The sequence below is a fragment of the Musa acuminata genome, chromosome BXJ3-8 (assembly GCF_036884655.1).
Source record: "Musa acuminata AAA Group cultivar baxijiao chromosome BXJ3-8, Cavendish_Baxijiao_AAA, whole genome shotgun sequence".
Lineage (NCBI taxonomy): Eukaryota > Viridiplantae > Streptophyta > Magnoliopsida > Zingiberales > Musaceae > Musa > Musa acuminata.
The window spans coordinates 20,409,265-20,481,353 of record NC_088356.1 but is presented as its reverse complement, the minus strand read 5'-3'; the positions used below and the strand labels follow the sequence as shown (position 1 = coordinate 20,481,353).

Genomic DNA, 72,089 nt, shown 5'->3' with positions numbered 1-72,089 from the left:
TACATAACACAAAAACATCCTAAGCAAATTTTCAACCGCGAACGTCGAGTCTTGTTCCGGCGAGCTTTCCGACGAATTCCTTCCGACGGACTCCCTGCAAGCTCCCAATCTTTGTGATGACTTTAACGAGTAGCCGAACCTTCTTGGTGATCTCCGCGAGCCTCCGACGATTTCTTCGGCAAACTTCCGACACGTTCCCGATTTCTTCTCGGTTGGTTCCGGCAGCATCTCCGATGATTCTTCGGTCTCTTAAACGCCCATCGAGCTCGACTCCGGTATCCTTGCTTTATGTTTTCTGGTTATCGTAGTTAATCCTGCACACTTAACTCAATAATATGGATTAGATCAATTAACCCACCAATTGATTATATCATCAAAATCCGAGATTCAACAATCTCCCCCTTTTTGATGATGACAATCAATTGATGACGGAGTTAAACATAACTCCCCCTATCTATATGCCATATTATGAGAAGATAAAAAACACTTGAATTCCATCCCATTGGATTCAAGCATAACCCGATAAGTTCTAATCGTAGAGCTTATCGTTATCCTCATTAAACAATAGTAAGTACGAACCTTCGATGAAAATGATAAGGGACGAATTTTGCTACGACAGAAGATAAAGATTTTCAATATAAATTTCATGATATCAATCTTGTGATATTTTCAAGGATTTGCAAGTCATATAAGACATTCATATCACACAAGTTTTTGTAATTCATATTAGTCATGTTATCGTTCTGGTGTAAGTCATCACTTCTCCCCCTTTGTCATCAACAAAAAGAGACAAGCCAGCTAATTGATGATCATAGAAAAAGGTTTAGCATTTATCAAAGTTCATCATTCAAATTTGCCAGAAATAGTTTATCCAAAAGACATCATCATCTATGCAGATTAAGACAGTAGTTATCTAAAAGGAAAGATCAGTTATCGTTCAATCGATGACAAACTTGAACTTGTTGTTAAAAGCAAACAGAACAAAATAAAAAGATACATCAATTTAATTCTTAGGAGGTAATCCACAGTGCTGATACATGATATCTATTTTTTCATTCATCTGTCGTAGTGTCTTCAAAATTTCAACTTGTTGATTCTGAATTTGTTCTTGCTGTGATTTGATCTGAGATAGCTCCGCCATAATGATATCTTCAGAGGAGGAAACAGGAGCTGAAGGTGCTGCGCCAAAGGGACTAGGAGGAGGAGATTCATTTCCCATAAGAATTGGTGTTTCGGGTTGTTCTATTGGTGTAGGAATTGGATCGGTCCTTCTAGGCTGCCTAACCCATATGCCATTGCTAAAAGTGCACCTAAGTCTTTTCAGCAGGTTTTTATTTATTATGTTATATCGATCATTTTGAATAGATTCTTCGTCGGGTGGAATGCAAATGTCATAGGCATGAAGAATTCTAGTGATTAACCTCCCATATGGCAATATAGTATCTTTAGTCATAATATCCTGCATGTGTTGGCGAATTAAGTACCCAAAACAATTATGCTGACCGGTCATAATCCAATACATGGTTCCTATCTCTATTTGACTTACTTCGTCAAGATGAAATTGTTTGGGGAATATGATGCTTGTGATAATGTGATGAAGAATTTTAGAGTTGAAAGGCATTAAGTGTTCACAGCTCTTGGGTAAGAAGTCAAGGTTTGGATTTGCAAAAATTATTTTTACGGCTTCGGCATAGGTTGCTCCTATTTTTTTGACGTCCCATTTACCTTTAAAATAGCATCCCCTATCTTTTTCAGTTATGCCAATTTGCTCACAAATGGTGCTGTCAAATATTCTAATGGGTGTTCCTAGAATGTAAGTGCTTAGGCTATCATTGTCCTCATATAGGTTGGCATAGAATAATCTCACTAACCGTGGATAGATTGGTTCCTCTATTTGTAGTAGAGGTAGAGCTTCTAGGTGTGCAAACCACCTAATGGGATCTAAGTCCTCTAGTTCATCCAAATCAACGTATTTTCCCTTATGGACACATCGTGTTTCAAATTTTGAAAAGCTAAGGGCTACCTCTTTTGATCTAAAAAGGTCATGGTTATATGAATCTCCTTCAATCCTTATTCCTTTTGATCTCTTAGGAGCCATGTTCTAGACAAGATGATGATGAAATTGTGAAAAATAAGCAAGAGAAAGAGAAAAGAAAAGAGGGATTTCAAGTGTTACCTTGTGGAGATTATGTTGAGAGATGGAAAGCTTGGACCACCAAGAATCCTTCTCCAATGTTTCTAAGAGTTAGAATGAGGGTTAGAGGGAATGAGAGAGGGTTTTTGAGAGGTTTTTCTTCGGGTTGGGGGCGGTGTCACCGCCGGCCCTAACCCCTCGGGTTAAAAGGGTTACTCGGTCGGTGTCACCGCCTGGCGCCCGAATTGAAGATTTTTCTTCCTTTCTTTTGTTTAGCTTCTTCCCTCAAGATCATAAGTTATACTTTAATGGATCATTTTGAATTGAAGAAGAAGGAAGAATTCAAATTCATAATCGAAGGGAAAAGAATGAGTCCTTTTTGTGAAGTTCATTTTAGGGACAATTTAGCATGCCTAATTCCCTTCGGATGAATTCAAATTGGTCTTCATTCAAAGCTTTTGTAAATATATTTGCTAATTGATACTTTGTGTCAATGAATTCTAGAACAACATCATTGTTAAGGACATGATCGCGTATGAAATGATGCCTAACGTCGATGTGCTTAGTTCTAGAGTGCTGAATTGGATTTTTAGTAAGGCATATGGCACTAGTATTATCGCATTTTATGGGAATATTTTCAAAGTGAATTCCATAGTCTTCTAATGTATTTTTCATCCAAATTACTTGTGCACAACATGCACTTGCAGCAATGTATTCGGCTTCCGCCGTAGATAGTGCAACTGAATTTTGTTTCTTGGAAGTCCAAGAAACAAGTGCATGTCCTAAAAATTGGCATGTTCCGGATGTACTTTTTCTATCTATCCTGCATCCGCCAAAATCGGCATCTGCATAAGCTATTAGATCGAATTTTTCAGATTTTGGATACCACAATCCTAAATTTGGAGTTCCTTTAAGATACCTAAATATTCTTTTAACACTCTTAAGATGAGATAATTTAGGATTAGATTGAAACCTGGCGCAAAGTCCTACACTAAACATAATATCCGGTCTAGTCGCGGTGAGGTAGAGTAGACTACCTATCATTCCCCTATATGTTTTTTGATCGAAATTTTCACCACTTTCATCCATATCTAACTTAGTCGTAGTACTCATAGGGGTGTTTATTGCTTTTGAATTATCCATGTTAAATCGTTTTAACAATTCTAATGTATATTTAGATTGGTTAAGAAATATACCATCACTAAGTTGTTTGATTTGTAATCCCAAAAAGAAGGTTAATTCACCCATTAAACTCATTTCAAATTCAAGACTTATACATTTGGCAAATGATTCACATAGTGATTCATCCGAAGAGCCAAAAATAATATCGTCAACATAAATTTGCACAATAAGAAAATTATTTTTAAAATGTTTAATAAACAATGTAGTATCAACCTTGCCTTTAGTAAAATTATTTAAAATAAGAAAGGAACTAAGCCTTTCATACCAAGCTGTAGGAGCTTGTTTCAAGCCATAGAGGGCCTTAGTCAATTTGAATACATGATTAGGAAGAAGAGAATTTTCAAATCCGGGAGGTTGTTTGACATATACTTCTTCGGAAATAAAACCATTCAAGAAAGCACTTTTAACATCCATTTGAAATAGTTTAAAATTATTACTACTAGCATAGGCAAGGAGCATCCTTATGGCTTCTAATCGAGCCACGGGAGCGAAGGTTTCTTCGTAATCGATACCTTCTTCTTGGTTGAAACCTTTGGCCACTAATCTAGCCTTGTTTCTAACCACGATACCATTTTCGTCTTGCTTGCTTCTAAAGACCCACTTAGTACCTATGACTAAGTGGTCACTTGGTCTAGGAACAAGCTTCCATACCTCATTCCTCTCAAATTGGTTCAATTCTTCTTGCATTGCAATGACCCAAAAATCATCTTTTAAGGCTTCGTCAATGCATTTAGGTTCAATTTGAGAAAGGAAAGCGGCGTTAGCATAGAAATTTTTGAAAGAAGAACGAGTTTGAACCCCTTTTGATGTATCTCCTATAATTTGCTCTTTTGGATGAGCATCTACATACTTCCATTCTTTTGGTAAAGAAATTTCGGAAGAAGATGCATTCAAATGGCTATTTTGAGGAGAGGGTTCATTTAAATTCAAATTATCAAAACCAAGATCATCATCAAAATTATTTTTCTTTAAATCGGAAATTTCATTAAAAATTACATGAATAGACTCTTCTATTACTAAGGTTCTTTTATTAAAAATCCGAAAAGCCTTAGAAACAGAAGAGTAGCCAAGAAAGATGCCTTCATCGGATTTAGCATCAAATTTACCTAAGGCATCCTTTTCATTTAAAATAAAGCATTTACAACCGAAAACTTTAAAATAAGAAATATTTGGTTTTTTGTTATTCCATAATTCATAGGGAGTTTTTGATAGAGATGGTCTTATTAGAACCCTATTCATGATGTAGCAAGCCGTATTTACGGCTTCGGTCCAAAAATATTTGGGTAAACTATGTTCATTTAACATAGTTCTTGCCATTTCTTGTAGGTTTCTATTTTTTCTTTCAACTACACCATTTTGTTGAGGATTTCTTGGAGTTGAGAAGTTGTGATTGTATCCATTAACTTCGCAAAAATTTTGAAAGTCATGGTTTTGAAATTCACCACCGTGATCACTCCGAATTGATGAAATCATGAAGCCTTTTTCGTTTTGAGTGAGTTTACAAAATTTAGAGAAACACTTGAAGCAATCACTTTTGTGAGCTAAGAAATAGGTCCAAGTGTATCTAGAGTAGTCATCCATAATCACAAAAGCATATTTGCTTCCACCTAGACTTGTTGTATCAATTGGTCCAAATAAGTCCAAATGGATCAATTGTAATGGTCTAGTGGTGCTAATTTGATTTTTTGGTTTGAAGCTTGTTTTTATTTGTTTGCCTAGTTGACATGCATCGCATACTTTGTCTTTAATAAACTTTATATTTGGAATTCCTCGTACTAATTCTTGAGATGAGATCTTAGATATTGTTTTCATGCTTGCATGGCCTAATCTCCTATGCCAAAGCCAAGCATCATCATTTACGACGGAGAAACACATTTCATTACTTAGTTCATCAAGATTGATGGTATAGACATTATTTTGTTTTAAAGTAATCATAGTCATGTTATGATTTGGTTTTTCAATAATGCACATATTTGATTCAAATCTAACGATATAACCTTTATCGCATAGTTGAGTAATACTCAAGAGATTATGTTTCAATCCATCAACTAGTAAGACATCATCAATGGAAAAATTAAATTTGTTACCAATAGTTCCCTTGCCAATGATTTTGCCTTTGTTGTTGTCTCCGAAGGTAACGTACCCTTCTTCTTTGCTAGTGAGCATAGAGAAATGAGATGGATCTCCAGTCATATGTCTTGAGCATCCACTATCGAGATACCATCTCTTGCTCCTAGCTTGTGGGTTTGTCTACAAAAGAGGATGATTTTTAGGTACCCATTTGATTTTGGGTGCCTCAAAAATTGACCCACTAACTTTGTTATTTATTATTGAATCCTTTATAGTTCCTTTAGGAACTCATATTAATTTTTGTGAACTAATTTTCCTAAATGGGCATTTGTAGGCAATATGTCCGGATTTGCAACAAAAGTTACATTTCATATAAGAGAAAATATGTAATGTAGGTCCTTTTATGAAAGTGGTAGGATTTTGATGTAATCTTTTTACAAATCCAATTCCATTTCTATTTGCGATGTGACCCTTGTGTGCAAGGATCATATCTAATCCTTTGCTACCGACCTTAAACTTGTTTAAGGTTTCCTTAAGAAGCAAATTTTCATTTTTTATTGCTTCTAAATGCTCACACTTAGAGCATGGAGGAGTTTGAAGACTATCAAACTTATCTTGTAGCAAAGCATGCTCTTTCTTTAAGATACTTAACTTCTTGCTAATAGTTCTACATTCATCAAATAATTCATGAAAAGCGATAGAGAGTTCTTCAAAAGATAAATCTTCATTAAATAAATCACATACCTCTTCTCCTAAAGCCATTAGCGCGTAATGAGCAACTTGCTCGGTGTTGGACTCCTCTTCTTCGGACGCGCTTGAATCATCCCATGTTGCCTTGAACGCCTTCTTCTTTGATGTCCTCTTTTTGGCTTGAGGACAATCGTTCTTGTAGTGTCCCGGTTTTTTGCATTCATAGCAAATCACTTGGTCCTTCTTTTGTTCAAATTTATGTTTTATATTATTTTTAAATTTGTTTTTTCTTAAATATTTTTTAAATTTTTGAGTCAAAAGTGCAATGTCATTGTCACTGTCATCATCACTTGATGTTCCTTTCAAGTGGTCTTCTTGTGATTTGAGTGCCATATCCTTCCTGTTCTTGGGAAGGGGGTTCTCGAGCTCGTCATGAGCTTGACATGTCATTTCGTAGGTCATTAGAGACCCAATGAGTTCTTCAAGAGGGAATGCTTTAAGGTATTTGGCCTCTTGAATGGCCGTAACTTTTGGATCCCAACTTTTAGGGAGGGATCTTAAGATTTTAGTTACTAGTTCAAAGTTAGTAAAATCTTTACCAAGAGCTTTGAGTCCATTGATGACATCCGTAAATCGGGTGTACATGTCTCCGATGGACTCACTTGGTTTCATTCGGAAAAGTTCGTAAGAGTGCACAAGGATGTTGATTTTGGACTCTTTCACTCGGCTAGTGCCTTCATAAGTGACCTCAAGAGTTCTCCAAATATCAAAAGCCGAATCACACATTGAAACACGATTAAATTCGTTCTTGTCTAATGCACAAAACAAGGCATTCATAGCCTTTGCATTTAAAGCAAAAACCTTCTTCTCCGATTCATTCCATTCGCTCATCGGAAGAGAAGATTTTTGAAATCCATTCTCGACAATAGACCAAAGCTCAAAGTCCATAGAAATGAGGAAGATCCTCATGCGAGTCTTCCAATATGTGTAATCCGACCCATTAAACAAAGGTGGCCGTGCAATAGAATGGCCCTCTTGCATGCCGGAGTAAGCCATCTCTCTTGGGTATTAAACCAAATATGAGAGATAACCTCGCTCTGATACCACTTGTTAGGATTGGAGCGGCACTAAGAGGGGGGGGTGAATTAGTGCAGCGGATTAAAACTTCGGTTTTAGAAAAATCTTTCGTACGATAAGAACGGAACTTGAAAAGTTTAACTTGAAAGCGTATTCTTAAAGTTGCGTAGCAAGGGTAATAAGAAACTAAATCAGTAAGAAGATTTGCAGTAATGTAAATGACAATAATGAAATGCAAACCAGAGATTACGTCGATTTTAGAGTGGTTCGGTCAAATGACCTACTCCACTTGCGAGGCCCCTCTTCGATGAGGCTCCCACCTTCCACTAGCAAATCTCTTGAAATGGAAGGGTAAACACCCCTCTTACAACCTTTTACAAGCAGCTCAACCTCTTACAAATTTTCAATAAGAAAGAAGGAGGAGAACTCTCTAGCAAATTGAAAACAAGACTTTCTAAGACTTTTCTCTCAATCAAATGCTTCTCAAAAGTTGTAACCTCAGCTGAGATTTGAGGGGTATTTATAGGCCTCAAGAGGATTCAAATTTGGGCTCCAAAATTTGAATTCTCTTTAGGTTCCCGAATGCTGGAGGTGCCACCGCCCAGCTAGGCGGTGCCACCGCCCAGCTAGGCGGTGCCACCGCCCAGCGCTCGGGTGCTGGGCGGTGCAACCGCCCAGCCAAGGAGGTGTCACCACCCAGCTCTCGGGTGCTGGGCGGTTTCACCGCCCAGCCAGGCGGTGCCACCGCCTGGCTCTCCGATTCATTGGTTTGGCTTAATTTTAGCCCAAACCAAATCTGACTTTGGGCCCAGTTGGCCCCTAACCAGGATATAGGATTATCTCTTAATCCTAATCCTTATTACAAATGAACTACATAACACAAAAACATCCTAAGCAAATTTTGAACCGCGAACATCGAGTCTTGTTCCGGCGAGCTTTCCGACGAATTCGTTCCGATGGACTCCCTGCAAGCTCCCAATCTTTGTGATGACTTTAACGAGTAGCCGAACCTTCTTGGTGATCTCCGCGAGCCTCCGACAATTTCTTCGGCGAACTTCCGACACGTTCCCGATTTCTTCTCGGTTGGTTCCGGCAGCATCTCCGATGATTCTTCGGTCTCTTAAACGTCCATCGAGCTCGACTCCGGTATCCTTGCTTTATGTTTTCTGGTTATCGTAGTTAATCCTGCACACTTAACTCAATAATATGGATTAGATCAATTAACCCACCAATTGATTATATCATCAAAATCCGAGATTCAACATGGTCTTCTATTGTTCGAAGTGCCAAGTCCTTCCTGTTCTTTGGAAGGTTGTTCTCATGTTCGTTTTGTGCATTATGCGTCATTTCATATGTCATCAATGAACCAAAAAGTTCTTCAAGTGAAAAACCGTTAAGATCTTTTGCCTCTTGTATTGTGGTTACTTTCGGATCCCAACTCTTTGGAAGGGATCTTAATATCTTGTTAACAAGTTCAAAATTAGAAAAATATTTGCTAAGAGATTTTAAGTCATTGATGACATCTGTAAAATAGGTGTACATGTCAACAATGGTTTCGCTTGGCTTCATTCGAAAAAGTTCAAAATCATGCATCAAAATGTTTATCTTAGAGTCTTTTACTCTACTAGTGTCTTCGTGTGTGATTTCAAGAGTGTGCCAAATATCAAAAATTATTTCACACATCGAAACCCGATTGAATTCATTTTTGTCTAAGGTGCAAAACAAGGCATTCATAGCCTTTGCATTTAAAGAGAAAGACTTCTTCTCCAACTCATTCCACTTGTTCATTGGAAGAGAAGACTTTTGTAAACCAAATTCGACTATATGCCATAAATCGAGATTCAACAAAAGCAAGAAAACTCTCATTCGAGGTTTTTAATAAGTGTAGTCCATCCCATTGAATATAGGAGGACGAATGAGAGAAAAGCCCTCTTGAAAATAAAATAGAGTCATTTCTCTTGGATGTTAAACCAAACGAGAAAAACCTAGCTCTGATACCAACTGTTAGGAATGAGTCGGCATTAAGAGGGGGGAGGGAAGGGGGGGTGAATTAGTGCAGTAGTAAAAATTACATTGGTTTGAAAATCTCGTTGCGATTAAACCCGTTTCAGAAGATGTTAACTTGAAAGCATACGGAAGAGTATAGTAGATGTAAAGCAAGTAAAGAAGGGCAATTTTCAATAAATGTAAATTGCAAGAAGTAAATGCAAACCGAGTTATAGTGGTTCGGTCGTCGTGACCTACATCCACTCCACCGATTCCTCTTCCGTCGAGACCACCGACATCTACTAACGATCTTCCTTTAATAGACAAAGATCAATCTCATTCTTACAACTCTATTCTCCTTTTGCAAGCTCTGAAGAGAACCTTTATATCCGTTTTTTACAAAGCTTCCCTCACACTCTCCATTAGAATGGTCTCTAAACTTTAGGAGGAGGGACTCTATACTTTACATGGGTTTTCAACTATAGAAACATAGAGTTTTTATTCACTGGCCGATTGGGCAATAGGCTGCAGGAGAGGACGATGCACCGAAGAATCGGACGAAGCGTCGAGGGACCAATGACATGCCGGACAACTTGGTTAATTGCTTAGGATTAATTGTCTCAATCGAAGTTTTGTTTTAAGTGTGCAGGATTAACTACGATGAAAGTAAGACATGCAGCAGGAGTTGCGCCAGAGTCAAGACAATGATCACGTTGGGAGTTCGAGAGTTCGACGGAAGTTCGGACAATCGTCGGAGGTTCTACGGGAACAAATCTGAGAAGTCCATAAGCTTGCCAAAGAAGCTCGTCGGAACTCGCCAAGTGAATCGTCGCAAGTCCAGGAGTTTGCCGGAAGTCCGCAGGAGCATCACCGAGGGTTCATCGGATGATCGACGGAAGTTCGCCGGAAGCTCGCCGGAAGAAGCGATTGACGCACCGGAGCAAGTTGCAGAAAATGTCTTAGGAAAAATTGTATTTAGCACATTGATTAAGTTGGACATGGGAGGTGATCCCATTAACTTAATCTTGGGGCAATTGGGCCCCTGAAAAACCCAAATTGGGCCGAATGGATCAACCCATTCGGACCCTGATTTCTGCCAGGCGGTTGAACCGACCAAGGCAGGAGGTTGCACCGCCTGGGCTCAGTCTCCGAGCGAGACTAGGAGGTGCAACCGCCCCAGCCAGGCGGTGGCGTCGCCTGGGGCTCAGTCTCCGAGCGAGACTGGGTAGTGCAACCTCCCTTGACAGGAGGTGGCACCGCCTGAGCTCAGTCTTCGAGCTCTGCCAGGCGGTGCAACCGCCTCAGTCAGGAGGTGCAACCGCCTGAGCTCGGTCTTCGAGCTCTGTCAGGAGGTGCAACTGCCCCTGACAGGAGGTAGCACCGCCTAGAGGCTCAGTCTTCGAGCTCTGCCAGGCGGTGCAACCGCTCCAGTCAGGAGGTGCAACCGCTTGATCCCGGAATTTCGGGAATTGATAGTTTTGAGCTCCAAATTTGAACTGGGTTGGGGCCTATAAATACCCCACCCATTCAGCACTAAGAAAGTATAGAATACACACCGAAATCTTGATCTTTTTCTGTGATTCTTAGAGCTCAAAATTGTTGTAAAGGCCAAAAGTTCTTCTCCCTCTTTTCTTCCAAATTCTGAGTTGTAAAGAGAGGAGAGAAAATTCTGTAAGGGTTGTCTCCTAAGCCTGTCAAAAGGAGTGAAACTGTAAAAGGGTGGTTGGCTTTCGCCTATTGAAGGAAGGCCTCTAGTTGACGTCGGTGACCTCGTCGGTGGAGGAAGCCAAAAGTGGAGTAGGTCAAGATTGACCGAACCACTCTAAATCTCGGTTTGCATTTACTTTGAGCATATTATCTTTACTGCAAACCTCCTCTGAAGCTTACTGCTTTCTGCGCATATACGATCGGGTTTCAAGCCTTTCACTTTTCGAATCAGCGTTTAGACAAAAATCTATTTTTTCGTACGATCATCATATTTCAGATTGCGTTTACGTTTTGAGCTCTACCATAACTACAAATTGCCTTTATACTCTTGCTTAAACTGCATCTTGCCTAATCAAATGATTTACGAATCAGCATTTAGACGTAAATCAGTTTCTTTGTATGAACGTCGTATTTCAATTTGCGCCTATATTCTAGTTTTCATCATAGCTGCAAACTGCCTTCATAGATTGACTTTAACATCATCTTGCTTAGAATCGACTTTCACACAGAAATCGTTTTTATCATTCGAATGTAGTTTTGTTTTAATCGCAGAAAGTTTTCCGCTGCACTAATTCACCCCCCCCCCCTCTTAGTGCTCTTGATCCTAACAATTGGTATCAGAGCGGGGTTAACTTTCAAACGGATAAAAACCTAAGAGAGATGGCATACGCCGGAAACCAAGAGGGTCATTCTATTACACGTCCACCTATGTTCAATAGGACGGACTACACTTATTGGAAAACTCGAATGAGAGTTTTCTTGATTTCTATGAATTTTGATTTATGGAATATCATTGAAAATGGTTTTCAACTTCCCTCTAAACCGATGAACGAATGGTCGGATTTGGAGAAGAAGTATTTTTCTTTAAACGCAAAGGCTATGAATGCCTTATTTTGTGCTTTGGACAAAAAGGAGTTCAATCGGATTTCTACGTGTGAAACGGCTCTTGATATTTGGCGAACACTTGAAATCACGCACGAGGGAACTAGTAGAGTCAAAGACTCGAAAGTTAATATTTTATTGCATGACTTTGAGCTTTTTCGAATGCAACCAAGCGAGACTATAGGCGACATGTACACCCGTTTCACGGATGTCATCAATAGTTTAAGAGCTCTTGGAAAATGTTTTTCGGATTTTGAACTCGTAAACAAGATTTTGCGTTCGCTTTCTAAGAAGTGGGATTCAAAAGTAACTGCAATACAATAAGCTAAAAACCTAAACAACTTACCACTTGAAGAGCTAATTAGTTCGTTGATGACATATGAAATGGTGCACAATGCACATGATGAACATGTTGAACACAATCACCTTCCAAAGAACAGGAAGGATTTGGAACTCCGGACAAATGAATACCATTTGAGCGATGACTCAAGTGATGAGAACAATGATGAACTTGAACTTCGAACACTAAATCTTAATAAGTTTATTAAATAAAAATCTAAAATAGACAATGAACTTGAACGAAAGAAAAGACCAAAGAAAAGGAAGGCAACCAAGGATGATTCAAGAACTTCCAAAGGTGAAACGACAAATTGGGCTTTGATGGGCTTCGACTACATACATGGTAAGTAACTCAACTCTCTTGAATTATTTTGAAATTACTTGAAGTTTTTCATGAGTGCTTAATTTAGATAGTAGGAATAGGAAATAAAAAATTATTTTTCAAAAATTATATCATGTTTTTCTTTTTAGTATCTTTGAAGAATTAAAAATTTGATCATGAAAAGTATATTGCTAAGGTTTCGTGCATGTTCTGAAATGGTGAATGATGTATGCAACATTATGGATGATAGTTATATGATATGTGATAATGCTTTTGATGATTTTATGTCATGCATGAGCTTTTGAAGTAAATGATTGGAAACTCTCATTTTGGATTAACTTGTTTTTGGTTTAATCATTTTTATGACGAATTAAGATGACATTCTCATGACATATTAAGATGACATAGTGCATTTACATCTATGTATGAATTTCTTGATAGTCTTTTGATGATAGATGTGATATCATGATGTTTTATTTTTGATGTGTTTGGTCTTGACGGCTTTATGACGAAACTTATGTTTCGATTTTAAATGATGATACATGTTTTCACAAAAAGACTTGAACACCCTCACATGAAATCAATTGTAATGAATTTTATATCCTATTGAGATTAATGAATTTATTTTACCAATCTTGTGAATCTCATGAAAATAAACATGATGAATATTATGAAAATAGATGAGTATATCATGCATTTGGTCTTAATGATTTCTCTTGAACATACTTTTTGAAATCATATTTGATAATAAATATCAAGATATAAAAAGGATGTTATCATGGAATCATGCTTGATAATTTATTTTACGAAATTTACCTTTCTATCTTGAAGGTTGACATTTTTTTTTCAAGCAAAGGCATGCTCATAAGAAGCAAATCACATGAATAGAAATTTATAAAAATGAAATGTAATCCTTTATCTTATTGAATTTTCAAAAATCTATGCTTGTCATATATGAATTTATTGAATGTAATTTCGAAGATGATCTCAGATTCGACAAATGCGTGATTCATATTTACGACATAAGATACATTTTAAATATGAATCATGCTTCAATCATGTTAAATGCTTCAATCATATTCTATCTCTAGAGTTCTCGATTTTGATGAAATACAAGTGATAAATTCATTTATGATATCTTGTAAATCACTTGAATTATGAATGAGTTTTTTATGATGTATTAAAAGAATCACTTAAAAAGAAAATGCTTTTCCCATCTTATCGAGATTAATGATTTCATGATATTGTGTGAATCTCGAAATTGATTTTGATGAAATAGTAATAACGTTATTCATGTTATGAATCTCAAAAATGATAATATGCTTCATGTGATAATATGAATACATGAAACAATTATGATATGATTTTTATACAATTTCATGTATTCATAAAATATTTATCTCATCATCCAATAACTCCTCTTGATATTCCTTATGAGATGAAATGAAATAATGCATGAAATACAAATGAAGAGTTAATGATCATGCATAATAGGATGTAATGAATTCTAACATTTAGATACCATCGTTTGAATATCTATGATCATGTTGCCAAAATGATATATCATGAATGTTTAAATATCATGTTTGATATGCTCATAATGATGATTGATTTTTCGGTATCGTGCATAAAAAATGAAATGTAATGTTAATGAATTTGTGCATTGAAACTATAATGATGCACAAATAAGAATGATTACTTACCTTTGTCATGATTTAGAAATTGATGTAAAATGTTTTTCCCTTCTTTTGGCCAATGACACAGGGGGAGAAAGAGTTGCTAATGCGCATATCTCAAAGAGAAAATTGCTAGCTTGCGTGTCTTAAAATGTTAAAAAAAATTTGCTAGCTTGTATATTGTAAACCGGCTATCGTACTATCATGATGATGAGCATGTCTTATCTTCATGATTGTATTTGAAAAACTATGGCAAAAATATGTCCGAATGATTGAACTTGTTAAAATTAATTTTCGGACTTTCTTGATTGAATGATCAAATCACTCGACTGCCATGATGATTTTACACAATTACATGCCCTAATAATAGGTTGGAAATTATGTGCTTTGGATACAAAAATTTTCATGATAATAAGCATGTTTTGTCCTCATGATTGTATTTGAAAATCAATAGCACAACCTTGTCCGAATGCATGAAAGTGTTAATTTTATTTTCGGATTCTCTTAACTATTGGTATCCTAACAATTGGATTTTTGAATTATCCTCTTCCAGACTTAATAAGCATATGTCATATCAAGTTTAATTCATATCATTGATTTTTGACATATGGAATCAACTAGCAAATACATCTCTCATACACTTATCATGTGAACAATATTTTGTTTTGAGAAATGGATTTGATGAAATGATTCCTGCTTATAAATTCCTTCTTGAAAAAGGAAGTCATTTTTACGTATAAGGATTTGATACATATCTTGATACTTGTAAAAATGAAGCGTGCTTTAATATCTTATCGATTTTAACTTCATTCGAGTAAGCTCAGAAATAGCTTTCCTCCTTCATGCAAAAAGAAAATAACAAATAAAATGGAAGAAGTTTTCAAAGCTATCTCCATGTCATGTTTTCCTTGAAATGTTTGAATATTTGGTATCTTATCACTCTTTGTTGAAAAATGACATGAACCTGCTTATGGCATCGCACTTATATTTAAAATTTGCTTATATCGTTCTCCTTTTTGTTGACGACAAAGGGGGAGAAATATATGAATTGATGCTATGAACACTGATGCTATGATTGCCAAAATTGCATTATGCCATGTTTGCATCATGTGTTAAGATGTCAAGAACTTGTATCGTAATTTTACGCGTTGATATCTTACCATGTGATGAAATGCTACAATTGATAAACACTTGTAATGTTTGCGTTATGATATCAAAAGCTTACATCGCAGTTTTACATGTTGATATTTGATAATAGCAAACTTTCATGATGATAAAACTTGATATTATGTTTTTCATGCAATGAGTTGAACCAATATCACAAACGCTTGATTGTGGTACTTCTCCTTTTTGTTGATGACAAAGGGGGAGAAGTATGATGTTTTGCATAAGTTTATGCATAAGTTCATGATGACGAGTTTCAAGTATTCATGATGAATATTGCAATGACTTGAATTCCGTTTGAATTCAAGGTTCTATCAATATGGCATATTGATAGGGGGAGTTTGTTTAAACTCCGGGAGTTAAGTTTAACTCCGTCATCAAGTGGTTGTCATCATCAAAAAGGGGGAGATTGTTGAATCTCGTATTTTGATGATGAAACTACTTGATATATGTTTATGATTTAATCTGCATTTTGAGTGACGCAGGATGCTTCGATCAGGGTGAGACAATTAAAGCTGGAAAATCATGTTGTGCCGAAGGAACATGTCAGAAGATTGGACGTCGGGCCGGTGGATCGGTCGACGTATCGACAGAAGGCTTCGGGCCGTGGACTCGGACATCAGGCCAAGAAGAGCGGGTATTGTGCCAAGGATATCGGAGTTGCGGAGTCAACTGGTCTATTGGGCAATAGGCTGCAGGAGAGGACGATGCACCGAAGAATCGGACGAAGCGTCGAGGGACCAATGACATGCCGGACAACTTGGTTAATTGCTTAGGATTAATTGTCTCGATCGAAGTTTTGTTTTAAGTTTGTAGGATTAACTACGATGAAAGTAAGACATGCAGCAGGAGTTGCGCCGGAGTCAAGACAATGATCACGCTGGGAGTTCGAGAGTTCGACGGAAGTTCGGACAATCGTCGGAGGTTCTACGGGAACAAATCTGAGAAGTCCATAAGCTGGCCAAAGAAGCTCGTCGGAACTCGCCAAGTGAATCGTCGCAAGTCCAGGAGTTTGCCGGAAGTCCGCAGGAGCATCACCGAGGGTTTATCGGATGATCGACGGAAGTTCGCCGGAAGCTCGCCGGAAGAAGCGATTGACGCACCGGAGCAAGTTGCAGTAAATGTCTTAGGAAAAATCGTAGTTAGCACATTGATTAAGTTGGAAATGGGAGGTGATCCCATTAACTTAATCTTGGGGCAATTGGGCCCCTGAAAAATCCAAATTGGGCCGAATGGATCAACCCATTCGGACCCTGATTTCTACCAGGCGGTTCAACCGCCCAAGGCAGGAGGTTGCACCGCCTGGGCTCAGTCTATGAGCGAGAATGGGAGGTGCAACCGCCCCAGCCAGGCGGTGGTACCGCCTGCGGCTCAGTCTCCGAGCGAGACTGGGCGGTGCAACCTCCCCTGACAGGAGGTGGCACTGCTTGAGCTCAGTCTTCGAGCTCTGCCAGGCGGTGCAACCGCCTCAGTCAGGAGGTGTAACCGCATGAGCTCGGTCTTCGAGCTCTGTCAGGAGGTGCAACCGCCCTTTACAGGAGGTAGCATCGCCCAGAGGCTCAGTCTTCGAGCTCTGCCAGGCGGTGCAACCGCTCCAGTCAGGAGGTGCAAACGCCTAATCCCGGAATTCCAGGAATTGACAGTTTTGAGCTCCAAATTTGAACTGGGTTGGGGCCTATAAATACCCCACCCATTCAGCACTAAGAAAGCACAGAATACACACCGAAATCTTGATCTTTTTCTATGATTCTTAGAGCTCAAAATTGTTGTAAAGGCCAAAAGTTCTTCTCCCTCTTTTCTTCCAAATTCTGAGTTGTAAAGAGAGGAGAGAAAATTCTGTAAGGGTTGTCTTCTAAGCCCGTCAAAAGGAGTGAAACTGTAAAAGGGTAGTTGGCCTTCGCCTATTGAAGGAAGGCCTCTAGTTGACGTCGGTGACCTCGTCGGTGGAGGAAGCCAAAAGTGGAGTAGGTCAAGATTGACCGAACCACTCTAAATCTCGGTTTGCATTTACTTTGAGTATATTATCTTTACTACAAATCTCCTCTGAAGCTTACTGCTTTCTGCGCATATACGATCGGATTTCAAGCCTTTCACTTTCCGAATCAGCGTTTAGACATAAATCTATTTTTTCGTACGATCATCATATTTCAGATTGCGTTTACGTTTTGAGCTTTACCATAAATGCAAACTGCCTTTATACTCTTGCTTAAACTGCATCTTGCCTAATCAAGTGATTTACGAATCAGCATTTAGACATAAATCAGCTTCTTCGTATTAACATCGTATTTCAGTTTGCGCCTATATTCTGGTTTTCATCATAGCTGCAAACTACCTTCATAGATTGACTTTAACATCATCTTGCTTAGATTCGGCTTGCACACATAAATCGTTTTTATCGTTCGAACGCAGTTTCGTTTTAATCTTAGAAAGTTTTCCACTGCACTAATTCACCCCCCCCCCCCTCTTAGTGCTCTTGATCCTAACAATTGGTATCAGATCGGGGTTAACTTTCAAACAGATTAAAACCCAAGAGAGATGGCATATGCCGGAAACCAAGAGGGTCATTCTATTACACGTCCACCCATGTTCAATGGGACAGACTACACTTATTGGAAAACTCGAATGAGAGTTTTCTTGATTTCTATGAATTTGGATTTATGGAATATCATTGAAAACGGTTTTCAACTTCCCTCTAAACCGATGAACGAATGGTCGGATTTGGAGAAGAAGTATTTTTCTTTAAACGCAAAGGCTATGAATGCCTTATTTTGCGCTTTGGACAAAAATGAGTTCAATCGGATTTCTACGTGCGAAAAGGCTCTTGATATTTGGCGAACACTTGAAATCACGCACGAGGGAACTAGTAGAGTCAAAGACTCGAAAGTTAATATTTTATTGCATGACTTTGAGCTTTTTTCGAATGCAACCAAGCGAGACTATAGGCGACATGTACACCCGTTTCACGGATGTCATCAATAGTTTAAGAGCTCTTGGAAAATGTTTTTCGGATTTTGAACTCATAAACAAGATTTTGCGTTCGCTTTCTAAGAAGTGGGATTCAAAAGTAACTGCAATACAAGAAGCTAAAAACCTAAACAACTTACCACTTGAAGAACTAATTGGTTCGTTGATGACATATGAAACGATGCACAATGCACTTGATGAACATGTTGAACACAATCACCTTCCAAAGAACAGGAAGGATTTGGAACTCCGGACAAATGAATATCACTTGAGCGATGACTCAAGTGATGAGGACAATGATGAACTTGAACTTCGAACACTAAATCTTAATAAGTTTATTAAACAAAAATCTAAAATAGACAATGAACTTGAACGAAGGAAAAGGCCAAAGAAAAGGAAGGCAACCAAGGATGATTCAAGAACTTCCAAAGGTGAAACGGCAAATTGGGCTTTGATAGGCTTCGACTACATGGTAAGTAACTCAACACTCTTGAATTATTTTGAAATTACTTGAAGTTTTTCATGAGTGCTTAATTTAGATAGTAGGAATAGGAAATAAAAAATTATTTTTCAAAAATTATATAATGTTTTTCTTTTTAGCATCTTTGAAGAATTAAAAATTTGATCATGAAAAGTATATTGCTAAGGTTTCGTGCATGTTTTGAAATGGTGAATGATGTATGCAACATTATGGATGATAGTTATATGATATGTGATAATGCTTTTGATGATTTTATGTCATGCATGAGCTTTGAAGTAAATGATTTGAAACTCTCATTTTGTATTAACATGTTTTTGGTTTAATCATTTTTATGACGAATTAAGATGACATTCTCATGACATATTAAGATGACATAGTGCATTTACATCTATGTATGAATTTCTTGATAGTCTTTTGATGATAGATGTGATATCATGATGTTTTATTTTTGATGTGTTTGGTCTTGACGGCTTTATGATGAAACTTATGTTTCGATTTTAAACGATGATACATGTTTTCACAAAAAGACTTGAACACCCTCACATGAAATCAATTGTAATGAATTTTATATCCTATTGAGATTAATGAATTTATTTTACCAATCTTGTGAATCTCATGAAAATAAACATGATGAATATTCTTAAAATAAATGAGTATATCATGCATTTGGTGTTAATGATTTCTCTTGAACATACTTTTTGAAATCATATTTGATAATGAATATCAAGATATAAAAAGGATGTTATCATGGAATCATGCTTGATAATTTATTTTACGAAATTTACCTTTCTATCTTGAAGTTTGACATTTTTTTTTAAAGCAAAGGCATGTTCATAAGAAGCAAATCACATGAATAGAAATTTATAAAAATGAAATGTAATCGTGTATCTTATTGATTTTTGAAAAATCTATGCTTATCATATATGAATTTATTGAATGTAATTTTGAGAATGATCTCAGATTTGACAAATGCTTGATTCGTATTTACGACATAAGATACATTTTAAATATGAATCATGCTTCAATCATGTTAAATGCTTCAATCATTTTCTATCTCTAGAGTTCTTGATTTTGATGAAATACAAGTGATAAATTCATTTATGATATCTTGTAAATCACTTGAATTATGAATGAGTTTCTTATGATGTGTTAAAAGAATCACTTAAAAAGAAAATGCTTTTCCCATCTTATCGAGATTAATGATTTCATGATATTGTGTGAATCTCGAAATTGATTTTGATGAAATAGTACTAACGTTATTCATGTTATGAATCTCAAAAATGATAATATGCTTCATGTGATAATATGAATACATGAAACACTTATGATATGATTTTTATATAATTCCGTGTATTCATAAAATATTTATCTCATCATCCAATAACTCTTCTTGATATTCCTTATGAGATGAAATGAAATAATACATGAAATACAAATGAAGAGTTAATGATCATGCATAATAGGATGTAATGAATTCTAACTTTTAGATACCATCGTTTGAATATCTATGATCATGTTGCCAAAATGATATATCATGAATATTTGAATATCATGTTTGATATGCTCATAATGATGATTGATTTTTCGGTATCGTGCATAAAAAATGAAATGTAATGTTAATGAATTTGTGCATTGAAACTATAATGATGCACAAATAAAAATGATTACTTACATTTGTCATGATTTAGAAATTGATGTAAAGGGTTTTTCCCTTCTTTTTGCCAATGACACAGGGGGAGAAAGAGTTGCTAATGTGCATATCTCAAGGAGAAAATTGTTAGCTTGCGTGTCTTAAAAGGTTAAAAAATTTTTGCTAGCTTGTATATTATAAACTTGCTATCGTACTATCATGATGATGAGCATGTCTTATCTTCATGATTGTATTTGAAAAACTATGGCAAAAATTATGTCCGAATGATTGAACTTGTTAAAATTAATTTTCGGACTTTCTTGATTGAATGATCAAATCACTTGACTGCCATGATGATTTTACATAATTACATGCCCTAATAACATGTTGGAAATTATGTGCTTTGGATACAAAAATTTCCATGATAATAAGCATGTTTTGTCCTCATGATTGTATTTGAAAATCAATAGCATAGCCTTGTCCGAATGCATGAAAGTGTTAATTTCATTTTCGGATTCTCTTAACTATTGGTATCCTAACAATTGGATTTTTGAATTATCCTCTTCCAGACTTAATAAGCATATGTCATATCAAGTTTAATTCATATCATTGATTTTTGACATATGGAATCAACTAGCAAATACATCTCTCATACACTTATCATGTGAACAATATTTTGTTTTGAGAAATGGATTTGATAAAATGATTCCTGCTTATAAATTCTTTCTTGAAAAAGGAAGTCATTTTTACGTACAAGGATTTGATACATATCTTGATACTTGTAAAAATGAAGCGTGCTTTAATATCTTATCGATTTTAACTTCATTCGAGTATGCTCAGAAATAGCTTTCCTCCTTCATGCAAAAAGAAAATAACAAATAAAATGGAAGAAGTTTTCAACGCTATCTCCATGTCATGTTTTCCTTGAAATGTTTGAATATTTGGTATCTTATCACTCTTTGTTGAAAAATGACATGAACCTGCTTATGGCATCGCACTTATATTTAAAATTTGCTTATATCGTTCTCGTTTTGGTTGACGACAACTGGGGAGAAATATATGAATTGATGCTATGAACAATGATGCTATGATTGCCAAAATTGCATTATGCCATATTTGCATCATGTGTTAAGATGTCAAGAACTTGTATCGTAATTTTACGCGTTGATATCTTACTATGTGATGAAATGCTACAATTGATAAACACTTGAAATGTTTGCGTTATGATATCAAAAGCTTACATCGTAGTTTTACATGTTGATATTTGATAATAGCAAACTTGCATGATGATAAAACTTGATATTATATTTTTCATGCAATGAGTTGAACCAATATCACAAACGCTTGATTGTGGTACTTCTCCTTTTTGTTGATGACAAAGGGGGAGAAGTATGATGTTATGCATAAGTTTATGCATAAGTTAATGATGACGAGTTGCAAGTATTCATGATGAATATTACAATGACTTGAATTCAGTTTGAATTCAAGGTTCTATCAATGTGGCATATTAATAGGGGGAGTTTGTTTAAACTCCGGGAGTTAAGTTTAACTCCGTCATCAAGTGGTTATCATCATCAAAAAGGGGGAGATTGTTGAATCTCGTATTTTGATGATGAAACTACTTGATATATGTTTATGATGTAATCTGCGTTTTGTGTGATGCAGGATGCTTCGGTCAGGATGAGACAATTAAAGCAAGAAAATCATTTTTTGTGCCGGAGGAACATGTTAGAAGATTGGACATCGGGCCGGTGGATCGGTCGACGTATCGACAGAAGGCTTCGGGCCGGGGACTCGGACATCGGGCCAAGAAGAGCGGGTATTGTGCCAAGGATATCGGAGTTGCGAAGTCAACTGGCCGATTGGGCAATAGGCTGCCGGAGAGGACGATGCACCGAAGAATCGGACGAAGCGTCGAGGGACCAATGACATACCGGACAACTTGGTTAATTGCTTAGGATTAATTGTCTCGATCAAAGTTATGTTTTAAGTGTGCAGGATTAACTACGATGAAAGTAAGACATGCAGTAGGAGTTGCGCCGGAGTCAAGACAATGATCACGTTTGGAGTTCGAGAGTTCGACGGAAGTTCGGACAGTCGTCGAAGGTTCTGCGGGAACAAATCCGAGAAGTCAATAAGCTTGCCAAAGAAGCTCGTCAGAACTCGCCAAGTGAATCGTCACAAATCCAGGAGTTTGCCGGAAGTCCGCTGGAGCATCACCGAGGGTTCATCGGATGATCGACGGAAGTTCGCCGGAAGCTCGCCGGAAGAAGTGATTGACGCACCGGAGCAAGTTGCAGAAAATGTCTTAGGAAAAATCATAGTTAGCACATTGATTAAGTTGGAAATGGGAGGTGATCCCATTAACTTAATCTTGGGGCAATTGGGCCCTTGAAAAACCAAAATTGGGCCGAATCGATCAACCCATTCGGACCCTGATTTCTGCCAAGCGGTTGAACCGCCCAAGGCAGGAGGTTGCACCGCCTGGGCTCAGTCTCCGAGCGAGACTGGGAGGTGCAACCGCCCCAGCCAGGCGGTGGCACCGCCTGGGGCTCAGTCTCCGAGCGAGACTGGGCGGTGCAACCTCCCCTGACAAGAGGTGGCACCGCTTGAGCTCAGTCTTCGAGCTCTGCCAGGCGGTGCAACCGCCTCAGTCAGGAGGTGCAACCGCCTGAGCTCGGTCTTCAAGCTCTGTCAGGAGGTGCAACCGCCCCTTACAGGAGGTAGCACCGCCTAGAGGCTCAATCTTCGAGCTATGCCAAGCGGTGCAACCGCTCTAGTCAGGAGGTGCAACCGCATGATCCCGGAATTCCGGGAATTGACAGTTTTGAGCTCTAAATTTGAACTGGGTTGGGGCCTATAAATACCCCACCCATTCAGCACTAAGAAAGCACATAATACACACTGAAATCTTGGTCTTTTTCTGTGATTCTTAGAGCTCAAAATTGTTGTGAAGGCCAAAAGTTCTTCTCCCTCTTTTCTTCCAAGTTCTGAGTTGTAAAGAGAGGAGAGAAAATTCTGTAAGGGTTGTCTCCTAAGCCCGTCAAAAGGAGTGAAACTGTAAAAGGGTTGTTGGCCTTCGCCTATTGAAGGAAGGTCTCTAGTTGACGTCGGTGACCTCGTCGGTGGAGGAAGCCAAAAGTGGAGTAGGTCAAGATTGACCGAACCACTCTAAATCTCGGTTTGCATTTACTTTAAGCATATTATCTTAACCGCAAACCTCCTCTGAAGCTTATTGCTTTCTGTGCATATACGATCGGGTTTCAAGCATTTCACTTTCCGAATCAGCGTTTAGACGTAAATCTGTTTTTTCGTACGATCATCATATTTCAGATTGCGTTTACGTTTTGAGCTCTACCATAACTGCAAACTGCCTTTATACTCTTGCTTAAACTGCATCTTGCCTAATCAAGTGATTTACGAATCAGCATTGAGACGTAAATCAGTTTTCTTCGTACGAACGTCATATTTCAGTTTGCGCCTATATTCTGGTTTTCATCATAGCTGCACACTACCTTCATAGATTGACTTTAACATCATCTTGCTTAGAATCGGCTTTCACACAGAAATCGTTTTTATCGTTCGAACGCAGTTTCGTTTTAATCGCAGAAAGTTTTCCGCTGCACTAATTCACCCCCCCCCCCCCCCCCTCTTAGTGCTCTTGATCCTAACAAAATGTACATAAATGAGATTGAGAGATAATTATATAGAAATTTTAAAATTGTCAGATCTGATAGGGGTGGTGAATTTTATGGCAGATATGATGAATTTGGTTAGAATATTGGTCATTTTGCTAGACTCCTTGAACAATAGGGTATTTGTGCTCAATATGCATTATCAAGTGTGCCACAGTAGAATGGTGTTGTTGAAAGGCGAAATCATACTCTTATGGGTATGGTTAGGAGCATGATGAATTTTTCCTCTGTACCTGAGTCAATGTGGGGTGAAGCTCTTAGGATAACTATGTATATCATGAACAGGGTTCCTAGTAAGTCAGTTCTATCAACTCCATTTGAGTTATGGACTGGTAGGAAGCTCAATCTAAGAGATTTATATATTTGGGGGCATCCTACGGAGATAAGAGTATTCAATCCACATGAAAAGAAATTGGATCCAAGAACTATTTCAGGATATTTTATTGGTTATCCAGAAAAATCCAAGGGATACAGATTTTATTGCCCTAATCATAATACGAGGATAGTAGAATCTAGTAATGCAAGATTCTTAGAAAATGATGAAATAAGTGAGAGTGAAAAATCTCAAAGGATCAATTTTGATATTGAGGAGATTCATGTTAATTCTCTCATCTCCTATTCGAGAGATTGTTGTTCCTCAAATTAATGAGAGTATTGACGAGGGTGAACAACAAAATAACATCGAAGAACTCTCATATGATGTTGATGTCGCTGTTGATGATCTTGTAGAACAATCACAATTGGCAGCTTTGAGAAGATCTCAAAGGAAAAGAAAATATGTCATTTCTGATGATTATGTGGTATATCTACAAAAATCAGATTATGATATAGGAATAAAAAGAGACCCCTTATCGTTTTCACAAGTCATTAAAAGTAACGATTCTGAAAAATGGTATTATGCAATGAAAGAAGGGTTAAAATTAATGGTCTAGAATGGTGTTTGGAAACCCGTTGAATTACCCAATAATTGTGAAAGAGTTGGTTGTAAATGGGTCTTTAAGACAAAATATGACTCAATCGGCAATATCAAACGATATAAAACCAGACTTGTGGCCAAAAATTTTTCTCAAAAAGAAGACATCGATTATAACGAGACTTTTTTCTCCAATTTCTAGAAATGACTCGTTGAGAACCATCATGGTGTTGAATCTTCTATTTTTATGATGAAACTAATTGATAAGTGTTTATGATTTAATCTACGTTTTAAGTGATGCAGGATGCTTCGATCAGTGAGAGATATTTAAAGCAGGAAAAATCATGTTGGGCTGAAGAAACATGTCAGAAGATTGGACGTCGCGCCGAAGGATCGATCGACGTATCGATAGAAGGCTTCGAGCCACGGTTTCAGGCATCAGACCAAGAAGAGCAGATATTGTGCCAAGGATATCGGAGTTGCAGAGGTCAATTGGTCGATTAGGCAATAGGCCACAAGAAAGGATGATGCGCCAAAGAATCAGACGAAGCATCGATGGACCAATAACATGTCGGACAACATGATTCATACTTAGTAATAATTGTCTAGATCGAAGTGTGTTTTACGTGTACAGGATTAACTACGATAACAATGCATAAAGCAAAAGGAAGTCCCGAAGTCAAGAATACGATTTCGTTGGGAGTTCAAGAGTTCATCGGAAGTCCGAACGTTTGTCGGAAGTTCTGCTAGAATTGACCGAGAAGTCCAAGAGCTTACCAAAGAAGCTCGTCGGAACTCAATAAAAAGATTGTCGTGAAATCTAGGAGCTTTCTGGGAGTCCACTAGAATATTACCGAGAGATCATCGGAAGTTCGCCGGAAGCTCGCCGGAAGAAACTAGACTTACAGACTTGTTTAGCTTAGTAAATGTCTTAGAATTCATAGTTAACACATAATTGAGAATGGAATTGGGCTAACCCAATTAGGGGCCAATTGGGCCCGTGTATGAACTGTGTTGGCCCAATGAAAAGGCCTAAACAGTGGCCCAAGAGGTGACATCGTCGTAGCACAAAAGAGATCAGAGTTGTAGGGATCAACATACCAATTGGACAAAAGACCACAAAAGAGGACGATGCACCAAAGAATTAGACGAAGCATCGATGAACCAATGACATGCTGGATAACATGTGGTTAATGCTTTGTAATAACTATCTAGATCGAAGTAGTTTTAGTTCTAATTGAGTAGGTTTAGAACGTAATTAGGAAAAATCAATTAGGGGCCAATAAGGCCCGAAACAAGGCTATTTTGGGCCAAGAGAAAGGCCTATTCAATGACCCAAAAGTTGGGTCAAGTGGTGGCACCGCCAAAGGCTCATTCTCTGAGACAGTCTCCAAGACTGTGTCAAGCTGTAGTACCACCAGACTAGGCGATGGTGCTAGTCACAAGTGTCGAATAAGCCAATCACATAAGTAATGACATGTGTGACTTGACACGGAATCTTTTTGCTTATTATATTTTGGCATTTATCACTTTATATTAACTATTGCATATATGTATATATATATATATATATATATATATATATATATATATATTGTGATGTCCTTAGATCTGTGCAATGGGAATCGGATCATGATAAGATCACGATAATGAGACTGATTCACCTTTAAATATAGATCCTAAATAATTTTGGTCATAGGTTATTCGAGAGGGACATCGAGATAACCGGATAGACTAGTGTGCTGTATACCCGGTCATATGATTGATGCAGTTGGTCTTATAGCTGCTCGTGTGGGGACACTAGGGATACTGTTAGGATCAAGAGCACTAAAAGGGGGGTGGGGTGAATTAGTGCAGCGGAAAAACTTTCATCAATTTCAAACGACGTTCGTACGATGAAATTGTTTCCGACGTAAAACCGTTTTTTGAAACTTAAGTTGAAAGCGAGTTCGTAAAGGAGTGCAGCAAAAGTAATGAGGAAGTAAAGCACATATGGAGGTTTGCAGTAAGGTAAACAGCAAGAATAAATGCAAACGAGAGAGCACTGCAATTTTTGAGTGGTTCGGTCAATCTTGACCTACATCCACTTTTGGCTTCCTCCTCCGACGAGGTCACCGACGTCCACTAGAGGCCTTCCTTCAATAGGCGAAGGCCAACCACCCTTTTATAGTTTCACTCCTTTTGATGGGCTTAGGAGACAACCCTTACAGAATTTTTTCTCCTCTCTTGAATGATCAAAACTTGGAAGAAAAGAGGGAGGAGAACTTTTGGCCTTTACAGTACTTTTGAGCTCTAAAATCACAGAGTAAGATCAAGCTTTCGATTGTCCTTTCATGCAGAAAGGGTGGGGTTTATATAGGCCCCAATCAATTTGAATTTGGAGTTGAAAAGTGTCATCTCCCGATTTTTCAGGGTCCTTGCAGTACTACTGCCTAGAATTCCTAGGAAACTAAGTCTCCTAGGCAGTGCCACTGCTGGCCAGGAATTCTGTGTCCGAATGGGCTAATCTATTCGGCCCAATTTGGGTTTGTGAAGGGCCCAATTGCCCCCAGATTAAGTTAATGGGATCACCTCCCATTCCTAACTTAATCTACATGCTAACTACGATATTTAAGACATTAATACTACAACTTGCTCCGGTGCGTCAATCACTTCTTCCGACGAGCTTCCAGCGAACATCCGACGAACCCTCGACGATGCTCTAGTGGACTTCCAGCAAACTCCTAGACTTGCGACGATCCACTTGGCAAGTTCCGACGAGCTTCTTTGGCAAGCTCCTGGACTTCTCGGATTTGTTCCCGCAGAACCTCCGACGACCGTCCGGGCTTCCGACGAACTCTCGAACCCCCAACGTGATCATGGTCTTGACTTCGGCGTAACTCCTACCGCATGTCTTACTTCCATCATAGTTAATCCTGCACACTTATCTCAACATATGGATTAGATAACAAATGACAATTGACTTCATCATCAAAATCCGAGATTCCATAATCTTCCCCTTTTTTATGATGACAATCAATTGATAATGGAGTTAACCTTAATGAATTCACTGATTGATCTGCTTACGGAATGCTGGATGGTTGATAATGCCTTATTGTCATACAGCGATTTCGTAGTCTTAGTGGTGTATTTGGTCCTTAGACTTGAGATACCAAGGATGTCCTATATGAGTGCTCTATTTTTTGATACCGGACTTATAAATTTGGATGTCCCAGATCTAGTACAACCGATCATTGGGAGTGGTAGTCAACCTTACGAGGGCTATTGAGTGTCGATAGATGATCATCCGCTCTCGACATCATGAGAGGAATATCCCATTTGTTCTTGCTTAGACAAATCCCTGGCCAGGGTCATTCAGATTGAGAGAGAAAGAGTTCTCCGGGAGAATCCGATTAGAGTGAGACTCGAGTAGAAACTGTATGGGTCTAATAGCACCATACTCGGTATACGGTCTCTGGGATATTAGATGGATGAGGGACTATAGGTACACGGTAACTAAGAATAGACAAGTCCAATGGATTGGATTCCCCTTGTATCGTTTGGGGACTACGGCATAGTGGCCTAGTACGTCCGTAATCGATGAGTCGAGTGAATTATTATGGAGATAATAATTCACTAAGTCAGAAGGAGTTCTAACAGGTATGACTCACGGCTAGCTCGATATTGGGCCTTGTAACATCCCCATTTTTGAAAATTTAGTAAAAGGTTTGTTTATAAAAATAAGGATTATTTAATAATTATTTTATATTAAATAATATTATATTAAAAGTTTATGGCTAGGGACCTAAGAGTAAATATTAGAAGTTTGATATAATTTATGAAAGATTCAGATTTAAGTTAAAAAAATAATAGTGGATATGTGTCACTAGCTAACCTAATGGTACCACTTATGTTTACTCTAAAGATGGCACCTAAGCCCTTTCATGCATGCATGACACCTTGTAACTTTTACATTAGCCAAAACCCAAAAAAAAAAAAAGAATTAGATGAAAGGTTAAAGAAAACAAACATGAAGAGTTGTTGCCAACATGAGTTTGAGAAGAGAAGGGAAGAAGAAGAAGAAGAAGAAGAAGAAGAAGAAGAAGAGCTTGAAGTTTTTCATTAATTTTTCCACATTTGGGATTCCAATAATTTTAAGGCAAGTGTTCTAACTGTTGGGAAATCATGGGGGCGACATCATATGCGCAGCGGAAGAACAAGAAAACAAAATCCCCGATTCCCAAAAAGATGTTCGTCGTCGTGCGAAGATTGGTGCGCAAAAATCCGCAAAACACAAAACTGCGTATAGAGATTGTGTTACCTAGGGAGATCGTATATCCCTATTTCCTTGCAGATCCTTAGGAGAGGGTGAAGGAGGTCAAGCGTCCTCCTCTCTAGCGGTGATCCACACAGTAGGGTTGCGACGACGCTCCTCAAAACTCCAAGCCTGCTCTGAGGTGGAGAGGGAGAGGAGAATAGGAAAGGCAAGCAAAGACTCTAGCCTATGAGGCTGTGAATCCCTCCTATTTATAGAGATCCCATGTCAAACCCTAATGGGTCCTTCCCTAGTGGGTATTGGATCTGCATCCAATAAGACAAGGGCTCCGTCGGATATCTCATATCCGAACCTCTACTCATCGCAATGTCTACCATATGTGTGTGACCCTCTAGGCCCAATATCGAGCTGGCCGTGAGTCATACCTATCAGAACTCCTTCTAACTCAATGAATTATTATCTCTGTAATAATTCACTCGACTCATCGACTACGGACGTACTAGGCCACTACGCCGTAGTCCCCAGACGATACAAGGGAATCCAATCCATTGGACCTGTCTGTCCTCAGTTACCATGTACTTATAGTCCCTCATCCATCTAATATCCTAGAGACCGTATATCGAGCATGGTGCTGTCAGACCCATACGGTTTCTACTCGAGTCTTGCTCTAATCGGATTCTCCCGGAGAACTCTTTCTCTCTCAACCCGAATGACCCTGGCCAGGGATTTGTCTGAGCAAAAACACATAGGATATTCCTCTCATGACGCCGAGAGTGGATGATCCTCTATTGACACTCAATAGCCCTCGTAAGGTCGACTACCACTCCCAATGACTAACTGTACTAGATCTGGGGACAGCCAAACCTATAAGTCTGGTATCAAAGAGTGGAGCACTCATACAGGACATCCTTGGTGTCTCAAGTCTAAGGACCAGATACACCACTAGGACTACGGAATCGCTGTCTGACAATAAGGCATCATCAACCATCCAGCATTCCGTAAGCGGATCAATCAGTGAACTCATTCTCCAATGAGCACCTATACTGTATCCCTAGTGTCCCTACACGAGCAGCTATGAGACCAGCTGCATCCATCATATGGACGGGTATACAGCACACCAGTCTATCCGGTTATCACGATGTCCCTCTCGAGTAACCTATGACCGGGATTATTTATGATATGTGTTTAAAGGTGAATCGATCTCATTATCATGATCTCATCACGATCCGATTCCCATTGCACAAATCCAAGGACATCACAATATATGTATGCATTTATGCAATAGTTATAAAGTGATATACGCCAAAATATAACAAGCAAAAAGATTATGTATCAAGTCACACGTGCCATCACTCACGTGATTGGCTTGCTGGGCACCTATGACTAGCAATCTCCCACTTGACCTAAAGTCAATCACCTATGTGTCTGATCCCCATCAGACTCCTGTGACGCTCAAAGACAATCTGAGACAACGGCTTTGTCAGTGGATCTGCAATGTTATCTTCGGATGGAACTCTTTCCACTGCTACATCTCCTCGGGTTACGATCTCTCTGATAAGTTGGAACCTCCTCAGAACACTTCTGATGAGACCCGGTTTCCCTTATTTGAGTAATCACCCCATAGTTGTCGCAATAAGGGAAGTCGACTTGTCGCTATCTGTATCGACTCCCAAATCTGTGATGAACTTCTTCACCCAGACTCCCTCCTTTGCTGCATCTAATGCAGCAATGTACTCCGCCTCTGTGGTCGAGTCAGCAGTGGTATCTTGCTTGGAACTCTTCCAGCACACTGCTCCTCCATTCAAGGTGTACACATACCCTGAATTCGACTTGCTATCATCGACATCAGACTGAAAACTTGAGTCAGTGAAGCCTTCAACCTTAAGGCTATTACCTCCATATACTAGTAAAAGATCCTTAGTCCTTCTCAAGTACTTAAGGATACACTTTACTGCTTTCCAGTGCTCCAAGCCTAGATCCGCCTGATACCTGCTCGTAACACTCAGAGCATGCGCTATATCAGGCCTAGTACATAGTATGGCATACATGATAGACCCTATTGCTGAGGCATAAGGTATCATATTCATGTTCGCCCTTTCTTCTGGAATTTTCCATGTCAAACCTTTTGACAATGGTTTCTATGTACCTGGACTAGGACAAGCCAAGCATCCTCTTGGATCTATCTTTATAGATTCTAATCCCCAAGATATAGGATGCTTCCCTTAAGTCCTTCATGGAGAAGTGTCTAGATAACCAAGCCTTTACTGTGGATAGCATTCCTACGTCATTCCCAATGATGAGGATGTCATCCACATATAACACCAAAAAGGTGATAGCGCTCCCACTTATCTTCCTGTACACACAAGGCTCATCTTCGTTCTTAACGAAATCATAAGATCTGATTGCCTCATCAAATCTTATGTTCCAACTTTGGGAAGCTTGCTTTAGTCCATAAATGGATCTAAGCAACCTACACACCTTATCTGGGCAGTTCTTGGATACGAATCCCTCAGGTTGCATCATATACACCTCCTCCTCGAGGTTCCCGTTGAGGAATGCGGTTTTCACATCCATCTGCCAGATCTCATAATCATAGTGTGCTGCAATAGCCAATAGAATTCTGATGGATTTTAGCATTGCTACGGGTGAGAAGGTTTCGTCGTAGTCAACACCTTGCCTTTGACGATACCCCTTAGCCACTAGCCTTGCTTTATAGGTCTCTACCTTTCCATCTACTCCGATCTTCTTCTTAAAGATCCACTTGCAACCGATGGGTACAATACCTTCGGGCGCATCAACTAGGTTCCAAACCTTATTGGAGTACATAGAATCCATCTCAGAATTCATGGCTTCTTGCCACTTCCCGGAGTCTATACTCATAATAGCCTCCTCGTAGGTCTGAGGATCAATATCCTCTACATCCTCTGCTCTAATATGTCCAACATATCTCTCAGGAGGATGGGATACTCTATCAGACCTACGTAAAGTTGATACTTGTGTATTAGGTACCTGAACAGACTCGGGCTGTAGAGTGGTGCTTGAGCTTGGTTCTCCAACCTCGCTCAATTCTATCATTCTCCCACTGTCTCCATTAAAAATGTGTTCCTTCTCAAGGAACATTGCTCTCTTAGCTACAAAGACCTTTTGGTCCTCGAGATGATAGAAATAATACCCACAAGTTTCCTTGGGGTATCCCATAAATTTGCATCGCTCTGTCCTTGATTCTAACTTATCGGGGTTGTGTCTTTTAATGTGGGCTAGGCAGCCCCAAATCTTAACAACCTTAAGATCAGGCTTCTTCCCTTTCCATATCTCATATGGTGTAGACACTACCGACTTAGTTGGAACTCTGTTCAGAAGGTAAGCTGTGGTTTCTAGGGCATATCCCCAGAATGAGATGGGTAGGTCAGCGAAACTCATCATGGACCGTACCATATCTAATAAAGTACGATTTCTCCTTTCAGGAACACCATTGAGCTGAGGTGTGTAAGGAGGTGTCCATTGGGATAATATCCCATGGTCCTTGAGGAACTGAGTAAACTCTGTACTTAAGTACTCACCTCCTCGATCTGATCGAAGAGTTTTGATACTCTTTCCAGTCTGGTTCTCCACCTCATTCTTATACTCTCTGAATTTCTCAAAGGCCTCGGACTTGTACTTCATTAAGTACACATATCCATACCTTGAGAAATCATCAGTAAATGTAATGAAGTAGGAGTAACCTCCAATGGCATGGGTTGACATGGGTCCACATACATCACTATGTATGAGTTCCAACAACTCAGTGGCTCTCTCTCCAGTTCTACTAAATGGAGATTTGGTCAGTTTTCCACGAATGCAAGGCTCACAAGTTGCATATGACACATAGTCGAAAGGATCTAGATATCCATCATTTAGCAACTTTTGAATCCTCTTTCATGGATGTGACCTAGCCTACAATGCCACAGGTATGCACTGTTCAACTCATCTCGTTTCCTTTTGGACACATTTACATTCATGATATGTGGAGTGGTGTCTAACATAAATAAACCATTATGCAATGTTCTTTTCGTGATGATCTTATCATCTAATAATATCGAACAACCATTGTTCTCAAAAAACAAATTTATATCCACTAACTATTAAACATGAAATGGAGATAATATTTTTGATAATAGAAGAAACAAAATAACATGCATCTAATGCAATAAAAGCTCCACTAGGCAGATGTAGGGCGACCTCGCCAACAGCTAATACAGCAACTTTTGCTCCATTACCCATCTTGAGGTCCATCTTGCCTCTCTTTAGTCTCCTAGGCCTTGCCAGAACCTGCAACGAATTGCATATATGATAAGCACTACCGGTATCCAATACCCATGTGTTATCATAAGAGTCTGACAAATGGAGACTGATCATGAATGTACCTGAAGCTTCATCAAGCTTTTGTTTCGCCCTTTCTGCAAGGTACTCTTTGCAGTTTCTCTTCCAATGCCCATCTTTACCACAGTGGAAGCACTGGCCTTTGTCCTTTGCTGGGTCTTTCTTAGCAACATTTGCTTTACCTTGTTTGCCCTTGCCCTTTCCCTTCTTAAGGGACCTCTCTGCTTTCCTTTTCTTTCTGGTCTCACCAGTGTAGAGAACTGGCTTCTCTTTCTTAATAGTACTCTCTGCCTCCCTCAACATATTGAGGAGCTCTGGGAGAGTCACCTCAAGCTTGTTCATATTAAAATTCATTATGAACTGTGAAAAGGAATCTGGTAGGGACTGAAGCACAATATCCACACACAAGTTATCCTCTAGGACCATTCCTAGACCTGTGAGTTTCTCTATCCACTCAATCATCTTTAGGACATGGTTCTGAACCGGTGTCCCCTCAGTCATCCTAGCGTGGAAAAGGCTCTTGGATATCTCATATCTTTGAGTCCTTCCCTGTTCCTCAAACAATTTGTGGACATGTAGGAGAATGGATCTGGCATCCATCTTTTCATGTTGTCTCTGTAACTCTAGAGTCATAGAGCCCAACATATAGCACTGAGCAAGAGTGGAGTCATCAATGTACTTCACGTAGCGAGCGATCTCATCCTCGCTTACCTCTTCTTCGGGCGTAGGCATCACTATATCAAGGACGTACACGATTTTCTCCGCTGTGAGAACAATTCTCAAGTTACGGAGCCAATCCGTATAATTTGGACCAGTGAGGCGGTTGACATCAAGTATGCCACGTAAGGGATTTGAAAGTGACATTTTCTGAAAATAAAGATGTAGTAGAAATGAATAACATGCAGATTTTGCAAGAAATAAACTATCAAGATATGGACTTCTATCTTAATATGCTCCCACTATTTTACTATCGAGTCACGCGACACCCTCAGCACGTAAAACGGAAGTCTCCGGCAGACTTCTAGTGGGGATCAGGATCCAATCAGCGTCTTAGTGTAACCTCGAGGGACTCGACCAATCACACTAAGCCTAAAAGGTAGGCAACTCTTGCCCATCACAACTCCTTATGATTCCCGTCCTGTTCGGCCTCCGAATCACCATGGCCTCGAGGGACTCGACCAACCATGATGCTCGGTTAAGTCAACACCTTCGTTACAAGATGAGTCTGATTTGATGATATACCCTCGAGGGACTCGACCAAGCATACCATGCCCTCAGGTCACCGTTGACATCTCTATGTCGTAAGCAAGATAGCGAATCGCGATATAGGTGAGTCTCGAGGGACTCGACCAACTCAACCTACACCAGGAATCGGTTCCTACTCATAACGATGGAAGGCCACGTGGGTCAATCTAATTGCCTCACGTTTACCAACTTAATATTATCGAGAGATGTTTCTATAATTTGGTCTCCTAATATGACATGTCACACATATACATATTTAATATATATCTACATCGCATGCAAATATATATACATATCTAGTATGTGTATAAGCAATCACACCAGATGATCATGGACCACAACCTAATATGATTAGGCCCGAGCCAGTAGGCCTAATCACTCACATCAAGATCTATGTGTGCAACGGTGCATCTCCATGCCCTATGATCGTCCATCTCGTCCTCGTCAGTTTCGTCGACATCTTGATGCATCTCCATGCATCACGATCGTCCATCTCGTGGGTCCCGCTATCGCATCCACGCTCCCGCTGCGCCTCCTCATGTGATTACAACTTAATCATAGGCATGCAGGCCCGACAATAAACGAGAAATATAATGGAGGTTTGCAAACCTCAATAATAATAATCACAAGTACACACATCACACGGTCCATGATCATCCGTCCACACATCATACATCACATGTATAAATAATCATCATCATGTAGGACTACTAGATAATAATAAAAATAATAATCATCACATGTATTAATATTTTTCTGAAATAAGGGACATGTAGGAAATTTCTCAATTCCTAAGGGTATTTTCGTAATTTGGACAAAAGACAGAAACTGGAATTTCTCAAATTCCGAGGGGCAAAACTATCTTTTGCCCAGAAAACCCTAATACCCTTTCCCCTTTTCGCTGCTGCCGCCGCCACCCTGCCGGCGGCGGCCTGTGCGGCGGGGCGAGGGCACTGCCCTCGCCTACAGGCGGCACGCTCGCTAGCGGCGCTGCCGCTGCAGGTGGGCTCCCCTTTCGGGCGTCGCTGCCTCCGCAGGCGGTGCTGTCCCGCCGGGCTGCCGCCCCTGTGGGGGGTTTTCGCCCGCGGGAGCAGCGGCGGCAGGCGCCGCTGCCCTGCGGCGCCTCAGCCCGTGGGCTGCCAGCCCCGCCAGCAGCAAGCCTGCTGCAAGCAGACCGCCGGCCGGCTGCTGCAGGCACAGCGCTTGCGCATGCGCCGGCGCTGTGCTGCCTGGCTGCGGTTGCGGCTGCCGCTGCAGGTGGCTGCAGGCATGCAGATCGAGGGCAGCAACTGTTGCTGCCCTTCCTTGCTTTTGCGTCAATGATTTTGATGTCAAAATTCTTCCTAAAGACAACACACGTAGTTCAAAACCAATCATTCGCACGAACAATCTGGCTCTGATACCACTGTTGGGAAATCATGGGGGCGACATCATATGCGCAGCGGAAGAACAAGAAAACAAAATCCCCGATTCCCAAAAAGATGTTCGTCGTCGTGCGAAGATTGGTGCGCAAAAATCCGCAAAACACAAACCTGTGTATAGAGATTGTGTTACCTAGGGAGATCGTATATCCCTGTTTCCTTGCAGATCCTTAGGAGAAGGTGAAGGAGGTCAAGAGTCATCCTCTCTAGCGGTGATCCACACAGTAGGGTTGCGACGATGCTCCTCAAAACTCGAGGCCTGCTCTGAGGTGGAGAGGGAGAGGAGAATAGGAAAGGCAAGCAAAGACTCTAGCCTATGAGGCTGTGAATCCCTCCTATTTATAGAGATCCCATGTCAAACCCTAATGGGTCCTTCCCTAGTGGGTATTGGATCTGCATCCAATAAGACAAGGGCTCCGTCGGATATCTCATATCCGAACCTCTACTCATCGCAATGTCTACCATATGTGTGTGACCCTCTAGGCCCAATATCGAGCTGGCCATGAGTCATACCTGTCAGAACTCCTTCTAACTCAGTGAATTATTATCTCTGTAATAATTCACTCGACTCATCGACTACGGACGTACTAGGCCACTACGCCGTAGTCCCCAGACGATACAGGGGAATCCAATCCATTGGACCTGTCTGTCCTCAGTTACCATGTACCTATAGTCCCTCATCCATCTAATATCCCAGAGACCGTATATCGAGCATGGTGCTGTCAGACCCATACGGTTTCTACTCGAGTCTTGCTCTAATCGGATTCTCCCGGAGAACTCTTTCTCTCTCAACCCGAATGACCCTGGCCAAGGATTTGTCTGAGCAAGAACACATAGGATATTCCTCTCATGACGCTGAGAGTGGATGATCCTCTATTAACACTCAATAGCCCTCGTAAGGTCGACTACCACTCCCAATGACCAACTGTACTAGATCTGGGGACAGCCAAACCTATAAGTCTGGTATCAAAGAGTGGAGCACTCATACAGGACATCCTTGGTGTCTCAAGTCTAAGGACCAGATACACCACTAGGATTACGAAATCGCTGTCTGACAATAAGGCATCATCAACCATCCAGCATTCCGTAAGCGGATCAATCAGTGAACTCATTCTCCAATGAGCACCTGTACTGTATCCCTAGTGTCCCTACACGAGCAGCTATGAGACCAGCTGCATCCATCATATGGACGGGTATACAGCACACCAGTCTATCCGGTTATCACGATGTCCCTCTCGAGTAACCTATGACCGGGATTATTTAGGATATGTGTTTAAAGGTGAATCGATCTCATTATCGTGATCTCATCACGATCCGATTCCCATTGCACAAATCCAAGGACATCACAATATATGTATGCATTTATGCAATAGTTATAAAGTGATATACGCCAAAATATAACAAGCAAAAAGATTATGTATCAAGTCACACGTGCCATCACTCACGTGATTGGCTTGCTGGGCACCTATAACTAGCACTAACCCCATCCCACAGTAACCTTAATCTCTATTTCTATTTTTATTCTGTAAAATTTGAGAGATTTCAACTGAGAACCATACCTTTTTTTCGTTGTGATACAAAGCCATGAATCTATAATTTTTCGGTAATCTGACCTCTATGCAATGTTTTGATCATAACATTTTATAATAAACTCTGATTTAGACAAAATCTATTCCATTTGAAAGTAGACAAAAAAATATTTATTTTGATACTAAAATAGAATGATTTGGAATTTAAATGCCTACTAAGAATTTTGTTTAAATTAACCCTACAGATTTTGCAAAATAGGGATTGGAATTTCTGACCTCTTGTTGCTTAACTGCTTATAACTTTCTACTATGAACTCAGATTTATACAAAGTATGATTTATTCAAAGTTAGACTCAAAATGCTTTCTGTTTGTATCTGATTTGAAATTTTTAGAGTACAATTGCTAATTGAAACATCTGCTTTCATCAACCCTATGGATTCAATAAAACAGAGCTAATATTTTCAGACGTTTCGCTACGAAATTATCTGTAACTCCCTGTTGTAAATTCCAATTCTTATAAAATTGATTTTCCTAAAACTATATTGGCAAAGCTTTCTAATGACACCTATTTTGTATAAATTGGAGTATAATTGGTTATCCAAATATTTCATACAATGTTCCTATCAAATTCTGCTAAAATCGTGCTTTGGTCGATTTCGGCTTTTCTTGTTTCTTCTCTTTGGAAATCGATTTCGGCAAAAACTCTTACTTCAATTAAGCTTTATATTATTACCTTAAATTCATGTATACTTTTATCCTTTATTTATTTGTACATCTGCAGCTATCATCTAAAGTTCATGTTTGTATTGTAATGATTCGGCACATACATCCCATTGTTCCGCATTTGCTTTCGATATGTACCGCTTCCGGTTTCAATTCTTTGGACATTGAATTCATCTAACTTTCTTATTTTAATTGAGCTATATGTGATTTCTTGAAATCCTTGTATGCTCTTGCTTTTGTTTCCTTTCAAATCTTAATACATTTGTGAAAGATTATGTTTGTATCATATTGACTCGAAAGGCACATGTATATTTTGTTGTTCCGCATGTGCTTCCGATATATGCTAATATTATTGTTCATACTGTCCCTTTGTACTCTGGTGTTTGTGGGATAAATGTGAATATTTGCTAGAAATGGTAAAGGGAGTTATGCTTAGAGCCCGCGATGCTCTACCGGCCCCCTATGACTTCACTTAGACGTGGGTGGATGGAGCTCCCAAACGTGGGAGACTGATGTTTGGTGGTCATTCAGAAATGGATGAACCATATTATGTTATCATCCCACTTCACCTTTTATGTGTTTGATATGATATCCAAAGCTTTGGCTATGTTTCTATGCATGCTTTAGATAAGAATGAAATGAATGCATCGTCATGTGACATTTGAGCTTTTGATATGTTTTCGAAATGTTATAAGTCTTTATTATACCTTGAAATTACCATATACCATGGATATGCTGTTGAATCTTGGATTTTGATGATGAAGTCAATTGTCATTTGTTGTCTAATCTATATGTTGAGATAAGTGTGCAGGATTAACTACGATGAAAGTAAAACATGCAGCAGGAGTTACGCCGGAGTCAAGACAATGATCACGTTGGGAGTTTGAGAGTTCGACGGAAGTTCGAACAGTCGTCGGAGGTTTTGCGGGAACAAATCCGAGAAGTCCATAAGCTTGCCAAAGAAGCTCGTCGGAACTCGCCAAGTGAATCATCGCAAGTCCAGGAGTTTGCCGGAAGTCCGCAGGAGCATCACCGAGGGTTCATCGGATGATAGACGGAAGTTCGTCGGAAGCTCGCCGGAAGAAGCGATTGACGCACCGGAGCAAGTTGTAGTAAATGTCTTAGGAAAAATCATAGTTAGCACAATGATTAAGTTGGAAATGGGAGGTGATCCCATTAACTTAATCTTAGGGCAATTGGGCCCTTGAAAAACCCAAATTGGGCTGAATGGATCAACCCATTCGGACCCTGATTTCTGCCAGGCGGTTGAACCGCCCAAGGCAGGAGGTTGCACCGCCTGGGCTCAGTCTCCGAGCGAGACTGGGAGGTGCAACCGCTCTAGCCAGGCGGTGGCACCGCCTGGGCTCAGTCTCCGAGCGAGATTGGGCGGTGCAACCTCCCCTAACAGGAGGTGGCACCGCTTGAGCTCGGTCTTCGAGCTCTGCTAGGCGGTGCAACCACCTCAATCAGGAGGTGCAACCGCCTAAGCTCGGTCTTCGAGCTCTGTCAGGAGGTGCAACCGCCTGTGACAGGAGGTAGCACCGCCTAGAGGCTCAATCTTCGAGCTCTGCCAAGCGGTGCAACCGCCTGATCCCGGAATTCCGGGAATTGACAGTTTTGAGCTCCAAATTTAAACTGGGTTGGGGCCTATAAATACCCCACCCATTCAGCACTGAAATAGCATGAACTTACACCGAAATCTTGATCTTTTTCTGTGATTCTTAGGGCTCAAAATTGTTGTAAAGGCCAAAAGTTCTTCTCCCTCTATTCTTCCAAGTTCTGAGTTGTAAAGAGAGGAGAGAAAATTCTGTAAGGGTTGTCTCCTAAGCCCGCCAAAAGGAGTGAAACTGTAAAAGGGTGGTTGGCCTTCGCCTATTGAAGGAAGGCCTCTAGTTGACGCCGGTGACCTCGTCGGTGGAGGAAGCCAAAAGTGGAGTAGGTCAAGATTGACCGAACCACTCTAAATCTCGGTTTGCATTTACTTTGAGCATATTATCTTTACTGCAAACCTCCTCTAAAGCTTACTGCTTTCTGCACATATACGATCGGGTTTCAAGCTTTGCACTTTCCGAATCAGCGTTTAGACGTAAATATATTTTTTCATACGATCATCATATTTTAGTTTGCGTTTACGTTTTGATTTCAATCATAACTGCAAACTACCTTTATGTCCTTGCTTAAACTACATCTCGCCTAATCAAGTGATTTACGAATCAGAATTTAGACGTAAATCAGCTTCTTCGTACGAACGTCGCATTTCAGTTTGTGCTTATATTCTGGTTTTCATCATAATTGCAAACTGCCTTCATAGATTGATTTTAACGTCATCTCGCTTGATCTTAAGTTAAAGTAATCTTAGAATCGGCTTTCACACCGAAATCGTTTTTATCATTCGAATGTGTTTTATCGTTGAAAGATTTCCGCTGCACTAATTCACCCCCCCCCCCCCTCTTAGTGCTCTTGATCCTAACAATTGGTATCAGAGCGGGGTTAACTCTCTAACGGATTAAAACCCAAGAGAGATGGCATACGCCAAAAACCAAGAGGGCCATTCTATTACACGTCCACCCATGTTCAATGGGACGGACTACACCTATTGGAAGACCCGAATGAGGATCTTTCGAAGCCTTCTCTTCCAATGATCGATTAGAATGAATTGGAGAAGAAGGCTTTCGCTCTTAATGCAAAGGCTATGAATGCCTTATTTTGTGCGCTTGATAAAAACGAGTTTAATCGTGTTTCGACTTGTGAAACTGCATTTGATATTTGGCACGCACTCGAAGTGACTCACGAAGGCACAAGTAGAATGAATGTGTCAAAAATCAATCTTATGTTACATTCTTTCAAACTTTTCCGGATGAAACCGAGTGAAATCATTGGCGACATGTTTACCCGTTTCACGGATGTCATCAACGATCTAAAAGGACTCGAAAAAAGTTTTTCGGATTTTAAGCTCGTAAATAAGATTCTAAGATCCCTTCCTAAGAGTTGGGATCCTAAAGTAACTACTATTCAAGAGGCGAAAGATCTAAGCAACTTCCCTCTTGAAGAACTAATCGGGTCATTAATGACCTATGAGATGACTTGCAAAGCTCATGGAGAGCAAGAAGACATCCTTCCAAAGAATAGGAAGGATATGGCACTTAGAACTTCAGAAGACCACTTGAGAGAAAACTCAAGTGATGAGGACTGTGACGATGACTTGGCACTTCTAACAAGAAAATTTAAAAAAATCATTAAAAGAAACAAGTTTAAGAATGATGCAAAAAATAAACTTGAACCCAAGAAGGACCAAGTTATTTACTATGAGTGCAAAAAGCCGGGACACTACAAAAGTGATTGTCCCCAAGCCAAAAAGAGAACATCAAAGAAGAAGGCGCTCAAAGCAACGTGGGATGACTCGAGCACGTCCGAAGAAGAGGAGTCCAACACCGAGCAAGTTGCTCACTACGCCTTAATGGCCATCAGAGAGGAGGTAACGAATTTAATAGATGCAGATTTATCATTTGATGAATTATTAAATGCCTTCCATGACTTATTTGATGAATGCAAGATTATTAGTAGAAAATATAAATTGCTAAAAAAGGAACATGACAGTCTTACTTGTAATTTTGATAAGTTAAAAGTTGAACATCATGATAGTTTAGGCTCATGTATAAAATGCTATGATCTAGAAACTCTCCAAAAGGAACACTTGCTACTTAAGGACACCTTGAAGAAATTCGAGATTGGTAGTAAGTCATTGAACATGATCCTTGCAAACAAGGGTCACGTTTCCAAAAGAAGTGGAATTGGATTTGTGAGAAGTCCTCACCAAAATCCAACCACCTTCATAAAAGGCCCCATCTTACATGTTCGACACCAAAGCAAATGCAACTTTTGTTGCAAACTTGGACACAAAACGCATTATTGTCCATTCAAGAAAATTAGTCCGAATAAATTAATTTGGGTTCCTAAAGGAACCATAATAAATTCTATGCAACATGATAAACAATGTAGATCTATTTTTTAGGCACCCAAAAGCAAATGGGTACCTAAAAATCATCCTTTCCTGTAAAGACATAAAAAATTATAAGCTGGAGCAAAAAATAATATTCTGCTCCTTGGATTCTCGATATTCATGACCCAAGATCCAAAAAGAACTCTCAATGCTCTCTAGCCTAAATAATAGATGAAGATTAGAAATTTAAAATCACAAATGCGATTTAGATACAATCCTATTTGATTTTTCAGAATTAGAAACACATGATTCTCAATTCACATATCCTTTGGATTTTCGAACCCATCAATTTCATTCGTTCATAACTTTCGAATCCAACTCTATATCATGAACTGACTAAGTTTGTCATGAACTTGTAAGGCTTACCAACTTGAACAAACTGTCACAAACATGTGTACGACATTGAGAGTATGCACATCAAAAGATCTATCTTGATCGTGCAAAAGTTCTTATCTTAAAATGAAAACTCTTACGTAATTACGTAAGTAAAGTTGATTACTCTGAATGAAAATTCTTCTCAAGACAAAAACTCTCAAATCAGATCACACTACGATCAGAACAAGTGCTCATCGCTTGTAGGCGGTGGCACCGCCCCAGCTGGAGGTAGCACCTCCGGCTGTCACGTGTTGCAAGTGGTTGCACCGCCCCTGCCAGAGGTGCAACCGCCCGCAACTCTGCCCTTTTTAACCCAAGCTAGGGCCGGCGGTGAAACCGACCCCAACTCACTCTCTTCCCCTCTTTACTCTTCCAAAGCTCCTCCATCCCCATTTCTCCCCTCATAGCATCCCAAATACCCCTCATTTTGGAGCAAAACATCAACAATCCTTCCCTCTCTTGAAGATCTCACTAAGGTATTCTCTAAAAAGCCCTTAAATTCTGTTTTTGATTCATTTACTCTTGCTCATCACTATTCTTCTAAACAACAGTAGTTATGGGATCTAGAAGATCCTCAAGGGACAAAGGAAAGAGGAGATTAGTGGAAGATTTTGATCTCACCCTTTTCGATTCAAAATACCATGCTGAAAAGTTTTCCTCTTTTGAACTTAGGAGTGTCAATAAGGGAAAATATGTAGATTTAAATGAACTAAGAGACTTAGAGACAATCCAATGGTTTGCAAACTTAGGTCTACTCCCTATTTTGTAAATTAATGAACCCATCTATCCAAGACTTGTTAGATTGTTTTACAACAACATACAAATAGATGAAGAAGAAAGAATGTCTACCTATCTTTTAGGACAACACATCTCCATTACGGATAAATTTATTTGTGACATGATAGGCATTCCCATAAAAAGTAGAGGACTTTACTTTAGAGGATCATGGGATGATGAAACTGTTGGAACAACATATGTTGAAGCCTTAGGAACAATTTTTGCCAATCCCAACTTAGCATTTGTTCCTAAAAGTTGTGAACATCTACTGCCTCTAAACACTAAGGTACTTCATCATATCCTAACTAGCATCATTCTCCCTAAACAATACCATCATGATAAAGTAAGCCAATTAGAATTAGAAACTATGTATTTGATCATGAAAGGACATGATATCTGTCTTGGTTATCGTATCCAACAAAACATGTTAGAACTATCTAAGAAAGACATAATGCTCCCATATGGTGGTATAATCACTAGAATAATGAAAGCCTACGATATTCTAATACCACCGGAAGAAGAAGTAATAAAAGTAGATAGGTTTAGCATAATAAATAAAAATCTACTTCACCGATTAAGATGTTTTTATAGAAACGGTAACTGGGTTAGAATGCCTAGAAGAACCGATCCCCCTCAACCTGAACCAGAACCGGAAACACCAGTCTTTAGGGGTACCCAATCTCCTCTGATTTGTCCCTTTGAGGAAACACATCCATTTGAGCAAACTCATACATCATCTGTCGAAGATATTGGGATACGGATGGACCGATTCGAACAAAGACAAGAACGACTTGAACATCGACAAGATCAAATCCTATCTGAGCTGCAGCAAATTCATCGATAATTTGACTCTTTATTTAGGCACTTTAATTTTCCACCTTATGAATGAGCTTGTATGAACACAATCATCTGTTGTTATTGTAAACTCCTTATGTTACTCACCATGATGGGCTATGCCTTGATCCTTGATATGGTTACCTGATATATTTTTTTTGTGAGCATATGCAGAGTTACAAACATCTCTCATTGTTTATCTCGGATTTTACATTGAAACTAAATATTTTGAAAACCTTGTGCCTTGATTTCTATGATAAATATAATTTGAGAAAGTGATATACTAATGTAGTTGATAAGTCATGACATTGCCATGATATTGATACTAAACATCAACTAGCTGATATTTTTACAAAACCTCTAAGTGAAGAGCAATTTGATTTCATAAGAAGAGAATTAGGAATGTTGATATGTCCGAATATATAAACTAGTTAAAATTATTTTTCGGACTTTATTGAATGATCAAATCACTTGATTGCCATTACATGCCTAAATAACATGTTGGAAATTATGTGTTGAATACAAAAATGTTTTGTCTTCATGACTGTATTTGAAAATCTGTAGCATAGTCTTGTCCGAATGCATGAAAGAGTTCATTTAATTTTCGGATTCGCTTAACAATTGGAATGCTAAAAATCATATTTTCTCATACACTCTTATGAAAAATATTTTTTCTGAAATGGATTTGATGAAATGATTCCTGCTTATGAATTCCATCTTGAAATATGGATGATAGTATTTTTACTTACAAAAAGCTATTTCACACACATATCTTGACTCAAAGTAAACTCACAAATAGCTAGTATCACAAATGGCTTTCCTCCTTCATGCAAAAAGATTATAACAAAAAAAAAGGAAGAAGTATTCAAAGCAATCTACGTATCATGCCTTCCTTTATATGCTTGACAATTTGCTTATATTGTTCTCCTGGTATCACAACTACCATGTTTTTTGTTGATGACAAAGGGAGAGAAATATATGAATTGATGCTATAAACACTGATGCTATGATTATGCCATGCTTGCATCACCAAGAGATATATGAACAGATGCTATGATTAATTTGCATTATGCCTTGTTTGTATCGTGTCAAGATATCAAACAAAAAACTTGCATCGTAATTTTACGAGTTGATATCTTACCATGTGATGAAATGCAATACTTGCTAAAATATTTGAAATTTGTACATCATATAATGATATCAAAATCTTACTTCGCAGCTTTACATGTTGATATCTTACAATATGATGAATTGCTACTATTACCATCATTCAAACTTGTTATATTTGAAAATGAATGTCAAGCCTTGATAATTTGCTTATATTGTTCTCCTGATATCACAACTACCATGCTTTTTGTTGATGACAAAGGGGGAGAAATATATGAATTGATGCTATAAACACTGATGCTATGATTATGCCATGCTTGCATCACCAAGAGATATATGAATAGATGCTATTATTAATTTGCATTATGCCTTGTTTGTATCGTGTCAAGATATCAAACAAATGCTATGAACAGATGCTATGAACAGATGCTATGATTATGCCATGCTTGCATCACCAAGAGATATATGAACAGATGCTATGATTAATTTGCATTATGCCTTGTTTGTATCATGTCAAGATATCAAACAAAAAACTTGCATCGTAATTTTACGAGTTGATATCTTACCATGTGATTAAATGCAATACTTGCTAAAATATTTGAAATGTGTACATCATGTAATGATATCAAAATCTTACTTCGCAGCTTTACATGTTGATATCTTACAATATGATGAATTGCTACTATTACCATCATTCAAACTTGTTATATTTGAAAATGAATGTCAAGCCTTGACATCATCTTCAGAGAGATACATCATGATGGGAATCATGATGGGAGTATTGATAAGTTCAAATGATTTTAACTTATCAATTTGTCTCTTGAATTCTTAGGTTTTGAATTCAAGAATGACTTATCTCAAGTATGGCATATAGATAGGGGGAGTTAAGGTTAACTCCATTATCAATTGATTGTCATCATAAAAAAGGGGGAGATTGTTGAATCTCAGATTTTGATGATGAAGTCAATTGTCATTTGTTGTCTAATCTATATGTTGAGATAAGTGTATAGGATTAACTACGATGAAAGTAAGACATGCAGCAGGAGTTGCGCCGGAGTTAAGACAATGATCACGTTGGGAGTTCGAGAGTTCGACGGAAGTTCAGACAGTCGTCGGAGGTTCTGTGGGAACAAATCCGAGAAGTCCATAAGCTTACCAAAGAAGCTCGTCGGAACTCGCCAAGTGAATCGTCGCAAGTCTAGGAGTTTGCCGGAAGTCCGCAGGAGCATCACCGAGGGTTCATCAGATGATCGACGGAAGTTCGTCGGAAGCTCGCCGGAAGAAGCGATTGACGCACCGAAGCAAGTTGCAGTAAATGTCTTAGAAAAAATCGTAGTTAGCACAATGATTAAGTTGGAAATGGGAGGTGATCCCATTAACTTAATCTTGGGGCAATTGGGCCCCTGAAAAACCCAAATTGGGCCGAATGGATCAACCCATTCGGACCCTGATTTCTACCAGGCGGTTGAACCGCCCAAGGTAGGAGGTTGCACCGCCTGGGCTCAGTCTCCGAGCAAGATTGGGCGGTGCAACCTCCCCTGACAAGAGGTGGCACTGCTTGAGCTCGATCTTCGAGCTCTGTCAGGTGGTGCAACCGCTTCAGTCAGGAGGTGCAACCGCCTAAGCTCGGTCTTCGAGCTCTGTCAGGAGGTGCAACCGCCCCTGACAGGAGGTAGCACCGCCCAGAGGCTCAGTCTTCGAGCTCTGCCAGGCGGTGCAACCGCCTCAATCAGGAGGTGCAACCGCCTGATCCCGGAATTCCGGGAATTGATAGTTTTGAGCTCCAAATTTGAACTGGGTTGGGGCCTATAAATACCCCACCCATTTAGCACTAAAAGAGCATGAACTTACACCGAAATCTTGATCTTTTTCTGTGATTCTTAGAGCTCAAAATTGTTGTAAAAGCCAAAAGTTCTTCTCCCTCTGTTCTTCCAAGTTCTGAGTTGTAAAGAGGAGAGAAAATTCTGTAAGGGTTGTCTCCTAAGCCCGTCAAAAGGAGTGAAACTGTAAAAGGGTGGTTGGCCTTCGCCTATTGAAGGAAGGCCTCTAGTTGACGTCGATGATCTCGTCGGTGGAGGAAGCCAAAAGTGGAGTAGGTCAAGATTGACCGAACCACTCTAAATCTCGGTTTGCATTTACTTTGAGCATATTATCTTTACTGCAAACCTCCTCTAAAGTTACTGCTTTCTGCGCATATACGATCGGGTTTCAAGCTTTGTACTTTCCGAATCAGCGTTTAGACGTAAATCTATTTTTTCGTACGATCATCATATTTCAGTTTGCGTTTACGTTTTGATTTCAATCATAACTGCAAACTGCCTTTATATCATTGCTTAAACTGCATCTCGCCTAATCAAGTGATTTACGAATCAGCATTTAGACGTAAATCAGCTTCTTTGTATGAACGTTGCATTTCAGTTTGCGCTTATATTCTGGTTTTCATCATAACTGCAAACTGCCTTCATAGATTGATTTTAATGTCATCTCACTTGATCTTAAGTTAAAGTAATCTTAGAATCGACTTTCACACCGAAATCGTTTTTATCATTCGAACGTGTTTTATCGTTGAAAGATTTCCGCTGCACTAATTCACCCCCCCCCCCCCCCCCCCCCCTCTTAGTGCTCTTGATCCTAACATATGATCCTTATGTCAATGATATGCTCCAGTTACCCTTCCTCAATTATATGAATAAAACATGCTTCGAACGAAATAACATCATAATTCTGCATTCAAACAACACATGCTTCTGTTTCATCTTGTATCTCTGCTTTGTATTTTTGATACCTTATTTGTTTGAAAAAACTGTCCTCTTTGCTATGGTTATGTTAGTCGCTTGCTGAGCTTTATATGCTCACCTCGTTGATATATAAATTTTTCAGGATAGCTTACTGCTCGCTAAAATATGTAGTTTGGGTTGAGGTAGTGGGAAGCTAGAAGATTTTTGGGCAAATCTTTTGTACTTGATATGTTAATGTTGTATAAGTTCCTTTTGTGTGTATCAACGACAAATCTAGATTGATGTATCCTGTAAATATTTGAAAAGTACCTCTCATGTTAGAATTTTGGGAATATTAAGTTAAAATTATGTAATGAATGATATAAACATGTGGTATATGTTGGTTTTGTAATTGTATAGAATTCTCACAACTATAAATTTATGATGTGGTTATGGTTTAGTTAAGTTGCCTTTGGATTTGAAGAATCATCTAGTGACATGATATATGATTATAAACTGCATAGGTTTCGTGAATTGTGGATTGTAGAGGTAAATGACTTGAATGTTTTTCTTAGTGACCTCAAATATGTGATTGGATCCTGGATTGTTTGTTGAATTATAATATTATCAATTTTGAGTTAGGTTCACACCTCCTGAATGAGAATTAAATTCGAGGGGCGTGACAGGCCTAGAGGGTCACATGCATATGGTAGGCGTTGCGATGAGTAGAGGTTCAGATATGAGATATCCGTCGGAGCCCCTATCTTATTGGATATCCAATAAGCCCCTGAATTATTGGATCCCGTGGACAAGATCCAATAAAAGCCCATGAGAGACTATTGGATAGAGATCCACTAATCTAAGAGGCTTGGGTAATTGGATGCAGATCCAATACCCATTAAGGGAGGATCCATTAGGGTTAAGTTGACATGGGACATCTATAAATAGGAGGGATTCAGTGGTTCATAGGCTAGAGCCTTTGCTTGTCTCTTATATTATCCTCTCCCTCTCTACCTCAGAGCAGGCCTAGAGTTTTGAGGAGCGTCATTGCAGCCCTACTGTGTGGATCACCTCTATAGAGGAGGATGCTTGACCTCCTTCACCCTCTCCTAGAGATCTGTAAGGAAATAGGGATATACAATCTCCCTAGGTAACATAATATATTCTATATGCAGTTTGTTTTGTGGATTTTTACGCATCAATCTTCGCATGACGACGAACATCGTTTTAGGAAATTGGGGATTTTATTTTCTTATTCTTCTACTACGCATGTTGCTAGTTATAGGTGCCCAGCAAGCCAATCACGTGTGTGATAGCACGTGTGACTTGATAAAGAATCTTTTTACTTATTATATTTTGGCATATATCACTTTATAACTATTGCATATATGTATATATATATTATGATGTCCTTGGATTTGTGCAATGGGAATCAGATCGTGATGAGATAACGATAATGAGATTGATTCACCTTTAAAAGTTCTCCGGGAGAATTCGATTAGAGCGAGACTAAAGTAGAAACCGTATGGGTCTGATAGCACCATGCTCGATATACGGTCTTTGGGATATTAGATGGATGAGGGACTATATGTACATGGTAACTGAGGACAGACAAGTCCAATGGATTGGATTCCCCTATATCGTCTAGGGACTACGGCGTAGTGGCCTAGTACGTCCACAGTCGATGAGTCAAGTGAATTATTACAGAGATAATAATTCACTGAGTTAGAAGGAGTTTTGATAGGTATGACTCACGGCCAGCTCGATATTGGGCCTACAGGGTCACACACATATGGTAGGCATTGGGATGAGTAGAGGTTCGGATATAAGATATCCGACGGAGCCCTTGTCTTATTGGATATCCAATAAGCCCCTGAATTATTGGATCCCATAGACGAGATCCAATAAGAGCCCATGAGAGATTATTGGATAGAGATCCACTAATCTAAAAGGCTTGGGTTATTGGATGCAGATCCAATACCCATTAGGGGAGGATCCATTAGGGTTTAATAGGGGACCTCTATAAATAGGAGGGATTCAAAGCCTCATAGGCTAGAGCCTTTGCTTACCTCTCCTATTCTCCTCCCCCTCTCCACCTCAAAGCAGGCTTGGAGTTTTGAGGAGCGTCGTCGCAGCCCTATTATGTGGATCACCGCTAGAGAGGAGGACGCTTGACCTCCTTCACTCTCTCCTAAAGATCTGCAAGGAAACAGGGATATACGATCTCCCTAGGTAACACAATCTACTCTATACACAGTTTTAAGTTTTGCAGATTTTACGCACCAATCTTCGCACGACGACGAACATCTCTTTGGGAATCGAGGATATTGTTTTCTTGTTCTTCCACTGTGCATGTGATGTCACCCCCAAGATTTCCCAACACATGTGATATCGCCCCCAAGATTTTTCAATAGTAAAAGGTGGTTGGTCTTCGCCTATTGAAGGAAAACCGATAGTAGATGTCGGTAGCCTCGACGGAAGAAGAATCGGTGGAGTGGATGTAGGTCATGATGATCGAACCACTATAAAATCTCGTTTGCATTTTGTCTTAAGCAATTTACTTTAACTATAAACCACTTTACTTGCTTACTGCTTTCAATACATTTACGAATGTGTTTCATGTTAAGATCTTTATGAAATGGTTTTTATCGGAATCGGTTTTATTCAAAACGAAACGATTTGAATCCGTGATTTTATTGCTGCACTAATTCACCCCTCCCCTCTTAGTGCCGACTCGTTCCTAACACATAACATTAGTAGCCCATTATGATCTTGAGTTATATCAGATGGATGTGAAAATAATATTTCTGAATGGGGATTTAGATGAGGAAATCTATATGGAACAATTTGAAGGATTCATCGAAAAGGGAAAAGAAAGTTGACTTTATAAACTTAAGAAATCCATTTATGACCTTAAACAAGCTTCTAGACAATGGTATATAAAGTTTCATAATACCATTACTTCCTTCGGATTTAAAGAAAATATTGTTGATCAATACATATATCTGAAGGTAAGTGGGAGCAAGTTTATTATATTGGTCTTATATATGGATGATATTTTACTTACTAGTAGTGATCTTGGTTTATTGCACGAAACCAAGATATTTCTCAATAAGAACTTTACGATGGCTGATATGAATGAGGCAGCCTATGTTATTGGCATTGAGATATTCAGGGATAGATCTCAAGGATTATTAGGATTGTCTTAGAAAGGATATATTAATCGTATCTTGAAGAGATTTAATATGCTGCTTTGCTTAGCCAATGATATACCTATTACTAGAGATGAAAAATTCAGCCAAAACCAGTGCTCAAAAATTGACTTAGAAAAGAATCAAATGAATAATCTTCCTTATGGGTGTGTAGTTGGAAGTCTATTGTATGCTCAAACCTATACAAGACCATATATCAGTTTTGCAGTTGCAATGTTGGGAAGATACCAAAGTAACTTAGGAATAAAACATTGGAAAGCTGCAAAGAAAGTAATGAGATATCTGTAGGGGACGAAAGATTATATGCTTACATATAGGAGATCAGATCATCTTGAAATAATAGGATATTCAGATGCTGAGTTTGCAAATTGCCTCGATAGTAGGAAGTCCACTTTATGATTTATATTCATGTTAGTTGGTAAGGCAATTTCTTGGAAAAGTGCAAAGCAATTGTTTATTGCATCATCAATAATGGAAGCTAAATTTGTGACATGCTTTAAGGCCACAAATAAAGCTTTATGGCTACGAAATTTCATCTCAGGGCTTGGTGTAGGCGACTCAATTGCCAAGTTGCTGAAGATATTTTGTGATAACATCGCAGTAGTTTTCTTTTTTAAGAATGTCAAGTACTACAGTGGTTCCAAGCACATCGAGATAAAGTACTTGGTGGTTAGAGAAAGAGTCCAAAAACAACAAGTGTCAATTGACAACTTGAGCACCACTATGATGATTACTGATCCATTAACAAAAGTTTTACAGTATAAAATATTTAAAAAACATGTTCTTAGAATGAGGCTTGTGAGCAAGTCATAAAAGATATGGTGATGCATGTTAGGTGGATGCTATTATTGATATTTTTCTTACTTAATTAAAATTATTTGTTTCTGTTATCTTGTTTACATTTATGTTTGTGCATATTATAATTAAATGTAATAACACAATTGTCTTGACAAGACAAATTGTAAGGGTCATTATTGACTATATTAGGAAAGACTAACAATGTTGTGGTATATAGAAGGGAGTATGACATTGATGATATGCAGCCGCTATGACTCACATTGATAGTTGGACTTAATATAGTATTATTATGTTTGTTAGACTTATTGGCTTATTTTAAAATTCATAGCCATATATAAAATGCTTTTCAAAAATTTTTGGAATCCAATTAGATAAAATTATTTTGAAATAATTTTTGTTTTGTTTATTTTGATTTTGAATATCCTTTTGATATCTTATCAATTAATGGGAGTGGGAGAATGTTAGATTTTATGGTTCTTTATAATTGGATGAGATATATATAATATAACTAATTAGATTCTGATGGCACATATTGGCCAATAGAAAAGAAATATACTCCTCGTCCCTTTGCTCTGGCCTACTAATGAAAAAAAATAAAGATTATAGTTGAGGGACTAAAGTCTCTCTTTCAACTCTTCTCCTTAACCATCAATCTAAGTGGTCCTATAAAAGGATAGAAAAAGAGGAGAAGGATCTAGTTCCTCTTTGCAGATTGATAGTGATCTTGGATCTAAATATGGTGCTCTTATAGATCAAATAAAGATCTTTTTTTCAAATGGTATTAAAAGGTATGCATTGTAAAATCAGATCTAATTATTTAATTTCAATTATGATATAAAAGATAGATTTTATGCTAACAACCTGCTTATTCTTAACTTGAGGAGGTTTTACCGGCAGAAAGTAGAAACTATAGCTAAGCTGGTTCTCATTCTGTAATAAGAAAATTCGTTGTGTCAAGTAATTAATATAAAAACTATATATAGATGTATATTGATTTTATTGAGTCTAAATCATAGATTCAAAATATTTAAATCTAATTTAATAATAATATACTTATCATTAGATAGTATAACTATTGAGGATGTTTGGTCATACTGTGAGAATGACTCGCGTTCTTATCACAGGAAATGCTATCTCCATGACTACTCGTAGAATTAATAATCATTTTCACATGATATGACACCATATCATGAGTTGCAATCTTGACACATGCAATATCCGTTTCTCATTTAGATTTACACAGCATATCTAAGTCTTGTTCAAAGATGTATCAGATCATTTCCTAGCTGTTCCAAGTGTTTAAGTGGAGATGCTAGAATTTATAGATATGTCATACCTGCTTCGAGTTTTTAAGATCAACATCATACGTCCTTTTATAAGAATTCGACATCATATGTCGCTTTACGTTCATCCCAAAGATTCAAGGGAGCGACCGAGCCCGTCATCGCTGACGCACACGAGATTACTTTATGATATCTGATGCATGGGAATATGCTAGATCGTTATTGGGCTGAGATTTCAGGTAACTCGAAGAGGACAAGTGGCAGCACTATCAGCGCAAGAGGTCGGGACGACAACCACGACCTTGTCCAGGAACAGGGCTTAGGGATTGCAGGAAGGGACGCAAGAGAATTCGTCGCATCCTCCGGCACCTCCTCCGCCTCCTCGACAGGATTCTTGCGGCTGATCCAGAACAAGAGCGATGCGGACGAGATCGACGGCTCTTCTCTTCTTGTTTGGTTTTTCCTTGGTTCTATTTCCCCTTCTCGTCCTCATCGACAATGCTTTCTACGTCTTTTATATTGTTCCTCCCCCCTCTCTCCGAGATGGGTCGCGAACCCTGCTTCCAGATCTCTTCGCTTCTCGTATCCCCCTCTCCCTCACAACCGTGTCTCCGCGCCTCCTCGGGGAAATCGGATTCCAGAGTGGGGTGTCTTGATGTGGCATACTGGCGCTGGCGGGGCGTTCTGTCCATAACTATAGTTCCTAAGGTGTGTTATCCTTCCTTCATCAATGTTGAGTTCATTAAATTTTCATAATCCTGCGTTATCGAGTTCTTGTCGCTGAGAGCTTCGATGAAAGGTGGAAACTTTAATATCTTCTGATGGTTCAGGCTCTAAACTTCTGATTATTCTATCGTATTTGGATAAAAAAAAAACTGTTACCTTACTATCGAGGCCAAAAATGTTGGTAAAATTAGTCCTTTACAAAGGACAAGGGGCTGTGCTGTGTTCGAGGCTTCCACTAATTCAAATATTAGATAGCAAACACAGAGGCTGCTTCCGTGGGAGTTGGATTTGCTGGTTTGAAATCTTTGAAGTATACGGACATGACTATGAAAACTAAAGAATTTTTTAAATAATATATTAAAAGATAGAGTTTAAAAAAGAATTTTTTTGGTCCTTCAAAAAAATAAAGAATTTTTTAAATAATAATAATCAGTATCAATATGAAATTAGATTTATCCCTTTGGGTAGGAATTAATTATAATTTTCACCCAAGATTCAATCAATATTATTTGATCCTTCGCATAATCATAGATAGAGTGACTTGATCTCATCTCTTTAAACGAATCAAGATGCAAAACAGAAAAACTAAAGAGTAAAAAGTATAAGGGGAATAAGAGGACAAATTTATATTCATCTTTGAATGTCTAAATTGGTGTTGTTTATATCCTATTTATAGTCTAAAATGTCCTGAAAGGTATTTTTGATGGGTGTTGTTTTCATACAACATATCCTTTCATTAAGGTGGTAATAATAACTAGCCTAATCAATTAACTTAAACATTTGAGTTCTTAATAAAAATTCTAATAATTTTATAATTTCTTTGTTTATTAAAAACTTAAATTTTTATATAATTAATTAGAAAAGTTATAATAACCACCTTAAGGAAAGGGTATGCTTCTTGAGGTAATACTCATTTAAACCGTACTTTGGGGAATTTTACGCTCTACATATAGAGTTCTAGATAGCCTCAATTTAGATATTTTGAGATGAATATAAAATTTTCCTCTTGTTCCTCCTTTTTTATGCGTTTATTTTCGTTTTACAACTTCATTATCTAAAAAAGACTAAGTCAAATCTCTTTTACAATAGTGCTCACAAGAGAATATGGTTAAATATTGGGTTATAAACTTGGATCAATTCATGCATGTAGAGATGAGATTTCAACTTAATATGTCGATTACATACCTTTAGGATTTTTTTTGTTAAACTTTATCTTTTAAATTGTTACTTTATTATTATTTTTAATCAAATTCATATACTTTAACTTTTGTTACAACAGTATCTTGATCACCCATGTCAGGAAGCTAGATGAAGAAAAGAACAAAGCATATAATTGGCTTTGATACAGACCAAAAGAAAATTTTGGAGGAGGATTTTGCTCAGACGAGGAAAAAAATTGAAACCTTCTTCTCACAGAAGAAGAAGAAAAAGCAAAACATCAAACCAAATGGAATCTGTCTGCTCTTGAAAGTATAGAATGTCAGAAATTACTAAACTGCATACTTATATTTTTCTTGTGGTGCATCGAGCTCATATATTATTTCCTTGGTAACAACCAATATCTTCATTCCTTTGTGGTTTACGTACAAAATAATTAAAAATATTCACATGCGTGTCATCGCTAAAACATTTAGGAAAGTCTATAAGGTTTATCTCAAGGAATCGAGTATTATCAAGTTAAGCTGACCTCCTGCTTATTTGCATAATTCTGTTGAAACAAGAACCATATACGCACTTGCAATGGTAAACTTAAAATTGGAGTGTTTGTGTATTTAGTTATCTAAGAGATTGTTGTCTATTATATGAGGTACGCTTGTATTTAGTATGTCAATTTTAAACACATTGGGTTACAAATATAAATCATTACCTCATTTAACAATTATTCTCATAGGATTGACTGATATTTACTATATGCTTTTGGTGATGGGTAGTCACATAAGTAAACCAAACTAATCACATGAAGATTTTTGGATAATTACTAAATCCTCATGGTTTTAACTATGAGCTAGTGTCTTGTTTCATTAAAATTTAATAATGTCCATCCAGAGGGTGACATTGTGCTTATCTTATTCAAGTTTCTAAATTTGCAGACCAGCCTTCCTTACCCGGATGTTAGTGATGGATAATGCCTCAAGGCGCAATAGATCTCATCAGCATCACATTTCACTTGGACGCAACAAAAGTGGCTATGAACCATCTGACACAGAATCAGAATGGCAGGAAAGCCCCTGGCATGATGGGATATCGGGTTCAAGCAGACCAACAACTCTTGATCATGCTAGAATCGTCACTCCTTTAAATCATAATCAGACACGTTTTTTGAAGGAAGATAACAGCAAAGACTTGGTAAAGGTTTCTAGAGTCAACCCAAGCTCTAGAAGCCACAGTAGATCTCCTTATAAAGCAGTCAGAGGTGCTGGTGATGGTAATACTTCAGAAGTGGGTTCTGGTTCAAGAAAAAATACAAGTCCTCTGAAGATCTCAGATAATCACAGACGAGTTTCTTCATACAACATCATACATGAGGAATCAAATAATCTAAATGGTGAGCTCCACAGTCCAGTCCCGGAGAGGAACCATAGAACACTTAGCAAGTCTCATAAGTCTGGAAATAATAATGTCCATTCACAATTTGAATTAGTCTCAAAGGTGAGTGGATCAAGTTACAGTAGAAACAGGTCAAAGTCTGCCCCAAAACCACAACGAATGGAGGAGGAGCTGCAAGTCAGCACTGGTCCTACAGTTGGTAATGCAGGACAGATCCTCTCACCACTAGTCAAAACCATGATTCACAATCAAATGGACCATGCAGATGCAAGTGATTCTTCCATCCTTGATATCAGAGATATGATTTCTAGAAATAAGTTATCCAAGTCTCCCTCTTATGATGCTTATGAACTGAAGAGCACAGACTCGATCTCCCCTGGTAATATCTTCTTTTCCCAGAATCGGCTGGTTCCACAGAAGAATTTTGCTATGGATAAGGGCAATAATGCAGAATCCTTTGCCCAAAATTTACAAGTGATTTCAGAGGGTAATATTACTGTTCATCAGGACTCTAGAGGGACTGGTTGTTCTGGTCAAACTCAAGGCATTTCAGTTCGCAATGTTTTGTCACGAACAAATACTAGCTCCAGTTCTGCCATTTGTCATTCTAGTAGTGGTAGGACAAATACAATTTTTGTTTCTGCTAACAGTCGGCTCAATAATGGTGGAATCAGTAGTCGCAGCAGTAAGTTTAGCGACGATAGTGGAAAGCTTGATGGAGGTATCATGAAGTTTTCTATAATCAGACAGAAAAACCAAACAGATGCATGGTTTTCATGTGTGAAGGGAGTTTCCTGCAGGAAGTCAAAACCACCAGAACAGACAACAATTGACGAGGCTTCTTTGATTGAAAAGGCATTCGTTGTGGAAGAACTGAGGCAATTTTGGGCTGATAAACATCGTCCAAAATCATTGGATGGATTCATTTGTCATAAACATCAAGCACATCATCTTAAAGAGCTAGTAATTTTCTCCATCCCATGTTTCGATTGTTTTTGGTTAGTTTAGAGTTTTAAGAAAAGTTGTGCTTAAATACTGTTTGGATCAGTATGTGTCATATAGAATTACTGGTTTTGATTAAGTACTGATATAAAAACTGTATAGTTTGATACTGATACTCACAATCTCATTGTTATTATAATAAATGATACTCGGACAGTCCAATGGATTACCGAAACTAGTTTTGGCAGGTGTTTAAAGCCTTGCTTTCAGATTTTGTTGTTTTGGATAGTTGTTGTCAAGATAAATACCTGGTTCTCGAGTCTTGAGCAGAATAGCAGTAACTAGTGACTAATTTGGTGATTTCTGCAACTCTTGTGCTGCCTCTCTTTTGCATAACTACCAACTGTTTTCTGATCAGTTACTGTCTGATACATAAACTGACTCTTATACCGGATGTTATCACTTTTCTACATTAGCCACTTTTAGTGGTAACTTCTGAACCACCTGTGAGTCATTGTCTAATGGAGCTTCTAATTGTTATGTGGTTTTTAATATGATATGTATTTGATCATTTTATTTTCTATGTAGTTGTATCAAATCAATTGTTCACTAACGTATGAAAGATATTTAGGTTAATTATGGACAGAATTTTTAGTTACCAGCTTCAACCTTGTCGAAATGTTGATGCAAATTGATTTAACAAGTTACTTGTTATACAATTGTGAAATACATGATGGCTCTGGGATTAATTCAGTGAACTGCTTGTTCTTCTGCTAGGTATCCTGTAACAAGTGTCCTCATATCCTCTTCAAGGGACCTATGGGCTCTGGAAAGAAATCATTGTGTATGGCATTACTACATGAACTATTTGGTGACTCAGCTTCAAAAGTATGTAGCAAGTGACAATTTTCAGGATATTCCTTTCTGAATTTCTTTTCTTAGTGTACAAGATGGCTAACCTTGATCAAATTTGTAGGTCTCTCATGAGTTAAGACATTACCATGTTCAGGTAACTTTGAGCTAGTACCTAACTTAAAATTCTCCTTATTTATTGGTTTGAATGGGCAACTGAGAGGCACTTCTGAGGTGCAGTTCTAAATATTTGTACAATGGAGTGAATCTATTCTCAGTCCTAGATACACTTCTGAGGTGCATTTCTGGACCTGACTACTAAAAAGTTAGTTAGTTCCATGGTTTTTTTCGCATATTTGTTGTCCAATTGGTGATTAATTATATCCCTCTAAGCAGCTTAAATGGTCCAAGTGGCAAGTTAATATCACAAAATTCCATAGTTCCAATCAAGGAATGGAATTTCATGTGCTGGGCTCATTCTGATCCATGGCTGAATCAATACAGGTCCACTCCTATCTGATGTACTGATATACACTATGCTGGAACATACCATGGTACTGGGGGGTCGGGGGGAGAGAGAGAGAGGCACGAGGGATTTAGTTTTTGGGTTAGGAATAAAAGCTAAAAGATAAGGCTTACTGCTCGGTCCAAGCCTGAAAGAAAGTGGGCTTGGACCCGGCTGAGACTCTGAGAGAGAGAGAGAGAGAGAGAGAGAGAGAAAGAATTTTTGGGTTAGAAATAAAAGTTAAAAGATCAGGTTTACTGCTCGGTCCAAGCCCGGAATTGGGCTTGGACCCAACTGTAAATCAGGTTCAGGAGATTTGCAAGCAGTCCACCAATTTGGACCAGCCTGTTTGCAAGTGGACCAGTGGAAATCAGGCAGGGTCTGCATTCTCCTGTGGACCAGAATGTGCCGAGCATGGTTTGCAAAACCTTGTTCCAATTAACAGGTTCTAGGCCCCATATAAGCTTTTCCAATGCTAAACTATCACCTCCTTTTCAGTTTTTGGGTTAAGAAGATTGTTAAACGAAAGTCCATCTATCATAAATTTATTTATTTACAAAGGATAAATGGTGAAGGTGGGACTCAGAGTGATGACTATCAAAGTCTTTAGCCCAGCACCTTCATTTTTCTGCAAATTTGCCAATGGCAACTGATGGCAATAGTTTGACATCCTTTTTATAATCCTTTCACAATATTCCAAGCATAGATTTCTTTGGCTGACTACATATTGCAGTTGGTTTGATTTCTAAATTTCCTGCATTTGGATAAATTAAAAGACTGAAGCTTTTGATATACTAATCTCTCCACAGGGATCCAGCCCAATGCAAATTGTAGTCCCATTAACTTCAAGTGCTTATCATCTGGAACTTAATTTAAAGTCACTAGCAAAGAATGCTAGACATGCTTTAATGGCTATTGTCAAGGAGATAACTGAAAATTATGTGGATACATCTGAATTTAGTGATGCAAGTTTCAAGACGGACTTTAAAGGTCAACAAATTGTCACTCAGTTTTTTTTTAAGATTTTCCAAACTCCCATGATATATATAATATTTATCCTTCAATTGATGCAGTGATTGTTCTTTATGAAGTCAACAAAGTTACAGAAAATGTCCAGAACTTGATAAAGTGGATAATGGAATGCTACACTCATGCATGCAAGATCATCATCTGTTGTGAAGATGATGCTGATATCCTTGACTGCATTAAGAATCGTTGTGAACTTATTTACGTTGATGCCCCAGTTACTCATGAGGTAAACTCTATTATCCACTTATGCATAGCAAGACTGTTAGCTGTCATTTGTGTTCTGGTCAACTATTCAATTATTTTGATGTAATTAAGCATGAGATATCAATTTGATCATGCAATTTCCTGCTTGATTTAATAAGTTATTTCCATAATATGTGATTTCATAGGTGTTAAATAATACATATTATGATGGACTCTTTTGAGATGATTTCTTAATTAGAAAAGAAATAAATATTTGTGCAGTATCAATATATAGTAAAGCTTTGGGATCTACCATGGTATATTTTCTTCAATTTTATGTTGGATTAAGCTCTTCGAATTAAAAGTCATGCCTCACTAATCTACATGAACCTTTAAGTTTATGCTAAAATCTTTTTTCCTTCTATGATGTCTCCACTAAGATTGCATACTAAGTGAATATAGGATCCAAAGTAAATCATTTTTCCACTACATTTTTCAGATAAAGGAGGTTCTATTTCAGATAGCAATGAACGAGGGTTTTGAATTGCCTGCAAAGTTTGCTACTGGAGTTGCAACTAAATGCAAGCAGAACTTGAGGAAGGCGATTATGGCCCTTGAAGCATGCAAAGTGCACAAGTATGGTTATTTTGGGCTTACAGCATGGGTTTACATTTAATATCATTATCCTTTCTAATGTGCATGACATAATTACAGCTATCCATTTATTGATGGACAACCGATACCAATTGGTTGGGAGGAGGTTCTGGTGGAAATTGCAGCTGAGATTTTAGCTGATCCATCACCTAAAAGGTTGAATATCAATATTGTGAGAAAGTTCATTGTTCTTTTGTGGTTTCTTTTCATTTGCAATTCCTTATTATTGGATTTCATCCACTTTTTGTCCTGCTGTTTTCATCTTCTTGGATTTATGATCCCTTACTAACATTTTCTGCAGAGCAAATGCATACAAGCTAACTAAAATTCTATGATACACAGATATTCTGAATTATTTGCTGCATTGATATATATCACATGCAATACTTGTAGGATACTTGGGATATGTGTCACATGCAATACTTGTATGACACGTTAATAAGTTTCATGTTGGATGTGGGATGGGCATATAAAGCTAGTTGAACTTATTATTGATGATAAATTATGTATTTTGGACCAAGTAGTTAATGACTTGTGTATTCAAAATTGGACTACCAATATATGGCGAATATACCTCAAAAGGGAGTTACTCATAGCATGGAGCCTTGAGCCTCGTATATTCTTGGATAAACAAGTCATTAATTAGGAAAGACATACATCATAGCTTGGACCGGCAAATAATTATGGATTGTTTTAAATCTTGATGATGTCATCAAGCCTTTGCATGCAGGAGATTGCAAAACCCAATAGTCTCATATCAAGAGTTGGTGGTGGATTTGGACTGGTATGAACTGTGACCATCATCAATACTTTGGATTTAAGCATTATAGGTCATATGGTCTATGTCTGTTGTATCCAAGCTATTGGGTCAGTAGTTTTATCGGATTGGGTTGTGACAGTTTGATTTATTAAATAATTATTGACAAGATTGGGTCATAGGTTTTGTTGGGGGATGTTTCACGAATGATTTTCACTACTTTTGGTTTGCTTGGATGTTTAATCATAAATTCATTCTTTATCAGTAGTAACCTTACTAAGACTCAAGTTTCTAGGTTTCAATGTTTGAAGATGCACAAGTAATACCTGGGACTTGTAAACCATAAGCCTAGAATAAGGTGTAATTTGCTAGCTTCATGATTTTCATTTCTGTTTATGTTATATATACATGAACATATACGAAAGTTGATGAAGAATGATGTTGGGCTTAGACTCGGTAAATATACCAAACTATATTTTGGAGTAGATCTATCAAAGTTCACATGTTTTGTCTGATATCACCATGTTTTCTGGCTTTTCTCCGAGTTCAGAGTACAAGTAGCTACTTGTCTTTATACTTGATAGCATTATGCTGCTAGATCTTCTTTCCCAACTGAGCTTGCCAGAGTTACCATAAGGTTGTTGTTTGTATACAAATTATAATGCAGAATCTTGAATTTATTCATGATAGTGAGATCAACAATGTAGGTTAGTTTCGACACGAGGAAAATTACAGAAGTTGCTGGTGGAATTTGTGCATCCAAGATTGATTCTCCAGGTAAATATATTGCCCCTTCATAATATAAATGCCTCTTGAAACTTTTTCTAATTGTCTTGATCCTTGAGGGTTTCACAAATAGGATATCAACTCTGACCTAGAAATATGTCATATTGAATGTTGTTATCCTCGATGCAGAAACTTGTGGAACAGTTCCTCAAGGGAATCGAAGCTCGTCTAAAAAGGGGGCTGTACTATTGGCATGCATATTATGTAAGTTCCACTTTACTGTATTGTTTTTTCTTTCGGGAGAAGGGGAGAGCGACATTTCATGGATGAGAAAGTTATAAGGATTTATCAATACGATCAAATTTTGCAGGATAAGAGATTGCCTGTTGGAACAAGTGCCTTGCTGAAATTAGAAGGTAGTACATTAAAATGTTGTGTTTTTTTTTATTACTATGCAATTTTCCGCTTTAAAATATTTAGTCTAGAATGTCACTTAAACTGAGTTGAAGCAATAATTAAGTTTTCAATTATCAAAATAATCTGTTAGGGACCTAGCAGCTACTGTTGTGCGAATTATTTACTCTGGTTACAACACATGTTTCATTGACATTGTACTCATCTTAGATATTTTGTGACATAATAGGGAGGTTCATTGGCCTGGATGATGAAGTCAAGGGCATAATTATTGACATTAAACCGAACATCTGTCCCGAGTCATTCGAGTCCTTCCTAGGCGAATTAATTGGTCAAGCCGTAGATATTATTTTTTTTAAAAATAAAATAAAAATATATTATTTTAAATTTCTTAGAAAATTTTTAAATTTTATTTTTGTTTTTTTAGCAGAGTCCCCTATTTTCATTTTCTTTTAAAAAAAAAGCCCTTCGGGCCATTCTTAGGTGAATTAATTGGTCAAGCCATAGATTTTATTTCTTAAAACAATATATTATTTTAAATATATATACTAAAAATATAAAAATCAATATATAAAATATAAAAAAAAATTTAAAAAAGGAGGCATACGTTGCCTCGACGACGTCGCCTCCTTTTTTCTTCTCCTTGTCGCATCAAACGAGGAGAAGAACGCGGTCTTCTTATCTGTGGCATTCGGCGAAGACGTCGAAGGTCGCAGACGTCTTCGGCCTCCGGCGAAGAACGCGGCGAAGGCCACAGGCATCTCTAGCCTTCGGCGGAGAAGAAGCCAAATCGTCGTCTCTTCGTTACCTCTTAGATCAAGATCGTCAAGGGAGGGCGGCACCGAATCGGAAAGCGTCGGGGTTCTCCCTCTTCTTCTAGCGCTTTCTCCCTCTTCTCCCTCTACGCTTCTTCTTCTCTCGTCGCAGCCAAGCTGATATCGCCCGGTAATGGGCGGTTCTCATATTGATTTGTTGGCGGATTGCTAAGTACTGCCCGGTACGAGCAGTAATTATTCGAAATTAAAATCCTTGTTAAAAAATAGAGGCTCTTTTGGAAAAAAATGAAGACAACATTCTGTGTAGGAAAAAATCAAAATTAATATTTTTCTAGGGAATTTACCCCTTTAAATATAAAATATATGAATAATGTAAGGCCGAAGTAGACACCTGATAAGATGATAGAATAACAAATATAATTGAACCGTCTTTTCATTCAAACTTAAAATGAGAAATACTTAAATTTCCATGAGAATTTAAATATATAAAAATTATGGGCATTTTAATCTGAAGTGTCAACCGTCTAAGTAGCGAACCGTTCAGGTTTTATTAACTGTGCTTGAAATAGAGATTAAAGCACAAATGTCTTTTTATGTAAATAAAAATTAAATCTAATTAGTTAACCAGACCAATTGAGGGTGCGGTTTGGGTTTTGTAATTATGGTGGAGAGTAATTTTAATTTGATTGGGATCTAGAGGCCCTTTGATTAGACCTAGCAGTTTGAATGAGATTCGGTCAATCCATACCCATCCCTATGATTCTAAATGAGACTTAAAAAAAAAAATTTATTTGACAGTGGAAACAAGCTAAATTCCACTGCTGATTATTTTTATTCTCTTTGGCTGTCCATTTATTCTATTTTTCAATGTAGTCTGGTCTTTGATACATGACACAAGTATGACAGTTAACTTTGTTGCAGAATTTATAGCGAAGTTCATGAGCATGCACAGGAAAAGCTTTTCAAAACCTTTGTACATATAAAGCGACAGAGTTGAAAGATTCTTTCTCCTCTCCCTACTGTGAATTTGCTCCAGGTGATTAAAAACCAATGACCGACATGAAATTCTGGGTGTCTTCTTTGGTGACTGCATCAGAATGCACATTCATCATGATTTTGTGAATTCATGATCTTTGCTAGTAAAAAAAACCCTTCCTTGTCAACTATATTGGTTATCCAGCTGCCTAGTTTTGCTATCAAAAGCCATTGTTGATGAGCAAGTAAATCGGCTTTGCATCCTAATTTTTTGGTTATCATTGGTAACATCCATGATACATGGGCAATAATGCTGCAATGGCTGATAAAGGACGGTTGCTAATGTTGTATGTCGAACATTCTTCTTATCTCTATCTTTATTGCATCCGAGTGTTCCTTCGATTTGCTCGCAATTGGGTGATGTTGTGTTGCAATTTTTCGTACATCATTATATTTCTAATGAATCCATGCAGCAATCAACTTAGGATCCACGTAGCAAACCTCATATTGTTGGCATCGTCGAATATATATATATATGTATGTATATATATATATATATGTATGTATATATATATATATATGTATGTATATATACATATGTATGTATATATACATATGTATGTATATATACATATGTATGTACATATACATATTTATATATATACACATATGTATGTACATATATATATATATATACACATATGTATGTACATATATATATATATATATATGTATATGTATATGTATATGTATATGTATATGTATATGTACATATACATATACATATGTATGTATATATGTACATATATATATACATATATACATATACATATATATACATACATATACATATACATATATGTTTATGTATACATATATATATATATATACATATATATATACATGTATATATGTATATATATATACATGTATATATGTATATATATATATATGTATATACATGTATATATATGTACATGTATATATGTATATACATGTATATATATGTACATATAGATACATATATATACATATATAGATACATATATATACATATATGTATATATGTATATATGTATATATACATATATGTATATATGTATATGTATATATGTATATATGTATAAATGTTTATGTAGATATATATATATATGTATATATATATATATATGTACATATATATATATATATGTACATATATATATAAATATATATATGTACATATATATATAAATATATATATGTACATATATATATAAATATATATATGTACATATATATATAAATATATATATGTACATATATATATAAATATATATATGTACATATATATATGTATATATATATATGTACATATATATATGTATATATATATATGTACATATATATATGTACATATATATATATATATATATATGTACATATATATATATATATATGTACATATATATATATATATATATGTACATATATATATATATATATATTTATATGGCATTACGCGTCCACATTGCATCAGTTGAAGCCCTTCAATCAGCTTCATCCATGATATTCTCCGATGGTTTTTGCTTTCGTTGGTTTCACACACATGATATATATATATATATATATATATATATATATATATATATATATATATATATATATATATATATAAGTGATATAATCAGTATAAAGTGATAAAATATTAAATATTATAATAAGCAAACAAAATGTATATCATGTCATATATCCCATCACTTATGTGATTGGCTTATAGGGTACTTTTGACTAGCAGAGTTAATAGTAATATCTTGCTTAAAACTTTTCGAGCATATTGCTCTTCCATTCAGTGTGAATATATTCCCTAAATTAGACTTGTTATTATCGATATTGAATTGGAAACTTGAGTTGATATAGCCTTACTTCTTCCATATACTAGTAAAAGATCCTTAGTCCTTCTTAAGTACTTAAGGATACATTTTACTGCTTTTTAGCTCTCCAAGATTGGATCCGCTTAATACCTTCTTGTGACATTTAAAACATTACGCTATATGTAAATAGCTTAACATATATAATATACTCTATCGCTGAAGCATAGGGTATTATATTCATGTTTGTCCTTTTTTTAAGATCCTTTAGAGATAATATTCCTAGAAAGTGATATCCCATGTCTCATTGGTATGACACCTCTCTTGAAAATTTTTATGCTAAACCTTTTGACAATGGTGTCTATGTACGTGGATGGGATAAGCCAAGCATCCTCTTGGATCTATCTCTATAAATTCGAATCTCCAAAATATAAGATGCTTCCCCTAAGTCCATCATGAAGAAATGTCTAGTTAGCCAAGCATTTACCGTGGAGAGCACTCCTACATCATTCCCAATGATCACGAAGTCATCTATAAACATGGGTCATCTTCGTTGCTTCTTAACTTGCTATATACACAAGGCTAATTTTCATTCTTAATAAAGTCATAAGATTTGATCACTTTATCAAATCTTATGTTTCAACTTTAGAAAGCTTACTTTAGTTCATAGATCAACTTAAGTAACCAGCATACTGTTAGAATCGAAATCGATACTAAGAGCGGGGGTGAATTAGTGCTTATGATAAAAACGTCAATAATTTAGAAAAATCATTTTGAGAAAGCCCATATCGGAAATGATATCGAAAGTATGCTTTACTTGAAGTAAATATAATAAGCAATTAAAATAGAGAACAATAGTAATGAAGAGCAGAATGAGAGTGTGTTAGGATCAAGAGCAGCACTAAGAGGGGGGGGGGGGGGGGGGGGAGTAAATTAGTGTAGTGGAAAACTTTCGCGATTTCGAAAGAAATCAAACCGATTCTGACGAAAATGGTTTTGATTCAATCCATTTCGGAGAGAATTTGAACTTGAAAGCTTTTCGTAAATGTGTAAGAGAAGATTAAGGAGATTTACAGTAATGTAAATTGCACAAATGAAAAACATCGATTTCGTAAAATCTTCATATGATAAAAAAACGATCTCGGAAGGTGTTTACTTGAAAGCGTATGTGAGACATAGGCGTAGTAAAAGCATAGCAAGGAGGAGAGGTAGTTTTCTATAAAAGTAAATTGCTCAAAGTAAATACAAATCGAGTTTTAGAGTGGTTCGGTCAATGTGACCTACATCTAATTTCAGATTCCTCCTCCGACGAGGTCATCGGCATCCACTAAAGGCCTTCCTTCAATAGGTGAAGACCAACCACCTCTTATAGCGCTTTCTCCTTTTCACGGGTTTAGGAGAGAACCCTTACAAGTCTCACACATCTCTTAAAAAATCTCAAAGCTTAGAAAGGGAGGAGGAGAACTCGAGCACTTGTTTACAACACTTTTATAACCCAACAACTCAAGATTATCTCAATGCTTTCGTGCCCGTTCATGCAGAAAAGGGCGGGATTTTTATAGGCCCCAATGGCTTCAAAAATGGAGCCAAAAAGTGTATAATCCCGAATTTCTGAGGTCCTAGCGGTACCACCACCATTACTAGGCGGCACCACCACCTGACACCTGACACTGGGCGGTACCACCGCTTGATAGAGCTCGGAGACCGAGCTCTGGCGGTTCCACCGCATGACAGGGGCGGTACCACCGTTGGCAGCAATAATTGCCGATGGTACCATCGCCCAAAAATCCTGGGGGGCACTGCTTTCCAAGCGGTGCCACTATCGGCCAAGAATTCAAGGGCTGAATTGGGTGCTCAATTCGGCCCAATTCAACCATGTTAAGGGCCTAATTGGCCCCTAATTAAGTTAGTGGGATCACCTCCCAATCCTAACTTAATTTACGCTCTAACTATGATAACTAAGACATGATTACAGTGTTTCTTGTTCCGGTGCGTTAATTGCTCTTACGGTGAGCTTTCGACGTACTTTCGGCGAACATCCGACGAACTTTCGACAATGTTCCAGTGGACTCCCGGCAAGCTCCTAGACTGTACGATGATCTTGGTGAGTTTGGATGAGCTTCTTTGGCAAGCTCCTAGACTTTTTGGTTGGTTCCGGCAGAACTTCCGACGAATGTTCGGACTTCCGTCGAACTCTCGAACTCCCAATGAGATCTCGATCTTGACTCCAGCACAAACCCTGCTTTATGTCTTACTGCTAACATAGTTAATCCTACACACTTTTCTCAATATATAGATTAGATCAAACAATTTACAATTGACTTCATCATCAAAATCTGAGATTCAACCGAGTGCACATCAAATTTATAGTGGTTTGATCATCGTGACCTACATCTACTCTCGATTCCTCTTCCGTCGAGGCCACCGGCGTATACTAACGGTCTTCCTTCAATGGACGAAAACCAACTATCCTCTTACAACTCTTTCTCCTTTTCACAGATTTAGGAAAAAACCTTTACATGCCTTACCTCTCTTAGAATGATCATAAAGCTAAAGGAGGAGGAAACTTAGTACCTTTTCAATACTTTTACAACTTAAAATCTCAAGATTTTTGTTCACACTTTCATGCTCTTTCATGCAGGAAAGAGTGAGGTATTTACAAGCTCCAATGGCTTCAAAAATGGAGCCAAAAAGTGTCTTATCCCGGGTTTCCGGGATACTAGTGGTACCAACGCTAGTATTGGGTGGTATCACCGCCTACAGATTGACATTGGGCGGTACCATTGCCCGATTTGGGTGGTACCATCACCTTATCTAGGCGGTACCACTGCTTGACAAAGCCTCGAGACTGGGCTATATCGGTATTATCGCTTGACAGCATTAACTGTCGATGATACCATCACCCAGTCTAGTAGTACCACCTGTTAGGAAAAAGTAGGCACTAAGAGGGGGATGAATTAGTGCAACGGAAAAAGTACATCGGTTTGATAATCTTCGTACGATAAAAATCCGATTCCAACAAAAATCGTTTCGTAAAGATATTAACTTGGAAGAGTATGGAAGTGTAGTGAAAGCAATAAGAAGGTAAAACAATTTATAGTAAAGGTAAATTGCTCAAAACAAAATGTAAATAAATTTATAATGGTTTGGTCGTCGTGACCTACATCTACTCCACTAATTTCTCTTCCGTCGAGGCCACTGGTATCCACTAACCATCTTCCTATAATGGGCGAAGATCAACTACCCTTACAACTCTGTTCTCCTTTCGATAGGTTCAGGAGAGAACCTTTACAACCCCCTTCACTCCTCTTTAAGTAAGACTAACACTTTAGAGTTTGAGGAGTTCACACAATATTACAATAGTGTTTTCTTTTCTTTTTGCTCTCAGTTGTGTGTTGGTTAACCAGGGATGAGAGGGGTATTTATAGGCCTCAAGTTGATTCAAACTTAAATCCTAAAAAGGTCTCATCCTGAGTTTCCCAGGTCCTCGCGGTACCACTGCTCACAACACTAACTCGGTAAATTGCTTAAAATGAAATGCAAATCAATTTATATTGGTTCTATCATAGTGACCTACATCCACTCCATCGATTCCTCTTCCGTCGAGGCTATTAGGATCAAGAGCAGCACTAAGATGGGGTGAATTAGTATAGCAGAATTAGTACAGCGGAAAAATTAGTACAACTTTCAAAAGTCTTCGTTTCGATTAAAATCGATTTCGGTGAAAATCATTTCATAAGGAGTTCAACTTAAAAGCATATGGGAGTGTAGAAAAGACAATAAGAAGGTAATGTAGCTTGCAGTAATGTAACTTGCACAAATTGAAAAGCAAACCAGAATTTAGATTGGTTCGATCTTTGTGGCCTACATCCACTTTCGGATTCCTCCTTCGTCGAGGTCACCGGCGTCCACTAATGGCCTTCCTTCAATAGGCGAAGACCAATCACCTTTTATAGCTCTTTCTTCTTTTACCGGGTTTAGGAGATAACCCTTACAAGCCTCATTCCTCTTTCTTGGATGTTTACAAAGCTAAGAGTGGGAGGGGAGGACTCTTTCTCACTTTTATAACACTTTCACCCCAACAATTCAAGAATGATTTTACACTTTCGTGCCCTTTTATGTAGGAAAGGGTGAGGTTTTTATAGGCCCCAATGGCTTCAAAAATGGAGCCAAAAAGTGTCTCATCTCGGATTTTTGGGGTATTGACGGTACCACCGCAATTATTGGGCGGTACTACCACTTGTAGTTTGATACTGGGAGGTACTATCGTTTGACACTAGGTGGTACCACAGCTTGACAAGGGTGGTACCACCGCTGGCAGCATTAACTGCCAGCGGTACCATCACCCAAACCACCTGGGAGAACGGGTCTCCCGGGCGGTGCCACTGCCGGCCAAGATTTTATGTGTTGAATGAGCTACTCAATTCAGCCCAATTCAGCCCTATTAAGGGCCCAGTTGGCCCCTAATTAAGTTAGTGGGATTACCTCCCAATCCTAACTTAAGTTACGATCTAATTATGATAATTAAGACATAATCATAGCACTTCTTGTTCCGGTGCGTTAATTGCTCTTCCGACGAGCTTCCAACGATCTTTCGGCGAACATCCGACGAACTCTCGGTAATGTTCCGGCGGACTCTCGGCAAGCTCCTGAACTTTACGACGATCTTCTTGGCGAGTTCTGACGAGCTTCTTTGGCGAGCTCTTAGACTTCTCGGTTGGTTTCGGTAGAACTTCCGACGAACGTCTAGACTTCCGATGAACTCTTGAACTCCCAACAATATCTCGATCTTGACTCCGACACAACACCTGCTTTATATCTTATTGCTATTGTAGTTAATCATGCACACTTTTCTCAACATATAGATTAGATCACACACATTGTCTTTAATGAACTTAATGTGAGGAATTCCTCTTACAAGTTCTTTAGATGAGATTTGAGAGATTAATTTCATGCTAGCATCATGACCAAATCTCTTATGCCAAAGCCACGCATCGTCATTCAAAACCAAAAAGCATATTTCATTACATAGATCATTAATGTAGATAGTATATATATTATTTTATTTTAAGGCAATCATAGATGTGTTTCTGTGTAGTTTTCAATAATGCAAGCATTGGATTCAAATCTAATGATGTATCCTTTATCACACAATTGACAATGCTTAAGAGATTATGCTTTAAACCATCAACCAATAAAACATCTTCAATAAAGAAGTTGGATTTGTTACCTATGGTTCCTTTGCCAATAATTTTACCTTTGTTGTTGTCTCCGAAGGTGACATATCCTTCATCTCGGCTAGTGAGCTTAGCGAATTGAGATGGATCTCCAGTCATATGCCTGGAGCATCCACTATCAAGGTACTATCTCTTGCTCCTAGCTTGTGATGGTATACGTTTCTACAAAAGAGGATGAATTTTAGGTACCCATTTGACCTTGGGTGCCTCAAAAATCGATCTACATAGCTTATCATTGTGCATCGAGTCATTTGAGGTTATTTTAGGTACCCAAATCAATTTATGTGGACTACATTTCTTGAATGGACAATGATAAGCTTGATAGGATCAAGAGTGGCACTAAGAGGGGGGTGAATTAGTGCAGCGGA

General features: G+C 38.2%; 1 protein-coding gene across 2 annotated transcripts; it reads left to right on the top strand.

The window, feature by feature from the left end:
- Positions 1-53,980: 53,980 nt before the first annotated feature.
- Positions 53,981-64,822, top strand: LOC135644694 (uncharacterized). Of its 2 annotated transcripts, none has more exons than XM_065162515.1 (12): positions 53,981-54,256; positions 56,365-57,784; positions 58,541-58,651; positions 58,740-58,772; positions 59,930-60,110; positions 60,194-60,375; positions 60,832-60,968; positions 61,047-61,142; positions 62,451-62,520; positions 62,659-62,733; positions 62,840-62,885; positions 64,581-64,822. In XM_065162515.1, exons 2-12 carry the CDS (start codon positions 56,384-56,386, stop codon positions 64,640-64,642), a joined length of 2,394 nt encoding a protein of 797 aa, XP_065018587.1. In that variant the 5' UTR covers positions 53,981-54,256; positions 56,365-56,383; the 3' UTR covers positions 64,643-64,822. The 2 variants fall into 2 exon arrangements, with proteins under 2 accessions (XP_065018587.1, XP_065018588.1); XM_065162516.1 differs by having other exon boundaries at positions 54,126-54,256; positions 56,350-57,784.
- Positions 64,823-72,089: the final 7,267 nt, after the last annotated feature.

Coding starts and splice junctions, on each gene's coding strand:
- LOC135644694 (XM_065162515.1), top strand. CDS start 56,384: ATGTTAGTGATGGATAATGCCTCAAGGCGCAATAGATCTCATCAGCAT. Junction 62,521..62,658: donor ATCCAAGATTGATTCTCCAG/GTAAATATATTG, acceptor TCCTCGATGCAG/AAACTTGTGGAACAGTTCCT. Junction 62,734..62,839: donor ACTATTGGCATGCATATTAT/GTAAGTTCCACT, acceptor CAAATTTTGCAG/GATAAGAGATTGCCTGTTGG.